General features: G+C 44.2%; 1 protein-coding gene across 1 annotated transcript; it reads left to right on the forward strand.

The window, feature by feature from the left end:
* Positions 1 to 25,925: 25,925 nt before the first annotated feature.
* On the forward strand, positions 25,926 to 26,867 carry LOC143794880 (olfactory receptor 5V1-like). The gene has a single exon (XM_077280981.1). It carries the CDS (start codon positions 25,926 to 25,928, stop codon positions 26,865 to 26,867), a length of 942 nt encoding a protein of 313 aa, XP_077137096.1.
* The last annotated feature ends 45,222 nt before the right edge of the window (positions 26,868 to 72,089 follow it).

The following is a 72,089-nucleotide window of genomic DNA, read 5'->3' on the forward strand; positions in this document are numbered from 1 at the left end:
TGGCAGATATGGCACTAACAGGAGTGACGCAGATAAAAACACTGGCAATACAAATGTCCTTCTTTATGTGTGGGAGAATGCAGGAAAAAATCAGGCCCACTGTATTACACAATACACAGTTTGATTAGCAGAAAGAGGCTGGCAGATATGGCACTAGCCGGACTGACGCAGATGCACACACTGGCAATAGAAATGTCCCTCTTTTTTTTATATGGGAGACAAGGGATTGAATCAGGCCCACTATATCACGGTATAGTTCCTGTGGCACAAAATGACTGACAGATACCACAGACAGCACTCGCACACATGTACAGGTTTGGCAAGATTATTCTCCCTTTATTTTAATTTTTTGGGGGGATATGTGAGACAAGTAATTTAATCTGGCCCACTGTTACACAGTAGGTTTTCTGTGGCAGAAAAACAAAATAAATGCCACACACAGGACTGGCACTAATGCAGATTTGCCAATCTTAATCTCCCACTTTTATTTTTTTTTCTGGGAGAATTGTGAAGAAATCAGGCACACTGTTATACAGTAGGTTTTCTGTGGCAGAAAAAAAAAGACAGATGCCACACACAGGACTGGCACTAATGCAGATTTGCCAGTCTTAATCTCCCACTTTTTTTTTGTTTTATGGGAGAATTAGGAAGAAATAAGGCACACTGTTATACAGTAGGTTTTCTGTGGCAGAAAAAAAAGACAGATGCCACACACAGGACTGGCACTACTGCAGATTTGCCAGTCTTAATCTCCCACTTTTTTTTTGTTTTATGGGAGAATTAGGAAGAAATCAGGCACACTGTTATACAGTAGGTTTTCTGTGGCAGAAAAAAAAAAGACAAAAGCCACACACAGGACTCGCACTAATGCAGATTTGCCAGTCTTAATCTCCCACTTTTTTTTTGTTTTATGGGAGAATTAGGAAGAAATAAGGCACACTGTTATACAGTAGGTTTTCTGTGGCAGAAAAAAAAGACAGATGCCACACACAGGACTGGCACTACTGCAGATTTGCCAGTCTTAATCTCCCACTTTTTTTTTGTTTTATGGGAGAATTAGGAAGAAATCAGGCACACTGTTATACAGTAGGTTTTCTGTGGCAGAAAAAAAAAAGACAAAAGCCACACACAGGACTCGCACTAATGCAGATTTGCCAGTCTTAATCTCCCACTTTTTTTTTTGTTTTATGGGAGAATTAGGAAGAAATCAGGCACACTGTTATACAGTAGGTTTTCTGTGGCAGAAAAAAAAAGACAGATGCCACACACAGTACTGGCACTAATGCAGATTTGCCAGTCTTAATCTCCCACTTTTTTTTTGTTTTATGGGAGAATTAGGAAGAAATCAGGCACACTGTTATACAGTAGGTTTTCTGTGGCAGGAAAAAAAGACAGAAGCCACACACAGGACTCGCACTAATGCAGATTTGCCAGTCTTAATCTCCCACTTTTTTTTTTGTTTTATGGGAGAATTAGGAAGAAATCAGGCACACTGTTATACAGTAGGTTTTCTGTGGCAGAAAAAAAAAGACAGATGCCACACACAGGACTGGCACTACTGCAGATTTGCCAGTCTTAATCTCCTACTTTTTTTTTTGTTTTATGGGAGAATTAGGAAGAAATCAGGCACACTGTTATACAGTAGGTTTTCTGTGGCAGAAAAAAAAAGACAGAAGCCACACACAGGACTGGCACTAATGCAGATTTGCCAGTCTTAATCTCCCACTTTTTTTTTTTTTTTAATGGGAGAATTAGGAAGAAATCAGGCACACTGTTATACAGTAGGTTTTCTGTGGCAGAAAGTGGCTTGAAGAGATATAACAAAAAAAAAAAGTACTACAATTACTATGTCCCTACAGTAATCTCAGAAAAGTGTGGCAGGCAGCAATAAAAAGGAGTGCTGCACACAAAAGTCAAAAGTGTGGACAAACAAACAAGATAGCTGTGCAGAAAGGAAGGAGCAACAGGATTTGTGCTTTGAAAAAAGCAGTTGCTTTGAAAAAAGCAGTTGCTTTGCACAGCGGCGTACACACAGCAACGCAGCTATCAGGGAGCCTTATAACCTACAGAGCTGATGAAGAGAAATCTAGCCTCCACTGTCTCTGCAAAGAAAAGGTGGTATTGGACAGTGGAAATCACTACAGCACAAGCGGTTTTGGGGTCAATTTACCCTGCCTAACGCTATCCCTGCTTCTGACGAAGCGACAGCATCCTCTCCCTATGCTCAGATCAGCAGCAGTAAGATGGCGGTCGGCGGGAACGCCCCTTTATAGCCCCTGTGACGCCGCAGAAAGCAAGCCAATCACTGCCATGCCCTTCTCTAAGATGGTGGGGACCAGGACCTATGTCATCACGCTGCCCACACTCTGCGTGCACCTTCATTGGCTGAAAAATGGCGCTTTAAGCGTCATATGAAACGCGACTTTGGCGCGAAGATCGTGTACCGCATGGCCGATCCCACGCTGGGATCGGGTCGGGTTTCATGAAACCCGACTTTGCCAAAAGTCAGCGACTTATGAAAATGACCGATCCGTTTCGCTCAACCCTACTCGCCAATACAAGTCTATGAGTGCAAGAAAAACTCGCATACCACATGGACCATCAGTGTGACCTGCGAGAAATATGCACCGGTGTCCTTTGAAAAGCCGGCGATTCAGGTGCGGTGTACAGTAAAATCACACTGACAGTGGTAGGGCTGGCGGTACGCACTGAATAAATATAAAGATAGTAAAAGTGTTTTCACAGCCCGAGGTCAACCTTGCAGAGATGGAACCAGCTGCTAGGTAATGGCGGCATTATATGGCGGTGCTATGCCAGAATAAACACGGGTTCCGTCACCCGGTATGAAATGATGCGAACTCTGTTGCTTCACAGAGTCGCAGGGAAACAGAGGAAATGCTGTGCCCTGTTAGCAGTCACAGGGTGCAGCAGATGGACGCTAGTGGGATCCCTGAAACTCACCCCCACTATGTTGGTGATTGATCTCGCTCTGACCCTTGTTGGTTTATGAGCTCGCGCCTGAGGGAGCCATGATTCAGATGCTGAGATCAAGCAGGAGTTCCCACCCTACACTGACCGGTTGTCAGGACTGATTAACGATTACCGCACAGAGTGTGTACAGCGCTGCACTGGCGGCGCTGCTGATTTGATGCAGTGGGATCATGCTCTTTTGTCTAGGATAGCACTGTCAGGCGCTAGGTAGCTCCAACATTCACGAGCATTCAGCAACACTAGGAATGGGAATGATTAAGGACTTGGAGTAATCACCAGAACAGGCATACATCCACATACACGATAGCAGGTTTATACAAGCGCATGGCCATGCGGCCATGTGAACTTTTTATAGCGGAAGCTCTACGGGACCTTCCTAGTGGTCCAATAGGATCTGCTACAGGACCTGAGCATGTGACCCCCAACCTCCAATGGGAGGTCATCCCTTGGGCATGCTCAGAAGAAGAAAAGCAGAACTTAGTCCCAGGAGCACCCGCTCACTGCTGATCAGTACTGGTTATGATGACTGAGCCTGGAAGGACAGCAGCAACCAGCCACACAGTATCAGCTTAAGCCAGATGCTGGAACTGACATCTCAGCTGAACAGGCTCCACTGCGGCTGGAGGAGAATGGCAGACTGCAGCGAAGATGGTTTGAGATTCCCCCTGTGCAGCAGCGGGAACTCGACACCTAACAGACAGCTTACAGTACAATACTGTAGATAGAATAGAAATATACACATACTGTAGTATAGGTATACATATATATATATATATATATATATATATATATGTCAGTGACACACATATTTATATATCTTTATATTTAATGGATAGATAAATAGCAGAATACCCGATAATTCATTTGTCGGCTTCTGTACAATCATTGCAGAAGCCGACAGGATAGGAGACATGGTTTACATACAGTAAACCATTGCAGAACAGTTAGATTTAAATATGTCAGTGTTTAATACTGAGAGTAGTATGTGTGTGTAAAATTTCGAACCTGTATGTATTTGATAAAAGAAAGTTTTCACTGAAAAAACTGGCATGGTCTCCCGTGCAATTTCCTGTGCTAGAGAGAGAAAGCCAGTGACTTAGGACAGATATTAATAGCCTATAAAGGGACCATGGTTATTGCCCCTCCAGCTAAAAACACCTGCCCCAGCCACACCAGAAAAGGCACATCTGTAAGATGCGCCAATTCTGGCACGTAGCCTCTCTCTTCCCATTGCCCTGTAGCAGTGGCATATGGGTTAATAAGGGGTTAATATCACATTTGTATTGTAAGGTGACATTAAGCCGGCTTAGTAATGGAGAAGTGTCAATAAGACACCTCTCCATTACTAATCCTAAAGTTTGTAAAGGGTTAAATAAACACTCACACATGCCACATGCAGAATAAAATGTTTTCATGAAATCAAAGAACACACAATTTTTCTATCTTTATTCTTTTGCCAATCCAAATGATGCCCTCAATCTCCTGTAAAAAAATGAAAACTAAAAAACCAACAGTATACCCATACCTGTCTGGCGTTCAGTCCCACAGTATAATCCATATCTGCGGGATATATAGTTTACAACTGGGAGCAGTGCTAATGCGACAGTCTCCGGCTGTTAACTGCTGGGGAATGAATTAAATGCTGGGAACGGAGCTTCAGTGACTAGCGGTGACGTCACTGAAGCTGCGCTCCCTGACAGCCTGAACTCAGATGAACTCTTGAGCGTGGGAAAATCAGCTGGCAGATCATTTGCCGACTTTTAATCTATCTATCTATATCTATCTATCTATATATGTTTTGAAGATTATTTGGTATTAAAACGATGGTTACAGTTGTGTTTTACAATGCGATTTTAACATGAGCTTTTACATAGAGAGAACTGCTTTATGTAAAAGCTCATGCTAAAATCTCATTGCATAGGGATGCCATACAGATGTCACACTGTTACTAGATGCGAGGAAATCATATCCTCTCATTGCAAACAGATTACATACAGATCACTGTTCAGGAATATTTGTGCGATTCTCAGCCATCAAAATTGGACCGATTTTTTATACGGTAAGTGTGACTCCAGCCTAAGAATAAGTCCTGTAATATCAGTATGTGTTATTGTAGTGATTAGTCACTAGATGGCTCTACTATAGTAAAGTTCTAAGTGCAGGGGCTTAAGACAAGAAAAGTTAAATGAAATATATAGATCCCAAGATTTCAATGAAGCAAGGAAAGCTTCTCTGTGAAAGGCTACAAATAACTGGACATTATAGTATCAATGTTTAAATGATTATGTATCTACTAGCCTATTCACGGTGTGATTAATATTGGCAAAGAACATCAAAAGATGGAGGAGTATAGGATACAGCTGCTGTATGAGAAGGTATTTGAAAATCTTGGGATTTGTTTTTCCATGTATTACATTTGACTTTTTTTGTCCTAAGCACATGCACGTTAGAACTTTTCTATGGTAGAGCCATCTAGTGGCTAACCACTACTACAACACATACTGACATTACAGGACTAAGGCAGGGGTCACACTTGCGAGTGCAAGGCGAGAAACTTGCACGAGTCTCTCGCATCAATACCTGACACTGCCACCGCACTCGGGACTGGAGTGTGCGGCTGCATGTATTTCTATGCAGCTGAACGCTCCAGTCCCGAGTGCCGGTGGCAGTGCCAGGGATTGATGCGCGAGTTTCTCACATTGCATACGCAAGTGTGACCCCCGGCCTTACTCTTATAGAAATACAGGGAATCCTCTGATATAAATTCAAAAGAATTTAAGCTTTCTTTTGACATCGTTTTTGAATACATTAGCACTTTATTACCTTTTTTTGAAAATTATTTGATCATGTGTTTGAAACAGTAGCGTAGCTACTGGGGGGGCAGAGGGGGCCATCGCCCCAGGCCCGATGCTCTGAGGGTGCCCACCTGGAGCTACGCTACTGTAACTGCATCGGCACGGTCAGGGTCTGCCTATGGGGGTACTGTCTTATACTACAGGGTCTGCCTATGGGGGAACTGTCTTATACTACAGGGTCTGCCTATGGGGGTGCTACTTTATACTACAGGGTATGCCTATGGGGATGCTGTCTTATACTACAGGGTCTGCCTATGGGGTGCTGCCTTATACTACAGGGTCTGCCTATGGGGTGCTGCTTTATACTTCAGGGTCTGTCTATGGGGGTACTGTCTTATAATTCAGGGTCTGCCTATAGGGGTACTGTCTAATACTACAGGGTCTGCCTATAAGGGTACTGTCTTGTACTATAGTGTCTGCCAATGGGATGCTGCCTTATACTACAGGGTCTTCCTATAGGGGTACTGTCTAATACTACAGCATCTGAATGCTCTGAGGGTGCCCACCTGGAGCTACGCTACTGTAACTGCATCGGCACGGTCAGGGTCTGCCTATGGGGGTACTGTCTTGTACTACAGGGTCTGCCAATGGGGTGCTGCCTTATACAACAGGGTCTGCCTATAGGGGTGCTGTCTTGTACTACAGGGTCTGCCAATGGGGTGCTGCCTTATACAACAGTATCTGTCTATAGGGGTGCTGCCTTATACTACAGGGTCTGCCTATAGGGGTGCTGCCTTATACTACAGGGTCTGCCTATGAGGGTGCTGCCGTGTGCTGTATTGAGGACTATCTGGCACATTATACTATATGGAGGTTATCTATGGGGCCATCATACAGTCTGGGGATTACAGTGAAGGGGCCATCATACAGTGTTGGAGCCATCAAACAGTTTGGAGGCTACTAAGGGGTCAGTATACTGTGTGGGTGGTACTATACAGTTAGGGGCAGTATACTGTGTATAGGGGAGCTATACAGGGGGAGACTCAGGACATTATTAAATATAAAGTGGGCACTTATTGTTATAGGGGAACTCAGGTTACTGTGACTATCAAAGGGGCACATGGAGGGCATCATTACTATCTAAGGGGCAAAATGTGGGCACTGTTTTCTAGGGCACTTGCACCTGGTATTACTATATTATAGAGGTGTGATTTAAAATTTAGAAGGCACATAGTATCACACAGCAGGTGCAGTAATAGGGACATATATGGCAGCAGTGGCTCAGTATTGGGGTATCAGCAGGATGAGGAGTTTCTGCAGGTTAGGAACAGATGGTGATGGGGCTGGAATGTGATAAGTGAAATGTGTCTTTGTTGTATTCTCTGCAGACGAGTCCTGGCTGGAAGAAGTTGTCGTGACGGTCTGGGCCAGATGGAAAATGGGTATTAGACCTACCGGTAATTCGGTTTCCAGGAGTCCATCCTCACAGCACCCTGGAGGACGTCCTCCTCCTCCTTGCAGGGACAGGAAAATCATGAGAGGTTAAAACATCCCACTCCGCCCCCTTTCCTTCAGTGTTTTGACAAGTACCACACCAAGGATAGATGCAATCTGAATTCTTTTAATTAACCAAATCATATTACAGCATATGAAAATAGTATACATGGGGGGGGAGTAACGGTGCTATCAGGATAGACTCCTGGAAACCGAATTACCGGTAGGTCTGATACCCATTTACCAGGATATCCCCCTGACAGCACCCTGGAGAATACCAAAGAAAACTCCTTTAGGGTGGGACTACTGCTTGGAGAACTTTTCTCCCAAATGACGTTTGCTGGGCTGCTAACACGTCAAGTTTATAATGTTTACAGAATGTATTCACCCTGGCCCAGGTTGCGGCCTTACATATTTGTTCTAAGGACGCCCCCGATCGTTCAGCCCATGATGCTGAAATAGCCCTAGTAGAATGAGCTTTTATTCCCACTGGGCAGTCTACCCCTTCTGATGAATAGGATTTAGCAATTACAGTTGTGATCCATCTAGCTATAGAAGTTTTGGAAGCTTTTTATCCCTATTTTTCCCCTAAACAGGATAAATAGGTTAGGGTCCCTTCTCCCGGTACTAGTGGCCTCTAGATAGTCTAACACTGCTTGTCTTACGTCCAGGGAGTGTAAAGATTGATCTTTTGCATTAGAGGCGTTTTCGCAAAAGGAGGGTAAAATTATCTCTTGGTTCCGGTTTTGTACTGATGCAATTTTTGGGATAAACGATGGGTCTAATTTTAAGATTATGTGATCATCGCGAATCTGAAGATACGGATCCCTAATAGATAAAGCCTAAATCTCTCCCACTCTTTTAGTTGTCGTAATTGCTACTAGAAAGGCTGTTTTCTATGTATGAACTGAGATAGGCATGTTTTCACCTAGGGCATAAGGTTCGTTACATAAAGCCCTGAGGACCAAGTTTAAGTCCCAAGAGGGTGTTAACTGCCTAAAGGTGGGATGCAATCTCTGGATGGCTTTAACAAACCTAATTATCCATGGGTGGGAGTCCAAAGGATAATCTAAGAAAGTGCTGAGAGCCGAAATCTGTACCTTAAGGGTACTAGGCCTAAGACCCATGTTGAACCCAGACTGATGAAAATCCAGAACTCTGGGGACATCCGGGGTCTCTGGCAACATGGCTGACCTGCCACCCTCCTTACAGAATTTCTTCCAGATCTTGTAGTAGATCGCCGAAGTTACTGGTTTTCTGCTAGCTTGAATGGTTGAAATGACTTCATCTTATAAACCCCAAGCTTTCAAGACATCCCTTTCAGGATCCATGCTGACAGGTGTAACCTTCCCGGGTTTTGGTGCAAGACAGGACCCTGAGAGATTATGTCCTTCCATAGAGGAAGTTTGATTGGGTTCTCTGTAGTCATGGACCCCAGCAACGGGAACTAGCTTCTCTTTGGCCAGAATGGCACAATCAACAGAACTGTTGCCTGGTCTTCCTGGATTTTTCTGAATACCACTGGAATGAGTGCCAACGGGGAAAACGCTTAGGAGAGTGGTTCGTCCCATGTCTGGCTTAAGGCGTCGACTGCTTCTGGCATGTCTGAAGGATTGAGAGAATAGAATCTGGGCACCTTCAAATTTTTTCTTGTGGCAAACAAATCTATTCTGGGAGTTCCCGAACGGTGGCATAATAGTTGGAAAACTTCTTGGTTTAGTTCCCACTCTGTTGGACAGACCTTCCTCCTGCTTAGGTAGTCGGCCAGGATATTTTACGACCCTTCTAATTGCACTGCTGTAATTGAAAAAACTGTGTTCTCTGCCCAGACAAATATCTTTTGCGCTAGATCTTGTAGTGCTTTGTGCTTGGGACCTCCCTGGTGTCTCAAGAATGACACTGCTGTCATGCTGTCCGTTAAAATCTTCACGCTTGTTCTTTAACTGAGAACGGTTTCTTCTTAGGGTCTCCCAAACTGCATAAAGTTCCCTGAAGTTTGATGACTTGTGGCTGATGTCTTTGAACCACCTGCCCTGAAAAAAAAACTTCCTTCTAGGTGTGCTCCTCATCCCCACGGACTGGTGTCCGTGGTGATTACTACACAAGGGGTCGGAATCCATGAGACACCTGTCCTTAGGTTGCCAGGTTGTGTCCACCATCGTAAGGATCTTCTCACTGCTGTTGATAGATGTTTTGGTCTGTCCAGAGACATCTGGCAATGATCCCATACTGAGAGAACCTGTCTCTTTAATAGTCTTGAGTGGGCTTGGGCCCATCTGACACAGGTGATGCAGGCTTTCATTATTCCTAAGATCTTCATGGCTGATCTTATGGTAACCCGATGTCTCAGGAATTCTATGATCATTTTCCTTATTGACTCCTGCTTTTCTCTTGGTAGAAAGGATTGTCTGCAGGTAGAATCCAGAAGCACACCAAGGAATACTTTCTGAGATTCGGTCTTCAGGTGTGACTTTTTTCGATTTACGACCTAGCCAAGGTGTTCTAACACCGCAATGGTTCGATCTCTGTGTAGGAGTAAAGTCCTTTCTGATCGGGCTACCAGGAGAAAATTGTCCAAATAAGGAATTATTCTAATTCCTTGGTTAATTAGGTATGCAACTACCTCTGCGATCAGCTTCGTAAATATTCTTGGAGCTGAGGCCAAGCCGAACGGGAGGCATTGAAACTGGAGGTGGCAGATTTGGTCTGGCAGACCTACCGAGAACCTCAGAAGTTCCTGAGAGGTTGGATGGATTGGAACCTGATAATATGCACTCTTCAGGTCGAGAGTTCACATTACTGAATTTTTGTCTATGAGGTGGATGGTTGACCTTATAGATTCCATCCTGAACCTTTTGAATTTGACCCATACGTTTAACGGTTTTAGGTTTATGATTATGCGTATTTCCCCTGATGGTTTCAGGATTGAGAACAGGGAAGAGTAGTGACCTCTGCCTATTTCTGATGAGGGGACCCGAACTATGACCTTGGAGCTGAAAAGTTCCTGAAGGTCTGAGAACATTGTAGAATCGGCTGCCACGGTTGTCGGTGAGATACACCTTTGGGGCGGGGTAGATATAAGCTCTATTTTGTAGCCCTCTGATATTATATTTAGGACATATTTATTTTTGTTATCTGAATCCAGTTGTTTAGAAAAAGACTGAGCCTGCCCCCTTTACCTATGGCGTCATTGTCTTCTACTGTAGATCTAGAGCTTGATCTGAGAAGGGATTTTTTTCCCCTTCTGTTCTGAGCATAGGAACCTTTATAGGTCCCTCTGTTGGATCTCCACTGCTCTCTATGGTCAGGTTCTTTGCGAGGTGGTGGCCTTTTCTTAAAGGGCTGAAATTTCTTGGGTTTATCATCAGGAAACCCTTTTTTACTATCAGACGCAAACTCTAAGATGTCATCTAACGCCTGTCCAAACACCCTAGATCCTGCGAAGGGAATGGCACATAATTTATTTTTAGAGGCATTATCTCCCGACCAGGATTTAAGCTGTATAGCTCTACGGGTTGCATTAGACAAGGAACTATTTCTAGCCGCAAATCTCACTGATTCGGCTGAAGTATCAGTCATGAAGGCCGTGGCGGATTTTATTATGGGAAAGGAAGAAATTATTTCAGCCCGTGGGGTTTTATTAACTAAATGTTCTTCTAATTGCCCCATCCATAAGAACATGGAACTGGCCACCGAAATAGCCGCTATATTAGTCTGTTTCAGGGCTGCTGATGTTTCCCAAGCTCGACGTAGGAGAATATCTGCCTTGCGGTCCATGGCATCTCTGAGGCTTGAAGAGTCCTCAAAAGGAATGGATGTCTTTTTTGTAACTTTGGCCACAGGTACGTCGACTTTAGGGATTCCTTCCCATGTCTTGATATCATCTGGGTCAAATGGTAGACGGCCCTTAAATTCCCGGGACATCACTAGTCTACGCTCTGCTTCCTTCCATTCTTGCAATATCATCAGCCGGATATGTTTGCTCAGGGCCGCCATCAGGGCATGACAGCCATGACTGGCGTATGGGGCCCGGTGAGCAGAGGGGGCCCGCATCGGGCCCCATCTAATCTGCTCACCGGGCCCCCCCCTGCCGGCGCTGCGGGCCCCCCCCTTCCGGCGCTGCGGGTCCCCCACCTGCTGGCGCTGCGGGCCCCCCCCTGCCGGCGCTGCGGGCCTGCGGGACACTATTGACGTGCGGGCCCGCCCGTGCCCGCACGTCAATAGTTAACAGCCGCCAGCCAGTCGGAGGCTGGCAGCTGACTTGAGCGGCCGCAGTGCGCAGTTGCACTTCGCCGGCGTCTGACGTCATTGTCAGCCGCCGGCGAGTGCGTCCTTCACCTGCATGGAGGAAGTGAGGTTCCCCGCCACAGGAGCGCACGGCCAGGTAAGAACTCGTTTTTGTTTTTTTTTGAGAGCGGCGATCCCAGGGGGGTGGGGCCCGGGGCAGAACGCTGGACACACTGGGGCCCGGGGCAGAACGCTGGACACGCTGGGGCAGAAAGATGGACACGGGCAGTATGCTGGACACAGGGGCAGAGATACTGGACACAGGGGGCAGAGATGCTGGACACAGGGGGCAGAATGCTGGACACGGGGCAGAGATGCTGGACACAGGGGGCAGAGATGCTGGACACAGGAGGGGGCAGATATGCTGGACACAGGGGGCAGAGATGCTGGACACAGGAGGGGGCAGAGATGCTGGACACAGGGGGCAGAGATGCTGGACACAGGGGGCAGAATGCTGGACACAGGGGGCAGAGATGCTGGACACAGGGGGCAGAGATGCTGGACACAGTGGGCAGAGATGCTGGACACAGGGGGCAGAGATGCTGGACACAGGGGGCAGAGATACTGGACACGGGGCAGAGATGCTGGACACAGGGGGCAGAATGCTGGACACAGGGGGCAGAGATGCTGGACACAGGGGGCAGAGATGCTGGACACAGGGGGCAGAGATGCTGGACACAGGGGCAGAGATGCTGGACACGGGGCAGAATGCTGGACACGGGGCAGAATGCTGGACACAGGGGACAGAGATGCTGGACACAGGGGCAGAGATGCTGGACACAGGGGGCAGAATGCTGGACACAGGGGGCAGAATGCTGGACACAGGGGGCAGTATGCTGGACAAAGGGGCAGAGATGCTGGACACAGGGGCAGAGATGCTGGACACAGGGGCAGAGATGCTGGACACAGGGGCAGAGATGCTGGACACAGGGGCAGAATGGAGATATGGGGTATGATGAAAGACATGGGGGCATGACTGGAGACAGATGGGGAAGGATTGGAGACACAGGAGGCATGATTGGAGACAGATGGGGAAGGATTGGAGACACAGGAGGCATGATTGGAGACACTGGGGGCAGAATTGGAGACAGATTGTGCAGGATCATGGGGCAGGATGGATACGATGGAGACAGATGGGGAAGGATGGGGAGATCATATGGGGCAGGATGGATACTCATGAGGGCAGGATGGGAGAACATATGGCTGACGCCAGGAATGAGACACACGGGGGCCAGGATGGGGAATATTATTACCATAGGGACCAATTAAGGGATATTAAGGACACTGTTTTAAATGAGGGGGCGGTCCTGTTACTGTGTAGAGTGACACTATGTCGCCTCTTTTTCTTTATGCGGTGTAATGTAGAAGTTGGGAAAAATTAAGTAATGTGTTCTACAAGCGGAGCTCGAGATAACTGTGTTATTTCCTGCAGAAACGAGTCCTGGCTGGAAGACATGATGGCGGTCTGTGCTGGATGAAAGATGAAGGACTTCACCTAGAGACGTCACTTGTAAGTCAGTGTTACCTATACACTGACACTATACACTGTATACAGAGCTCCTGTGTATAATTTCACTAGTGATCACTGTATTATCTGTACACAGACATTGCATACTAAGTACAGATCTCCTGTGTATAATGGCACTTATGGTGATAGTGTGGTGCTTTTTTTATTATTACTGATCAGAATTGTAGTATTCAGTAACTATGTGGTGGTAATATGTGGTCTGGACATGGTATTGCGGTATTTGTTCCTTGTATGTGATATTATTCGATCATTGTGGTGGTAATATGCGGTCTGGTCATGGTGTAGCGGTAGTTGTCCCTTGTATGTGATATTATTCGATCACTGTGGTGGTAATATGTCATCTGGTCATGGTGTAGCGGTATTTGTTCTTTTTATGTGATATTATTGGTCATTTTAAAAATTGAAAAATAAATAAAAATATACCTAAATTGTATTGCATATTTTAACAAATATTTAATAGGTTACAGCAGAGTAGGGCCTCACCAAAAGAGTCTACCGTGTTATGGTGGCGGCTTACAAAATCTTTTGGCCAAAACAAAAGCTGCCGGCTATATGTGTGACCTGGTGATGGGAACTGTTAGGGTATGTGTCCACGTTAAGTAAACGCTGCGTGTTTGATGCTGCGTGGGGCCACAGCGTCAAACACGCAGCATCCAGATGTTCCAGCATAGTGAAGGGGATTTTATGAAATCCCGTCTCCACTATGCGTGGTAACACGCACCCGGCAGCCCTGCGACTCCGGACATGCGGCGCTTCTTTTAAGATCGCAGCATGTCCGTGTTCCTTGCGGCAGCTGCGCCGCCGCAAGCTATAACACAGGGCCCTATGTGTGGGGTGCGATGATCCCGGATGTGTGCAATGAACACATCCGGCATCGTCGCGTCACAGTAGGGGGTGGGGCTTAGCGCCGAGCGGGTTTGCTGCTCCGACGCAACCGCCGGCCATCCTGAAGGTGGACACGTACCCTCAATGTGTGATTGGTGAGAAGTGGAGTTTTTCCAAGAGAGAGCGGTGGGACTGTGGACAGTTTGAGGGGTGGAGCATGGAGGCGGGGCTGGGGTGGAGCCTGGGCGGAGTCTCAAGGGGGCCCCGAAAATTTTGCCAGTATGGGGCCCCGAAATTTCTAGTGGCAGCCCTGTGTTTGCTTACAGGGAACACCGTCTGTCTCTGAGATGTAAGACCTCCAAACATTAGATCCTGTGTGGTCTTTGTACGCAGCTCCTCCTTCATCTGCATAGTATTTCTCACCGCCTGTACTAGATCTTCCGTATCTTCCACTGGGAAGAGATATTTTCTTTCTTGATCCTGCTCTTCTATTGGAAGCTCCCCTTCTTCCTGGTCTGAGCTCTTAATGTCTGATTCTTTATTTGAAAATATATCAAGATCTCTCTGTTCTGGGTCCCATCTGGGTCTCTTACAGCTCGGACCTGGAGTGAAATGGTGCTGTTGTGATATGGTAGCCAAGGAGGCTTGCACTTCCTCCTGGATTAAACTCCTCATCTCAGACAAGAGTGTTGGTTGCTCTTCCCTTACAACTTTGGAAATACGTGAGCTGTAGAGTGATTTTTTGTATGCACCTGGAAGCTTTAAATGGCATATGAAGCAACGGTTACAACTTTGCCGAGGCCTTGCCTGGCTTTTTAGCCGTTGGGAGGGGTGTCTGTGGGACATCCTTATCCTAAATAATACAAGAATAGGGATAATAGGGCTGAACTTAGTGTCTACATGCGTGTTCAGGTGTATCTGCACTATGCCCACTTACCCTGGCATCCTCACTCCTGAATTCCATATCATCTTTCGTTTCAGGCATTTAGACACTGGTTCCAAGACACATACCCTGTGCCAAACCAGCGATGCTGAATGTTTGACTGCGAGTCCTGTTCACATGCAGACCCTCGGAAGCCTGAGCGCAAACTTAATCAAATTTGCCACCCGCTTTTTCCCCTAACTACATCCGCATTCCACGCTGTGAAATGCCAGACGGGATACGCCGCTGACATCACTGGAAGTGACGCTCGGTTATTTTTGTACCTACTTCCGCATTGCACAATGTGGAATGCAAGCTGGGTCCCCGCTAAAGTCATCGGAAGTGACGCTCGGTTCCGGGAGTGGCTTCCTGCTGACCACTGACTCCTCCGTGATCCTATATGGAACACATGGTTCCGGGCGCCTCTTCTCCTGCCGCATGGAGCCAGAGCCGAGAGCCCCCCCACCGGGAGGAAGCGACTCTACCCAGGAGCTCGTCCGCTCGACTGGTCTCTGGGCAGAGGGACTCCCCACCAGGAAGTTTCTGCCCTGGGCCACTTGACAGGGGGAAGGATATTTTACTAGCCGCACGATCCCCCTGAGCCCTCCGGCCTCCAGTAAGCCTTCGCACGCTGTGCAGATCTCTCGTGTGTCCCTCCATGCAGGGACAGGAAAAACACTGAAGGAAAGGGGGCGGAGTGAGACCTTTTAACCTCTCATGTGGTTTTCCTGTCCCTGCAAGGAGGAGAAGGACGTCCTCCAGGGTGCTGTCAGGGGGACGTCCTGAAAAGTGAACGATTCCATCAGAAAGATCGTCAGCAGTGAGTCATTATCTGTAACTGTGCTGTGATCTCTTATACTGTATGTTCTGTACGGCTGGTATCTACCAATGACCATATGGTGGTAATATCCATGTTGGTCTTTATATAGAGGTTATCTTCAGTAAAAGCGAGGTCATCTGCTGAGGTTCTCCTCCACTATTAGGCCATGTGCACACGTTCAGTATTTTTCGCGTTTTTTCAAAATAAAAATGTGATAAAAACGCGAAAAAAAACGCTTACATATGCCTCCTATTATTTACAGTGTATTCCGCATTTCTTGTGCAAATGTTGCATTTTTTTCCACGAAAAAATCGCATCGCGGAAATAAAGGCAACATGTTCATTAAATTTGCGGAATTGCGGGGATTCCGCACACCTAGGAAAGCATTGATTTGCTTACTTTCCTCATGTGGCTGTGCCCACCATGCGGGAAGTAAGCAGATCATGTGCGGTTGGTACCCAGGGTGGAGGAGAGGAGACTCTCCTCCATGGACTGGGCACCATATAATTGGTAAAAAAAAAAGAATTAAAATAAAAATAGTGATATACTCACCCTCTGAAGGCCCCCGGAGTCTTCCCGCCTCTGTGGTGCATGCTGCCGCTTCTGTTCCTATAGATGGTGTGTGTGAAGGACCTGCGATGACGTCGCGGTCTTGTGATTGGTCGCGTGACCGCTCATGTGACCGCTCACGTGACCGCGAAGTCATCGAAGGTCCTGCACACACACACCATCTATAGGAACGGACGCCGCTGAGGAGATCGGCTGTCTGCAGGTGAGTATAACTATTTTTTTAATTTTTTTATTATTTTTAAACATTCTATCTTTTACTATTGATGCTGCATAGGCAGCATCTATAGTAAAAAGTTGGTCATACTTGTCAAACACTATGTTTGACAAGTGTGACCAACCTGTCAGTCAGTTTTCCAAGCAATGCTACAGATCGCTTGGAAAACTTTAGCATTCTGCAAGCTAATTTCGCTTGCAAAATGCTAAAAAAAACGGGAAAAAAACAGGAAAAAAACGCAAAAAAAAAATGCAGATTTCTTGCAGAAAATTTCCGGTTTTATTCAGGAAATTTCTGCAAGAAATCCTGATGTGTGCACCAGGGCCGGCGTTAAGCACAGGCAGACCAGGCAGCTGCCTGGGGCCCCCGCTCCTCCAAGGGCCCCCTGCTGGTTCCATGACCACAATGGAGCTTGCTTACAATTAAAATAGCACAAGGCAGTGCTTTGCTTTGCAGAAGAGGCAGACATAAGTGCATCTGTCTCTTATCTGTTCTGCAATTGTGAGTGTTTCCTGTCGGGGGCGGCGGCGCTGCACTGCCTTGTCTGTGTTATCTATGTCTGCTCAGAGGCTGCAATCCCTGAGGCAGAAGCAGTCAGGCGTGTTATACTGACCTGACCTGCGCTCTGCAGGTTCTCCTGTTCTTCCGCTGTGGCCGTCCATCCTCACTGTGCAGCAGGCTTCAGGTTATAATGTATACTGTGTCCTGGGCTGGCAGCTGCTGTTCAGCGGCAGGACCTTCCTATGTGACACGGTCACCTGACCACTGACATTGTCCTGACGCTGCACAGCAGTCAGCAGCCCCTGTCAGGGACACAAAAATGCAGGAGCTGTGCTGCCACCCAGAAGACAAGTGTTCCCATATCATATAGAAGACACTTCACTGCTTACTGGTGAGTTTTTTTCAACTGTCTGCACTACCACACCAGTCACACACTGCAGTCTGCGCAGTCAGCAACGCAACCAAAACTACAATGGAATTAACGTAAAAAAGTAATGAAAAAAAAAATTATATAAAAAAATTTATGATACCTACTGTCACTTGTCAGCATCCTGCACAGGCCGCTCTGCAGTGTGCGCTGGCACCAGGAGTGATGATGTCACTGATCGCTAGCCACGGGACCACTTTGTTCTGTGAGGCTATATGTGCACACTTTGCGGATTCCATTGCGGATTTTTCCGCGTGGATTCTAAAGAATCAGCAGGTAAAACCCCTGCGTTTTATCTGCAGATTCACCGCGGATTATCTGCGGATTTTATGCAGATTTTGTTCGGATTCCACCTGCGTTTTTACACCTTTGTATTTCTATTATGGAATACGTGTAAAACGCTGCAGAATCCGCACAAAGAATTGACATGCTGCGGAAAATAAACCGCAGCGTTTCCGTGTGGAATTTTCCACAGCATGGGCACAGCGGATTTGGTTTTCCATAGGTTTACATAGTACTGTACACCACATGGAAAACTGCTGCGAATCCGCAGGGCCAAGTCCGCTGCAGATCCGCAGCCAAATCCACAACGTGTGCATATATCCTTATAGGGGTCGCTCACACTAGTGTATATTCTCTCATCCAAGATAATTGCGATGATTATCCTAATGACACCACAATGGGCCCCATCTCTTCTGCTCCCAGCCCCAGTGCCTGTGCAGTAACTGAACCCGCCTCTGAGACGCAGGTTCAGTTACTCTATCGCTGTGCGGGCCCGCACCATGTTTTACTCCTTGGACAGAAATTTTGTCTTTGTTATTTAGTGGCTTCTTGGGGGTTAAAGATGTTGCTACTAGTTAAAAACTCACTTCAATGCACTGAATTGACTGTAGTGTGGTTGTTAGTGCAATGTTTCAGAATTTGGGGCCCCACTTTGAATTTTGCCTAGGGCCCCACTTTGTCTAAAACCGGCCCTGGTGTGCACATACCCTTAGGGCGTGTCACGAAGTTGTAATCAAGGTTACCTGGTTAGGGGCCCACTCAGAAGCTTTGCCCCCCCCTGAACCTAGCTACGCCTCTGGTTTGAAATACATAAACATGTGTAAGGAAAACTATTATGGGATACCACGCTGCTTAGTATAATTGATGTTCTTGTCTTCTTATTCCATTATCCATTCCTGAATTCTTAAAAAATGTTTTTATTAATAATTAAATAAAGATTGTGTTTTAATTGACTCTGCATGAGGAATACACAAGGAAAAGACGCTGCTCCAAAGGATGCACACCACAGAAAATAAAACAAAGATATATATATGTATAATATAAACAAGGGATTTTTATTGACACACAGCAACTTCAATACATATAAAACATAATTAAAAACAATGCAAAGTACAATTGGCACATAGATAGATAACGTGTGCAAAATACAGAGTGCAAGTCTGCAAAAACCAGCATGTAAATAGCAGGAGTAACCCTCTGGCTCATGGAGCTGATAATGAATGACCAGACAAGTGCACCACCTTTATGAACAGCCAAAAGAAACTATCCTCCAACCTGGGAAAACTGCTGAAGTGTGGACGCCCAACGTGCGGGGCAAGACCACCCAAATTCAGTGATACCTATGATAACTTATGCAGTCCCAGTAAATCCCATATCTCTAATAAGATGGGTGGGCTGAACATACCCAAGGTGGAGAAGGCAGGCACGCCAGCTCCAGACGCAGACGAAGTATGTGCCAAAACGAGAGACCGCCCAACGCGTGTCGCCCTTCTCAAGAGGGCTTCGTCAGGGGAAGGTGCCGTGTGTCAAAGGACCCCCGTATAAATAGTATGTATATGGCTTACCTAATGAGGCGCAGGTGGATAGAGACGCCAGTCCTACCGGAAGTATGGAACTTAAAAAAGAGGCATGCGTCGCCCAGCAGTGAGGAGTAGACACACCCCCCCTTTTTTTTCCCCCAGGTCAAGGAAAAGATGCACGTGCACAATCATGCCAGCAGAGCCTGACAATCTCCAGCCACCAGAAAAGGGGCCGGTCTGTGTGTAACATGTGCGTGAAGAAAGATAAACAACTGGGAGGAGGGCACTCCTCTTGTAGCCGGAGAGGTGATCGTCCAAAGGAAAAGAAGGGCAGATAGGAGGGGGGGGAGGGGGGGAGCCGATTTAGAGGGAAAAAGAGGTACAGAGCAAAACAGAACACACAAACAGGGCGGGAGACAGCCCAAAATAGAAAAATAAGAGTGCTGCATCAGAGGGCCATCTACTAAGTATATAGCAAGATATCTATGCCAGAATATGGCAAGATATCTATGCAATCCCTAGAGTCATGTGTAGATCTTGCAACCCAATAGAAGCAGATCTACATCGGAATATACGCTGCAAGATTAAAGTAATCTACCGCCAAACACATATAAGGGGCCATATAATGATAGCCAAGCTTAGGGCCGACATATGTGGTCCTAAATAGGACCCTATATAGCAGAACCCTGTACTCATATGTAACCATACATGCAAAGTATGCGCACCTCAATGACCACACAACCCCCGGGGGCACACCAACACACATGTCATTCAACCTCACTGCAACCTAAAAGGGAAGAGGTATTAGTATAAAAAATATATATATAGAAATAGTCTTTATTAAATATTACAATAACATGTGAAAAAACACAGCTTTTATACACTCCCCAAATAGCAGCGAACCCCCAGATGTGGCATCCTCATGAGGCAGAGGTCGGGTAGCCCCACCTCCTAGGATAAAAGTTCATATAAAACATGAGTCCAGTGGCAATTAGATAGACGAACCCTAAATGGTATTCTGTAAACCAATCATGAGAGTATACACAGAGCAATGGAGACCCAAATCCCTATAACGCTCCATGAGCCATTGGAGGGTAAACAAAAATAAATTTAATAAGACAAACCCCTGCGAGAAAACAGTCATAATATGAGAAAAAAGATAACACCAAGTATCAAAAAATAGGAAGAAAGCAGCAACTCCACAGAATGTCAAATCAATAAAGACGTCAGAACGGATATATTTGACCCAGTAAGAGTTGTCAACAGGACCAATCATTATTCACAACATGAGTCCAGGATTTGCAGATAGAAGATAGGGTCCTTCAAGATGATATATAGACTCAAAGGTTATTCCATCCAGAATCCAAGGCCTTTATTCCATAGGCATATGAGCTGCGAACTCGAAAGAATCCACAACCATGATCTAGAGCACACCCAAAGATAAAACATAAATATAAAAAGTCAAAAAGGACAAAACAGAAAAAAAGAAGATAAATGAATTAATTAACCCAAAAAACGGTAAATAATAACTCCTCATTAAGCCCCCCCGGAGTCACTGATCCCAAATGGAAAATCCATCGAGCCTCAGCCCTGAGGAGCTGGGGTACAATGGGGCCCCCTCTATTTGTCTGAAGAATTCTTTCCAACCCAACTACCTGCGTATTGGTGGTGCGTCCCTCATGATGGGACAGAAAATGAGAGGCAACTGGGGTAAGCATTTTGACTGGACTCATGTTTTATATGAACTTTTATCCTAGGAGGTGGGGCTACCCGACCTCTGCCTCATGAGGATGCCACATCTGGGGGTTCGCTGCTATTTGGGGAGTGTATAAAAGCTGTGTTTTTTCACATGTTATTGTAATATTTAATAAAGACTATTTCTATATATATATTTTTTATACTAATACCTCTTCCTTTTTAGGTTGCAGTGAGGTTGAATGACATGTGTGTTGGTGTGCCCCCGGGGGTTGTGTGGTCATTGAGGTGCGCATACTTTGCATGTATGGTTACATATGAGTACAGGGTTCTGCTATATAGGGTCCTATTTAGGACCACATATGTCGGCCCTAAGCTTGGCTATCATTATATGGCCCCTTATATGTGTTTGGCGGTAGATTACTTTAATCTTGCAGCGTATATTCCAATGTAGATCTGCTTCTATTGGGTTGCAAGATCTACACATGACTCTAGGGATTGCATAGATATCTTGCCATATTCTGGCATAGATATCTTGCTATATACTTAGTAGATGGCCCTCTGATGCAGCACTCTTATTTTTCTATTTTGGGCTGTCTCCCGCCCTGTTTGTGTGTTCTGTTTTGCTCTGTACCTCTTTTTCCCTCTAAATCGGCTCCCCCCCTCCCCCCCCCTCCTATCTGCCCTTCTTTTCCTTTGGACGATCACCTCTCCGGCTACAAGAGGAGTGCCCTCCTCCCAGTTGTTTATCTTTCTTCACGCACATGTTACACACAGACCGGCCCCTTTTCTGGTGGCTGGAGATTGTCAGGCTCTGCTGGCATGATTGTGCACGTGCATCTTTTCCTTGACCTGGGGGAAAAAAAAGGGGGGGTGTGTCTACTCCTCACTGCTGGGCGACGCATGCCTCTTTTTTAAGTTCCATACTTCCGGTAGGACTGGCGTCTCTATCCACCTGCGCCTCATTAGGTAAGCCATATACATACTATTTATACGGGGGTCCTTTGACACACGGCACCTTCCCCTGACGAAGCCCTCTTGAGAAGGGCGACACGCGTTGGGCGGTCTCTCGTTTTGGCACATACTTCGTCTGCGTCTGGAGCTGGCGTGCCTGCCTTCTCCACCTTGGGTATGCTCAGCCCACCCATCTTATTAGAGATATGGGATTTACTGGGACTGCATAAGTTATCATAGGTATCACTGAATTTGGGTGGTCTTGCCCCGCACGTTGGGCGTCCACACTTCAGCAGTTTTCCCAGGTTGGAGGATAGTTTCTTTTGGCTGTTCATAAAGGTGGTGCACTTGTCTGGTCATTCATTATCAGCTCCATGAGCCAGAGGGTTACTCCTGCTATTTACATGCTGGTTTTTGCAGACTTGCACTCTGTATTTTGCACACGTTATCTATCTATGTGCCAATTGTACTTTGCATTGTTTTTAATTATGTTTTATATGTATTGAAGTTGCTGTGTGTCAATAAAAATCCCTTGTTTATATTATACATATATATATCTTTGTTTTATTTTCTGTGGTGTGCATCCTTTGGAGCAGCGTCTTTTCCTTGTGTATTCCTCATGCTTGGCTGCTTGGTTGCACCCCGGTGGGATATTTTATTATAACCTGTATTGGTAGTGCGCTCTATTGCTTTGGTTTTAATTGACTCTGCAATCGCTTCTGTTTTCGTCTTTTAACCATTAATCTTTTACATCATTAATCCTGTTTTCCAATTATTTTTAAGAAGTATTGAGTTGGTTTTCTGCTACATGAAGAAATACCATGTTTGCATGAAAAAAGTGTTGGCATGAAGTAAACAGGAACAAGAATGGAGCAACGCAGAGAGCACTGACTCAGTGGTACACTAAAACAAGCTACTTATTAACTGAAGACAAGTTTATCAAGGCAATCAATAAGATTTCAATTCGTAAACTAATGACAATTAGAAATAATGTTACACAGTTCTTGCTGCTCTCTTGACCTCATGGCTCCCATCTGTCCCTAACTCTGGCCCTGTAACCCTAACCACTGCCCTATAAAATAATAATCCTGGAGCTACCGCACTAAGAAGTGCGACACCGATAGGAATATCTAGTTTATGACTAGCCTAACTTTCCACTAACACAGATAACAACTGTCTGTCAGAATTCTCAAATGGCACATAGAGCGTAAACCAATTTCTGAACTTTAGTATTAATATACACCAAACAAAAATATCAAGAATGCACTGGTCTGCCAAACATCAGAGTCCAAGCTGATTCCATACAGGCCTTCTCCTGGCTGCTGTAGCTTCTGATGGCGGTTACTGCTCCATGCCCTAACAGGAGCCAAACTACGTACTCTTACTAGATCGCAAGTCCCATCTATAGACTATTTGTTATGGAATAATTTAATGTGCATAAATGATATCCCCATATGATTGTACATTAAATCCCACACGACTTCAGGAATGCACGTTAATCTAGCATATAAAGGCCAGCATACTAACGAATTCCCGGTACTTATTCAGAAACAGTCTTAGCTGCTAGAAAAATTATCATTTGCGTAATGTGAAAACATAAAACCATCTGGGATTTTTAAGAAAGAAACTTCTAACAATTTTATTTTTTGGATTGTGGACTGTTTCATCAGATAAGCCTTTATGATTCACTTGTTCTTCAGGAAATACTGAAATGTCATGTTGATTATGTAACTGCTGAACATATATTATTTTTAGTGCTTCAGAAATTGGATAGGGATGATTTTTCAACGTGTCCATCTTGGTAATAGAGGAATCCTATTACTTAAAGGATTAAAATGCATAGGAAAGAATGTAAGTTCATTGCAAAGTGAATATAGCACATGATTTATTTTCATGGCAGATTAGGCCAAAATCTGCTCTCTTCCCCCCATACAGAATGTAATTCTGCTGTGGATTATTCACCAATAATTTATTACATGCAGAGAAAGAACTCACAGTAGTTCATTTTCTTATTTGATTCATTGGTTTCTACTTAAGAATGGAACCCCTTCTGCATCCCCCAAAACTTCTGTAGAATCATGACCCCTTGCACATATAAGTAGTCAGGATTAGTGTCATGTTAATACTGAAAAAGAGATCTCTTACAAATTTATGGAACCATACAAGACAACCACCTCCATGTCTAGATCCCTTAGAAATTTATAGTATCCATACGAGATTGTATAGCTCCATGTGATTTGAATTTTACACAATGTGGTAAAATCCGAAACATAACATAAAACATACTGACATAAAGTGTGAGTATTGTATGTGTTTAATTTAGCTCTGTCCAATCATGCAATGCTTGCTGTGCTTTTTTTAATTCATCTTCTGAACTTGTCTGCAGTAATGAGATGCTTAGTGCAGTCCACAGTGTCATTGACAATGCCCAAATGATACAGTAGCACTTAGTGAGCTTAGGCCAAAGTCTAACTATTGCTTAACACACACATGCACCTGCACTCCACTTTGTACCCATTTTTGCCCTTTTTGCATGCACACTGGAAAAATTTACAACTCTAAATATGAACATAGAGTGCAATAGACAGACAGATGCCCAAAAGTCCCCTTTTAGCTTACATGTTACTGGTATTTATAAGTATCCCAGAAAAATAGGACGGCGTACTAAACAATGCTATTGTAATGTGAACATGACCAAATGAGAAGAATCTATTTGTCTATTATTTAAACATGATTTAAATTATATGAGCAATACTCAGACTACCATGAAATGTGCTATATACATCCTACATGTAAAAAGTATGTAAAAGAGCCAACATACAGAAATGCAGGTAATAAGTGGAATATTCACTTATTACTCAGTGTCAAGGTACATTGTGATACACAGTCTGTGATGGCCTGCTATGATTTACACGTAGGACTTATATTTACATCTGTCTGAGATGGTTTAGCGAATCCTGCATTGAGCAGGAGGGTTGGACACGATGACCCTTGAGGTCCCTTCCAACTCTAATATTCAATGACTCTATGATTCTATATGGTCCCTTAATGTGCTCTAGTGCTTTTATGTCCCATATTTATGGATTTGATGCCACTAGATCCCTGACAGGCAATCTTTCAAGGGATAGTTCCATCTCCTACAGTTATGGCTTATCAATGAGATATGCTATGAATGTATAGTAAATGTGGGTCCCAAGAATGGAACAATCATATACATTAAGAACTGATCCCTGATAGTATAGAAAGAGTTGGAATTACCATTCAATTTTTTGGGGATTCTGACCACTTCTCCTGTGAGAGCAGCATACAATAGGGCCTTGTTTTCGAGAAAGTTGTGGGTCACATTGATGAGACCTGCTTATAATTTAAATTTATAGTATATGAATGTTATTTATGTATGAGAAGGGAATACCACTTTGTTTGAATTTAAAGAAAACCTGTCACCTGAGTAATGAAACCCAAACCGCAGGCACCGTGAGTCAGAGTCAGGTGAGTTTTTCTCTAAAATGCATGAGCAAATTTACTATAAAAGTCCCAATCTGCTGCAGTTGATTTACCGGTCTCTTGGTATGAGAAGCGCTGGGAAGTGCCAGCTCTTTAAAATATATTTTCTCTGAAACGCTCCAATAAATACACCAGGCCGCCAATGTGCTGGCAGGTCTGAGTCATACTACATTTTATTATATTGCTGCTGAAAATATATTACTTTTAGGTCATTGAAACACGGCAGTATTTGGTCAGTATTTTACCTCAATATGTGTAAGCCAAAACCAGGAGAGGAAAAGTCAGAGGAAAAGTATAATAGAAACATATCACCACTTCTGAATTTATCACCCACTGCTGGGTTTGGCTTACAAATACTGATGGAAAATACTGACCAAAATATTGCCATGTGAACATGGCCTTAGCGTTTCAGTATTTGGATGTGGATTATTTTTCAGCTTGTCTAACTTGGTAATAGAAGATACCTATTTGTCAAGCATAAATCAGGTGACAGCTCCCTTTAAAACACCACTCCAGCATTTTAGTGTACCTTTTTATATAAATCTTTTGACTATTTAAATGAAACTTGCTTTTTAGATCAACTGATCAGTTCTATAATGACCTTAAATGCCTCCATCTTCACGGACTTCCTTATTTTAGGCTTATCTGACGTTCCAAATCTCAAAGCGTTCCTATTTTGCACTCTCCTCCTTATTTATGTACTGACTTTAATAGGAAATGTGGCTATCATTCTTGTGTCACAACTAGATAAACGCCTACATAAACCAATGTATTTCTTTTTGAGTAATTTATCCTTCCTTGACATCTGTTATACGTCAACAACTATGCCCAAAATGTTACAAGTCCTTTTGGTGAAGAGAAAATCTATCTCATTTGTGGGTTGCATAATTCAACTTTACTTCTTTTTGGCCTTTGTGGGCACTGAATGTGTTCTTCTCCTGGTAATGTCTTATGATAGATTTTTAGCCATATGCCATCCTCTCCGATATTCAGCTATTATGAACTTTAAGGCATGTGTCATCCAGGCCTCTATAGCCTGGTTAGGTGGTTTAGTGAACTCTGTAGTCCATACAGTCTTTACTTTCCGCCTGGACTTTTGTGGTATTAGGAAGATTAATTACTTTTTTTGTGATATTCCTCCATTATTATCTCTGTCATGTGAAGATACATCAGTGAATGAAGTTTTACTGCTTTCTATAGGAGTTTTCATTGGGTGGACTCCATTTTTAGGCATTATTGTCTCATACATTTATATTATTACCACTGTATTGAAGATCAAATCTAATAAAGGAAGGCAAAAAACATTTTCTACTTGTGCATCACATCTTACGGTAGTGTTACTATATTACGGAAGTGCTATTTCCAACTATGTCAGACCAATTTCATCTTATTCCTTGGGTAAAGACCGATTGATTTCTGTTCTATACAGTGTAGTTACTCCAATGATGAATCCAATTATATATACCTTAAAAAATCAGGAGGTGAAAAATGCCGTATGTCGACAATTAAATCGTAAAAGAAGATTGCAGATTCGCTGAGCCACATCAAATCCATATGTTACAGACAACGTGTGAAATGAAGTTATTGCATAGAATACCCAGATAATCTATAGGATTTCTGGCATTACAGTATATGACAACGTTTGAAATAAGGATATTTCATTCTGACCTTATATGCTTCACTTAGGGATTTTAAAGAATGGTGAGTTATTTTATGGGATGTCTCACACTTCAGAAAAAAGTATAAAATAAAAAGGTTACAGTGTTAGCCCTAAACATAATAGGATTGGAGTTAGATTTAGCCTCTTAGCCCTAATAATAATGAGGGTTAGATTTAGGGTTAATCCTAATAATAGGTTAAGAGTTATCTTTAAACCCAATACATGTTTTTTTTTTTTTTTTTTTAAAGAGGTTGTCTGTACAATACATGAGTCTGGCACAATGTCAACTGCTGCAGTTTGGTGATCTCATACTTTATCTAAAACTCAATAATCTAGAGAATATACTGGAAATGTGTAAAGATGAATTTATTTATATTTTCCTATTGTCCGAGTTAGGCCACAGTCACACGTTCAGTATTTGGTCAGTATTTTACCTCAGTATGTGTGAGCTAAAATCAGGAGTAGAACAATCAAAGGAAAAGTGTAATAGAAACATGTCACTACTTCCGTATTTATCACCCACTCCTGGTTTTGGCTTACACATACTGAGGTAAAATACTGACCAAATACTGAATGTGTGACCATGGTTTTATTGTAAGAAATGCCTATGCACTGTATGCAATATTTTCATTACACATTTAACTGCATGTATTGAATATATTAAAAATAAAAATTGCAACCAGCTCACCTCCTCCATGCATTAGCAATAACTCTTGGTGCACGGACTGCTTTTCGACAAATCATCAAACAGGGAAATTTTAACCCCTTAACGACCAGAGGTATTTCAGTTTTTGCACTTTTTCTCCCCTTCTTCCCAGAGCCATAACTTTTTTTTTTTTCATCAATATGGCCATGTGAGGGTTTGTTTTTTGCGGAACAAGTTGTACTTCTAAGTGACATAATTGGTTTTCACATATCACGTACTGTAAAACGGTAAAAAAAATCAATTCCACAGTTGTTTATTTTTTTCATTTTTACCATGTTCACTAAATGCTAAAACTGACCTTCCATTTTGATTCTCCAGGTCATTACAAGTTCAGGCCGGCATCACACTAGCGAGTTTTACGGACCTATGAGAGGTGCAGAAAATACGGATTGCATACGGTACAATGATTCTCTATGGCCCAGCTCCTATCTGCCGTATTTTACTGATCCGTATTATACGGTCTTGTACGGCCGTAGAAAATCGCAGCATGCTGCGTTTGTCACCGTATTGCGCAAAAAAATCGCCAATGAAAGTCTATGGGGGCGAGAAAAATACGGATTACACACGGACCATGCGTGTGACTTGCGAGAAATACGCACCGGTGTTCTCTAGAAAAGCCGGCAATTCAGTGCGGTGTACAGTAAAATCACACTGACAGAATATAATAGAATAGGTAGAATAAATGTCTACACATAGAATAGGTATATATACAGTGCCTACAAGTAGTATTCAACCCCCTGCAGATTTAGCAGGTTTACACATTTGGAATTAACTTGGCATTGTGACATTTGGACTGTAGATCAGCCTGGAAGTGTGAAATGCACTGCAGCAAAAAAGAATGTTATTTCTTTGTTTTTTTGTTTTTTTTAAATTGTGAAAAGTTTTTTCAGAGGGTCATTTATTATTCAACCCCTCAACCCAACAGAATTCTGTTTGGTTCCCCTAAAGTATTAAGAAGTAGTTCAGGCACAAAGAACAATGAGCTTCACATGTTTGGATTAATTATCTCTTTTTCCAGCCTTTTCTGACTATTTAAGACCCTCCCCAAACTTGTGAACAGCACTCATACATGGTCAACATGGGAAAGACAAAGGAGCATTCCAAGGCCATCAGAGACAAGATCGTGGAGGGTCACAAGGCTGGCAAGGGGTACAAAACCCTTTCCAAGGAGTTGGGCAGCCTTTGAAAGTTTCCTCCCGTGCCGAGGCCAGGCTTGTCCGAAGAGTCAAGGCTAACCCAAGGACAACAAGGATGGAGCTCCGGGAAGATCTCATGGCAGTGGGGACATTGGTTTCAGTCAATACCATAAGTAACATACTCCACCGTAATGGTCTCCATTCCAGACGAGCCCGTAAGGTACCTTTACTTTCAAAGCGTCATGTCAAGGCTCGTCTACAGTTTGCTCATGATCACTTGGAGGACTCTGAGACTGACTGGTTCAAGGTTCTCTGGTCTGATGAGACCAAGATCGAGATCCTTGGTGCCAACCACACACGTGACGTTTGGAGACTGGATGGCACTGCATACGACCCCAAGAATACCATCCCTACAGTCAAGCATGGTGGTGGCAGCATCATGCTGTGGGGCTGTTTCTCAGCCAAGGGGCCTGGCTATCTGGTCTGCATCCATGGGAAGATGGATAGCACGACCTACCTGGAGATTTTGGCCAAGAACCTCCGCTCCTCCGTCAAGGATCTTAAGATGGGTCGTCATTTCATCTTCCAACAAGACAACGACCCAAAGCACACAGCCAAGAAAACCAAGGCCTGGTTCAAGAGGCAAAAAATCAAGGTGTTCCAGTGGCCTAGTCAGTCTCCTGACCTTAACCCAATTGAAAACCTGTGGAAGGAACTCAAGATTAAAGTCCACCCAAAGACACCCAAAGAACCTAGATAACTTGGAGAAGATCTGCATGGAGGAGTGGGCCAAGATAACTCCAGAGACCTGTGCCGGCCTGATCAGGTCTTATAAAAGACGATTATTAGCTGTAATTGCAAACAAAGGTTATTCCACAAAATATTAAACCTAGGGGTTGAATAATAATTGACCCACACTTTTATGTTTAAAATTTATAAAAATTTAACTGAGCAACAAAACTTTTTTGGTTTGTAAGATTTATGCATCTGTTAATAAATCCTGCTCATGTTTGAAGTTTGAAGGCTCTAACTTATTTGCATCTTATTAAACCTGCTAAATCTGCAAGGGGGTCGAATACTACTTGTAGGCACTGTATATATATATATATATATATATATATATATATATATATATGTCAGTGAGACAGATATATATATATATATATATTTATATTTCATACAGCGCTAGATATCATAAAAGCCGGTAATTCAATTGCCGGCTTTTGCTATCTCCTTCCCAAACCCGACATGATATGAGACATGGTTTACATACAGTAAACCATCTCATATCCCTTTTTTTTTGCATATTCCACACTAATAATGTTAGTAGTGTGTATGTGCAAAGTTTGGGCGCTGTAGCTATTACATTAAAGAGTTAAATCGCGGAAAAAATTGGCGTGGGCTCCTGTGCAATTTTCTCCACCAGAGTGGTAAAGCCAGTGACTGAGGGCAGATATTAATAGCCTAGAGAGGGTCCATGGTTATTGGCCCCCCCTGGATAAAAACATCTGCCCCCAGCCACCCCAGAAAAGGCACATCTGTAAGATGCGCCTATTCTGGCACTTGGCCACTCTCTTCCCACTCCCGTGTAGCAGTTGGATATGGGGTAATGAAGGGTTAATGTCACCTTGCTATTGTAAGGTGACATTAAGCCAGATTAATAATGGAGAGGCATCAATTATGACACATATCCATTATTAATCCAATAGTACGAAATGGTTAATAAAACACACACACATTATTACAAAGTACTTTAATGAAATAAAGACACAGAGTGTTGTAATATTTTATTCTCTTAATCCACCTGAAGACCCTTGTTCTGTAAAAAAGGAAAAATAAAAAGTCAACAATATCCCATACCTTCCGGCGTTCAGGTCACGTCCCACGATGTAAATCCATCTGAAGGGGTTAAATCATTTTACACTCAGGAGCTCTGCTAATGCAGTGCTCGTGGATGTTAAACCCCGGGGAATGAATGGAATGCAGGGGAATGTCCTGTAGTTACCCTGAGTCGCGGTGATGCACCCTCTGCTGGATGTCCTCATATGAACTCGAGCGTGGGAAAAATTCCCAGGCTCGAGATCATATGAGGACATCCAGCAGAGGGCGCATCACCGCGACTCAAGGTAACTACAGGACATTCCCCTGCACTCTATTCATTCCCCGGGGTTTTACATCCATGAGCACTGCATTAGCAGAGCTCCTGTGTGTAAAATGATTTAACCCTTTCAGACGGATTTACATCGTGGGACGTGACCAGAACAACGGTAGGTATGGGATATTGTTTTTTTTTATTTTTCCTTTTTTACAGAACGAGGGTCTTCAGGTGGATTAAGAGTCTAATAAAATATTAAAACACCCTGTGTCTTTATTTCATTAAAGTACTTTGTAATAATGTGTGTGTGTTTTATTAACCATTTCGTACTAATGGATTAATAATGGATAGGTGTCATAATTGACGCCTCTCCATTATTAATCTGGCTTAATGTCACCTTACAATAGCAAGGTGACATTAACCCTTCATTACCCCATATCCCACCGCTACACGGGAGTGGGAAGAGAGTGGCCAAGTGCCAGAATAGGCGCATCTTACAGATGTGCCTTTTCTGGGGTGGCTGGGGGCAGATGTTTTTAGCCGGGGGGGCCAATAACCATGGACCCTCTCTAGGCTATTAATATCAGCCCTCAGTTACTGGCTTTACCACTCTGGCGGAGAAAATTGCGCGGGAGCCCACGCCAATTTTTTCCACGATTTAACTCTTTAATTTAATAGCTACAGCGCCCAAATTTTGCACATACACACTACTAACATTAGTAGTGTGGAATATGCAAAAAAAAATTGATATGAGATGGTTTACTGTATGTAAACCATGTCTCATATCATGCCGGGTTTTGGAAGGAAATATCAAAAGCCGGCAATTGAATTACCGGCTTTTATGATATCTAGCGCTGAATTAAATATAAATATATATGTCTCAATGACATATATATATATATGTGTATATATATATATATATATATATATATATATATATACTGTATATATGTTTTAACGAACATTTGAGCACATAAATCCATTAGATGTCGGTTTTGCAAGCCTGCGAGACAATATCGCAGTACGGATGCCATACGGATTACATACGGAGGATGCCATGCGCAAAATATGCTGCCACACCCTGCCTACGGATGACATTCGGATCACTATTTTGGGAACATTTCTGCGTATTACGGCCGTAAAAAATGGACCATATTTTCATACGCTGAGTGTGACGCCGGCCTCATAGACACCAAACATGTCTAAGTTCTTTTTTAGTGGTCAAAAAAAAGGTTTCGTGAACTGGGGCTAGGTAAAAGCCTTATTTTTTGCTTGCTGAGCTGACGCTTTTATTGATATCATTTTGGTGTAGATACAATCTTTTATTGCAATGTTGCGGCGACTAAACAAATATATTGCTGATGTTGTGAATTTTATTCTCATTGTGCCGTTTAGCAATTGGGTAACTTTTTTTTATATTGATAGATCGGGTGATTCTTAAAGCGGCGATACCAAATATGTGTATGTCTGATTTTTTTTTAATAATTTTATCTTGAATGAGGCAAAAGGAGGGTGATTTGAACTTTTATATTGTTTTTATTTTTTTAAATGTTTTTAAAAACATTTTTTACTTTTTGCATGGTTCAATAGTCTCGATGGGAGACTAGAAGCTGCAGTACTTCGATTGCCTCTGCTACACAGAGGCGATGATCAGATCCCCTGTGTGTAGCAGAAAAGCTCACTTACTATGAGCGCTGACCACGGGGCGGCGTTCTTAGCAATCTGGCAATGACAACCATAGCGGTCTGCTTCCGACCTCTGGTTGTTATGCCGACCCATCAGTGATGCATGATCTTGTGACGGGGTTACAAAAGGGTGGGAATAGCAATGCGCTTTTGGTAAGCTTGAGTTAAATGCCGCTGGCAGAAATTGACAGCGGCATTTAACTAAATAACAGCCGAGGGTGGATCACAATTCCACCCGTGGCTGTTGCGGGCACTAATCAGCTGTATAGATCAGCTGTCATGTGGCCGGAAAGGTGCAAAACGTAGCGTCGGAACCAGCACGACACGGGGAGTCCGACATCGGCATACTATCACACCCAATGTCGGAAAGGGGTTAATCCATAAAAATTGTTCCAGCCCAACAGGGTTAAAATAATGTTCTTTACTGATAAAATTAAAACTTCATAATCCAAATGTAAAATAAAATTGAGAAAAAAAACTAGTTTTGGATGCAAGCAAGCAACCTTAATGATGGCATAAAAGTGAGCAAAATCAGAGTGAGTTATATATGGGTTAACATTTATGAGGATAAAAAACTGGAGTGAACTTAACCTTATCAATACACTGATTGAAGATATTTAAAAACTAAAATTATTTTTATTTATCAGAAACAAAGAAACTGCATTATTCTTAGTGAAACAACATGAAATAACAGTGATACTTAGTAATGAAATATCATTTCCCTTTGTAAATTCCCACTTTTTGAATAAGTTGTATCCAATGCGTACATGCGGAACTCCTCTCTATCCAAAGGGGGTCTTTTTTTATTCCCTCCTCTAGGTGGATTAGTCATTTCCTCAATACCAAATAATGTTCATGTGGATGTATTCCTGTTTTGTATTGAAATAAAATGATCTGCTGCTGTCAAAATGTGTCTGTTTGAATTTATATTATCTATGTCATTTAAATGTTCTCTTATGCATAATTTTAATTTTCTGCCTGTGCAAAACAGAATAATGTTTATGACAGTGTGCATGTGATTATATACTGCCTTCTACATCCTCACTATTGCTGTTAATGTTAATGTTACTGTTTAATGGAATATGTATTGGACCTATGTATAAGACCCAGATGAGATCAAAAAGGTTTTGCAAGGGACCGCATAGGAGCTTGTTTTGCATTTATAAAAAACATTGTTTTTTAATTAATTTGTGTTATGTCTTTTGGGTTTTTAACAAAAAAGAGTGAGGGAGGGCATGTTTCCTAAGGGTGACGCTTTTTGAAGCAAACAAGCTGATACCTCTCAATAATAATTTATCCAGTATCTCTCCGTCAAACAAAATGGGTAAATATTTTTGAACAACCGTCCTAATATCTTGGATTTGATTATTATATTGTAAAGTTAAAGTAAGTATAGTGTCATTCTGATTTTAGTTTTGCCACAGAAAAGTGCTTATTAATTAATGGATGTCTGTCACAAGATTACAGACAGCTTTGTAGGTCAGTGTTAGTAGCTTGAAGTGGATACTTTCTGGAATTGGGCGACAATGAAAGGATTTGCAGAAGGGTGAAGTGGATGAGATGTGAGTACAGAAGTGGATTAGTAGGGCAGCAGAGTTAGGGTACCGTCACACATTGAAATTTCCATCGCTACGACGTTACGATTCGTGACGTTTTAGCGATATCGTTACGATATCGCTGTGTCTGACACGCTACTGCGATCAGACACCCTGCTGAGAATCGTACGTCGTAGCAGATCGTTTGGAACTTTCTTTCGTCGCTTGATCACCCGCTGACATCGCTGGATCGTTGTGTGTGACAGCGATCCAGCGATGTGTTCGCTTGTAACCAGGGTAAACATCGGGTAACTAAGCGCAGGGCCGCGCTTAGTAACCCGATGTTTACCCTGGTTACAAGCGTAAACGTAAAAAAACAAACCGTACATACTCACCCGTCGGTGTCCTTCAGGTCCCTTGCCGTCTGCTTCCTGCTCTGAGTGCCGGCCGGAAAGTGAGAGCAGATCACAGCGGTGCTGCGCTCTGCGCCTCTCACTGTACGGCTGCACTCAGAGCAGGAAGCAGACGGCAAGGGACCTGAAGGACACCGACGGGTGAGTATGTACTGTTTGTTTTTTTACGTTTACGCTGGTAACCAGGGTAAACATCGGGTTACTAAGCGCGGCCCTGCGCTTAGTTTACCCGATGTTTACCCTGGTTACCCGGGGACTTCGGCATCGCTCCAGCGCCGTGATTGCAACGTGTGACCGCAGTCTACGACGCTGGAGCGATGATTATACGACGCTGCGACGTCACGAATCGTGCCGTCGCAGCGATGAAAATTTCAATGTGTGACGGTACCCTTAAGGACTGACTGGAGAGGTGCGATGATGTGATGAGGGATGATGAGATCCTATACCCCACATGGAGTCAAATACATCCGAATGACGTGGGCAGTTTGGAGGAAGAGGAGGTGGTCACCCTGCAGCAGCTGCACAGCAAAAGAGAATGCACCACGGGTGACCCCTAGCCAGTACATTGGTTGCTGTGGACCACCACGCCAATGAAATGAGCACACCAAAGCCAGCTCAATGGAGCTCCCTGACAAGACACGAGTGTGCCTTCAGAGACTGAAGTGAGACATAAATGCTCTTAACCTGAAAACTACGTGCATGACCAGGCTCTGAATGCAAAGAACAAACTGCAGTGGAGTACACGCCTGAAAAACCAGGAAAGATCTGAGCTTTCTGCTGCTTCCTCTTCTGCTGCAGTCTGGGCCTCTTTCTACCCCTTTAGAGCAACAGGGCTACCTGGCTCCCCACAAAGAGAGGATGTGACAGCACCACCACCAGCAATGTCACTGAATATCTCCACACCATCTCATTGAAGGATTCAGTTATATATCCCCCAAACACTGGCTTCTATATTCTACAATAGGAATCACAATTAATTTATAAAGGGCTAACGATACATTGGGATAACAGGAATCACAGTATGTGATTCCCAGCCGCTACATCTTTTCCAGCAGGCCATCCCTGTCCCACGCAAACATGTTGCGTACAAAATCAAGGGTGCAAAGCCATCAGTGTGAAGGTCCACATAACCACAGATACATGGAGCAATGAGCATGGGCAGGGACATTATATCTCTAACTGCCCACTGGGTAAATGTCATGGCTGCTGGGCATGAGGCAGAAAGTGTTTTGGTGCATGTCCTGCCACCACAGAGGATTGCTGGATGTTTTTGGGATGTTTCTCTGTCCATGCTGCCACCTCCTACTTTGCATCCTCCAATGCCTCCTAATCAGGTCAGTGTAACACATGCACCACCAACTTCAGTCACTGGAAACTACAGCAGGCTGTTCTGAAGCTCATCTGCTTGTGGGAAAAATCCCACACTGCGCAGTAGCCATGAATGAGGATCAAAGAACAGACAGATGTGTGGTTGGTGCCACTAAACCTAAGAAGAAAGACAAGGAGGTTATGCTGTGGCTTCCCACACAGACACGAAGTCAAGCAACCATGACAAGCACTGCATCCTCAGCCCTAACTCTGGCTGCGGCCAGCACTGGCAGTGAGTGTGCGGTTCGCAGGGGCGGCAAGGGTTGCCCAAACAAGGCCTTTTTTGAGACGGCAAAAGATGACTCAACTCACGTTATTTGCCAAATTTTGAAAAAAAAAATGAGTAAAGGCAAAATTGCAGTAATTTGATAACTACAAGCATGAACCGGCACATGCGCAGTCAACATGCCTTAGTGTTGGAATCTCACTGTGCTAAAATGCCGACTAGTGCGCTTTGCCAAAACTACCGCCTGTGCCATCAACCACATCTGCTGCTTCTTATTCCTTTGTCACCATGCCAAGCCTTCTCACACAGGTCTCCAACTGCAGAAGCTCACTTGCTTACCCCCTACAGTTGGAGTGAGTGAGTGCCCATCAGCTGTTGTGGAAGTGAACATGACTGCTGTTTTTGTGTCACCTAGAACAACATATATTTTTCAATCCACCATAACATCTCCACCTACACCTCACTCACAGTCCAGCATTTGTCCTGTTCTCCGTACTTCACCCTCTCTCAGCACAGCAGCTAGAACTCAGTCCTGCAGTTGTGGTCACATAAAAGACGGTTTTAGAAATTTGATGGCCATCACAGTTCTTCAGTACTAGTTGTCCAGTTGCCATTACTTCTTTAAGAAAGTTGCACGTATGCTATGCCAGCATGTCATAGACAACATCACCCGTTCCATGAAAAAATCTGTATCTGCCAGGGTGCATTTCATCACTGACACCTAGATGTGCAAACATGGGCAGGGTCATTACATCTCACTGACTGAGCACTGGGTGACTCCGGTGGCTGTGGGTGCAGCCAGTCAAGGGGCTGCTCCACAAGTCTTTGAATCTCCAAGGCTTGCGGGACAAACCTCTATCTAACAGTTCCTCCACTGCTTCTGGCTCTTCCACTTCCTTTAGGGCCTCCACCTGTGCCCTCAACCTCTTTTTTAATCAGACACATGTTCCAACAGTGCAGATAGAATCTCCCCTACCTCTGTACTACGCAGCCAAAGCTCACCACAATCAGGCAGTGTTCAAATTAAAATGCCATGGAGATCGCTGTCATACAGCTCGAGTTGTGGACAGCCATCCAGGCCGAGTTAGAGCAATGGCTGTCTCCACTGAACCTGGAGCCAGAGAAGGCCGTGTGCGATAATGGTGCAAACCTGGTGGCGGCTCTATTCCAGGGTACTATCACACATGTGATGCATGACTCACATCCACAACCTGGCGGTACAGCAATTTCTCCTCCACTGTCCTGGACTGGCTGTGCTGCTCCAGAATGCACAGCGCTCACTTTCAACAAATGCATCGATGAGCCCTGGTGCAGTATGTCCTTTTGCATAGCCTGGGCCAACATAGTATGGACATGGTGCTAATCACGGTTGTGGAGTGGGCACAAATGAAGGACCTCTTCACCCTTCTGCACAGTTTTAAGATAGCTAAAAAGATGGTTAGTGCTGACGATGCCGTCATTAGTTTCACTATTCCAGGCATCTACAGGTGCATCTCACAAAATTAGAATAACATTGAAAAGTTAATTTATTTCAGTTCTTCAATACAAAAAGTGAAACTCACATATTATATAGAGTCATTGCAAACAGAGTGATCTATTTCAAGTGTTTATTTATGTTTATGTTTATGTCTTACAGCCAAAGTTAACCCAAAAGTCATCATCTCAGTAAATTAGAATAATTATCAAAAAACACCTGAAAAGGCTTCCTAAGCATTTGAAAAGGTCCCTCAGTCTGTTTCATTAGACTCCACAATAATGGGGCAGATGTCAGAAGGCAGTAATTGACACACTCCATAAGGAGGGTAAGCCACAAAATGTAATTGCTAAAGAATCAGGCTGTTCAGAGTGCTGTATCCAAGTACATTAATGAAAAGTTGAGTGAGAGGAAAAAGTGTGGTAGAAAAAAGTGCACAAGCAACAGGGATAACCGCAGCCTTGAAAGGATTGTTAAGAAAAGGCCATTCAAAAATTTGTGGGAGATTCACAAGGAGTGGACTGCTGCTGGAGTCATTACTTCAAGAGCTACCACATACAGATGTATCCAGGACAAGGGCTACAAGTTTCGCATTCCTTGTGTCAAGCAGCTCATGACCACTAGACAACACCAAAAGTGTCTTACCTGGGAAAAGGAGAAAAATAACTGGTCCAAGTAGGCCAAAGTGTTGTTTTCAGATGAAAGCAAATTTAGCATTTCATTTGGAAATCGAGCTCCAAGAGTCTAGAGGAAGAGTGTAGAAGCAGACAATCCAAGCTGCTTGAGGTCTAGTATGAAGATTCCACAATCAGTGATGGTTTGGGGAGCCATGTCATCTTCTGGTGTAGGTCCACTGTGTTTTATCAAGACCAAAGTCAGTGCAGCAGTCTACCAGGAATGTTTAGAGCACTTCATGCTTCCCTCTGCCTACAAGCTTTTTGGAGATGGAAATTTCATTCTCCAGCAGGACTTGGCACCTGTCCACACTGCGAAAAGTACCAATACCTAGTTTGAGACATTGATTTATGTTATATACAAGGGTCTTTATGTGTCCCACAGGAGGTTCAAAAGAAGCATTTGGAGGTCGAGGGTGTGCATTGCAGTCACAGGCATAGCTGTGATTACAAGGCAGAATAGAAGTAAGTGTCAGTCTTGGGCCAGCTATTTGTCCAAAGGCAGATTTAAGAAAACCCGCCACAGGCTTTTATTTTTTAAATGGATTACAAGATGGTAGTGGGGTGGTCCATTTCCCTCTCCGGCCCCTGGTTTTCCATGTGGCCTATGGCCACAGGTTTGTTTGTAAAAACCTCTGCAGCAGATGGTTGGGTGTGTCAGTTTTGGTCTTGCAAGAAGGCAGAGCAGAAGGCTTTGCAGAGCTCAACCTTTGTGAGGCAACACAGGGCCAGGAGGAGCAAAAAGGTCTGGCACCCTCAGCGTACACGGCAGTGCAATCGCCCATGGCAACCGGTCATGGACTGTTTGTATTTTTCCCCAGCTGCGATCCGGAGGATACAATTTACTTTTCCTATTTTGTGAGTACGCTGTTTATTAAAAGAGAATTTACTTTGAACTTTTCCTGGGTCACTGCCTCATCACTATACAGTGTGAATACCACTGCACCACATATGGTTTGAGAATTCGGGTAGTTGTTCCTCACTCAGCAGCGGCAACATGAGCAGCACCAGCAGCAGTTGCAGTGTCAGTGGCAGCAGCAAGAGCAGCGGCAAAGGCAGTTGGAGCAGCAGCAAAGGCAGCAGGAAATATTTAATCAGCAACAGCAGCAGACAAATAACCTGTTGATGCAGCAGATCGTGGCTATGCGAGAGCTGGCCCCACCAGCAACCTCAATCAGTTCTGAGGCTCGGTATAAAGTTCGGTCAGCCTTAAGGAAGATGAGTCCGGAGGACGATATGGAAGCCTTTCTCACCGTGTTTGAAGGCACAGCAGAGCGGGAGATCTTGCTGATGACCCAGTGGGCTGAAGTGGTGGCCCCCTTCCTGACATGAGATGCACAGAAGGCCCACTTGGTCCTCAGTCGGGACAAAGCCCTTGACTCTAGTAAGCTGAAAGTTAATACATATGTGTGGGCTCAATGGGTATTCCAGTGTTTTTTATTGGAGTTACATTTCTCCAGATCTCAGGCATATGACTTGCTGCAGCTGGTTAAAAAAGGCTCCAGCCTGAGACATTAAATCCTTTCCAGATGGTAGAGAGAGTGGTGGTCGACCGGCTGGTGAGGGCTCTGCCAGCAGCCACACAGCGCTGGGTCGGACAAGGGGTCCCAGGCACTCTGGACCAGATGATAGGATTGATTGAGTTGTGAACAGCCACTCAGGACTTTATATGGGACACTGTTCGACTTCAGCTGTCACATGAGGCCCCACCAGCTCAGGAGCCTGGGAAAAGTCCACTACCCTCCACTGGTGCCAATCTGGACCATGCCCATACTGAGGGGGTGTCCCAAAAGGACAGTGACAACAGACCCGTGTCCCATAAATTGGCACCAATGTTCATGGGAACATAAGCCAACTCCACATCAGAGCGTAATCAAGCACGTGGCTAGCATGGAGGACCAGATTGCGGCAGTTTGGCCCATAGTAAAAGAGTATCTAATGGATGCCCAGCCCGCTCAGAGCAGCACACACAATTAGAGAGCCATGGTTTGGACCTTTAAAGAAGGGGACCGGGTGTTGGTACTAGTGCCCACTCCAGAGAGTAAGCTCATGGCCAAGTGGCAAGGGCCATATGAGATATGGGAGAAGGTAGGAGAGGTGAATTATAGAGTTTACCAACCCGGAAAAAGGAAACCTGAGCAACTATGCCATGTGAACCTGCTAAAAGGCTGGAAAGACCAGGAATGTTTGGTCACAGAGGCAACTTCGGTCATGCTAACGGGGATCTCTCTGGCACCGGCCAAAGACCCAGCAAGGGGTCAGGTTAAAATAAATTATGTCCTCACCAAACAGCAGTGGCAAGAGACTCGGACTCTGGTGCAGCAGAATACGGACATATTCTCAGAACTGCCAGGGTGGACCTCTGTGGTACAACATGACATCGTCACCGAGCCCCGGTAAGGGTACAGATGAAACCATACTGAGTGCCAGAAGCCCATCATAGGCCATCGCGGCCGAAGTGAATTAAATGCTTCAGTTGGGGGTCAGTGAGGAGTCCCAGAGTGAGTGGGCTAGCCCCATTGTGCTGACTCCAAAGCCAGATGGGTCATTACGTTTTTAGAATGACTTCAGGAAATTAAATAAGGTATCTAACGTTTGACCTCTATCCAATGCCCCGGGTGGACGAGCTCATTGAGAGATTGGGAGAAGCCCAGTACTTCACCGTGCTTGATCTCACCAAAGGTTACTGGCAGGTCCTGTTAATGGCATCAGCAAAAGAAAAGACCACTTTTATCACACCAGAGGGTCTCTACCAGTATGTTGTCTTGCCTTTTGGGTTAGATGGGGCTCCGGCCACATTCCAGAGGCTGATGGATATTGTGTTAGAGCCTCACCGGCATTACGTGCTGGTCTATTTGGAAGACATAGCCATCTTTAGTACCGACTGGGATACCCACCTGTCCCAGGTACAAGCAGTGCTGAAGTCTCTCAGAATCACGGGGTTAACAGCAAACCCAAAGAAATGCACAATAGGACTCACCGAGGCCCAGTTCTTAGGTTTTGTGATCGGCTGCGGGGTTATCAAGCCCCAGTAAGCAAGATTGAGGCCATTCAAAACTGACCCAAGCCCTTAAGTATCAAACAGGTGAGGGCTTTCCTTGGCATCATTGGGTACTACCACTGGTTTATACCCAATTTTGCTGGGAAATCAGCACCCCTAATGGACCCGTTAAATGGTAAGAAGACGGTGATGGTCCAGTGGAATCCTCAAGCGTAGGAAGCATTCTAATCCCTAACATCAGCATTGTGAGAACAGGCGATCCTCATCAGCCCTGACTTCAAGAAAATCTTTATCATGCACACTGATGCCTCAGAGGTAGGCCTAGGAGTGGTGCTGTCACAAGAGGTAAACGGGGATGAGCATTCAGTCACCTACTTGAGAAGGAAACTGACCCCGACAGAGAAAAATTATAGCGTAGTGGAGAAGGAATGCTTGGCGATTAAGTGGACCTTGGAGTCCCTGCCCTACTCTTTGCTAAGGCATCAGTTTCATTTAGTAACGGGCCATTCACCCCTCGTCTGGATGAGAAACAAAAAAGAGGCATGCCTGAGTCACCAGATGGTTCCTGTCCCTATTTCTCAGTGGAAAATCAGGCGGGGAAATCACAGAGAAAAGCGGATGCCCTTTCATGGGCCCCCTGTATGGTGACAAATGTTCAACCTCACAAGTTTGAACATGGGGGGGTATGTGAGACAGTGACCAGTGTTATATACGTGGGTCGCTATGTGTCCCCCAGGAAGTGCAAAGAAGGATAGAAGAGAAGTTAGTGTCAATCTTGGGCCAGCTATTTGTCCAAGGCAGATTCAAGAAAACCAGCCTTTGGCTTTTGTTTTTGAAATGGACTAAAGGATGGTAGTGGGACTGTCCATTACCTTCCCCAGCCCCAGGTTTTCTATGTGGCCTACGGCCACAGGTTTGTTTATAAAGGCCCCTGCAGCAGAAGGTTGAGTGTGTTAGTTTTGGTCTTGCAAGCAGACAGAGCAGAAGGCTTTGCAGAGCTCAACCTTGTGTGAGGCAACACAGGGCCAAGCAGAGCCAAAAGGTCTGGCATCCTCAGCGTACACGGCAGTGCAGTCGCCAGCGGCAATCGGTCACATACTGTCTATGTTTTTCCCCACCTGCAATCAGGAGTATCCGATTTACTTTTCTTGTTCTGTGAGTAAGCTGTTTATTAAAAGAGACATTACTTTGAACTTTTCCTGGGTCTCTGTCCCATCACTGCACAGCGTGGATACCGTTGAACCACACTAGTTTAAAAACAACCAACAGTGTCACTGTGCTTGATTGGCCAGCAAACTCGCCTTTCCTTAACCTCATAGAGAATCTATGGGGTATTGTCAAGAGGAAAATAAGAGACACCAGACACAACAATGCAGATGGGCTAAAGGCTGCTAACAAAGCAACCTGGGCTTCTATAACACCTCAGCAGTACCAAAGGCTGATCGCCTCCATGCCACACAGCATTGATGCAGTAATTGATGCAAAAGGAGCCCCGACCAAGTATTGAGTGCATAAACTGAACATACATTTCAGTAGGCCAACATGTTGGATTTTAAAATAATTTTTCAAGCTGGTGTAATAAAGTATTCTAATTTACCGAGAAAATGACTTTTGGGTTCTCATTGGTTGTAAGCCATAATCATCAACATTAACAGAACTAAACACTTGAAATAGATCGCTCTGTTTGTAATGACTCTATATAACATATGAGTTTCACTTTTTGTGTTGAAGAACTGAAATAAATTAACTTTTTGATGATATTCTAATTTTGTGAGACGCACCTGTAGATGTCCGGAATAGTGATTCTGATGACAGCATCATGAGCACTAACCATCCTTTTAGCCATCTTAAAACTGAGCAGAAGGATGCAGATGTCCTTCATTTGTGCCCACTCCGCAAGCGTGATTAGCACCCACGTCCGTACTGTGTTGGCCCAGGCTATGCAAAAGGACATACTGCACCAGGGCTTGTCGAAGGAATCGGTGAAAGTGAGCACTGTGCTTTCTGGAGCAGCACAGCCAGTCCAGGATAGTGGAGAAGAAATTACTGTACCACCAGGTTGCAGATGTGTCATGCAAGGCACGTGTGTGAGAGTACTCCGGCATAGAGCCGCCACTGGGTTAGCACCATTATCGCACACGGTCTTCTCTGGCTCTAGGTTCAGTGGAGACAGCCATTGCTAATTGTGTGAGAAGCATCTGTACATGCAAGAGCACCCTTTGAATTGTCTGTGTAAATAGGTAGTGGTCCCAGAGAATGAGGTGGGGTGGAAGCAGAGGAGGATGCGAAAGGGATAACAATATCTCAAATTTCCAGACTTCATTGCACAGTAGGGTGCCACAGTAGAGTGGCTTACAGCAATCGAGGTGAACTTATGGCACCAGACAAACCATTAGTGAAGATGCAGGAGGCAAAGAACAAATGGAGGAGGGTGAGGTGATGGACTTGCAACAGTAAGGAAATAAAGAGGATAATGATCCTCCGTGATTGGAGGGAGGTGACGGAGGAAGCAACATTGAGTGTTACCCCGCCACCGACACACCATAGACTTAGACATCATGGAAGCGCCCAGCACATGAGTGCCTTCTTGCTTCACTATCTTCTATATGATGAATGTATTCTTAGGGTTAGAAATAGTGCTTACTACTGGGTTGCCACTCTGATAGAGCCACGGTACAAAAGTAAATTTAGCCAGAATCTCTCCACCCCTAGAAAGGAACGCGCACATGCTGGAGTATCGAAACACGCTTGTAGCTAATCTTAAGAATGGTTTTCCCCAAGACAACAGCGAAGCACACAGTGTGCATTCCAGTTCTAGACGTCCAACCCCGAGAGCATCAAGGTGTCATTTCAAAAACATTAGCACCAGTAGTGTCAGTGGCATAAGCAATTTATGTGAGTCATTTCACACAATTTGTAGGCCAGTGCATGCACCAGCAGAACGAAGTACTGACACATTGTGAGCAACTCGAGAGGATTGTGCAGGAGTATTTGTAGATTAATATCAATGCCAACGGGGTGGTTTGGACCCTTTTGCATTTTAGTCTTCAAAAATAGAAGACTGGCCTGAGCTCGCCTGTCAAGCCTTGGAGGTTTTGTCATCACCGGCATCCAGCATTCTCTAAGGAATGTATCTTTAGTGCTTCTGGTGGTGATCTGACGGATAAGCCCATCCAGTTGTCCCCTGAAAGTTTAGGCCACCTAACTTTCATCAAAATGAACAAGTTATGGATCTCCAAGACTGGGCAGACTAGGTGATGGTGTTGTTTTTTGTGTCATGCATTGATCTTGCATTAAAGCAGTCTGTGACACCTTTGTCATGGCTTCTGTGCCTGCCACTCGCTACTGCTGCTGATGTTATAAAAAATTGTTTTAAAAGTGGAGACTTGAAGTTGAGTCTCCATCTGGTGGGTTGCCTGCAGTGAGAGGTGTGTCGGAAGTCTATTATACTGTTTCTACTCTGTGGAAATTGATGTCACTTTAGTGATGAGTGAAAATTATTATTTTTAATGTGGATACTCAAAGTTGGGTCTCCTTTATGTGTGCTGCCTGTAGAATTAGGGCTCCCAGACAGGCAGGCATGCGCTTACTTTCACTCAACTACCTGTGTTATTCTCCTTACATTTTTCTACCAATAGTATTGTATGAAACTGATGCTTGTGCCACATGAGTGTGACTGGAAAAAAAATCAGAGCTGTTGCATGAAGTATCAGGGCTCCAAGCAAAGACAGCTTACAAAGCTCTCTAAACCACCAGGACCTCATTGAAACTTCATTTCAAAGCTGTATTTGCTAGCCCAGACCCTGATACCTCATGCATAGCAAATGGTTTACTGCTTCTGTGCCACTGTGGGTCAATTGATCAGTCAACTACCTGTGTTACTCTCCTTACATTTTTTTCAACCAATAGTACTGAATGAAACTGATGTTTGTGCCATCTGAGTGTGGCTGGAAAAAAGATTTTAAAAAAATGGTGGTGTTAGACGAGGTATCACCACACTCTTAACAACCAGGCCTTAATTAAAACTTCAACTCAAAGCTCTAAATGTTGGTCCAGACCCTGATACCTTATGCATGGTCCATGGCTGACTTCTGCTGTGCCATTTTCAAATTTCTACTGTGGGTGTTACAAACATTGTGAGAAGACTAAGTGCAACATGAGGGGAAGAGGGGAAGGAAGCCCAAACGCTAGAGAAAGGGGGAGTGGAGACCCCATAGGCAGATCTAATAGCATCCTGCCTCCCCTACCGTCCCTATATTGGTTCCACACCAATTGCCGAGCAGGAACCTAAGCCCTGTATATCTCTAGAGCTAGGCCCTGAATTGGGAATGGTTGGTTACGAGCACTGGTCAGTCCCCACTGTACACTAAAGAGAAGAAGGGAGACAAACAAGAGGGAAGCAATTTAGTTTGAGCAGACTCAGAGAGGTAAAACCTAACGTCATCCAACAGCACCATAGAAGGAGTAAGTTGACTGCTATAGCTCCAAGTCTTCACAAGGGAAAATGAGAATATCACCAGTGACTCCCTGAAGCAGACAGAGTCTGTAAACAAATGCTATTAAATAGATGTGGACATGAAAATGTACACATCGGTACTTGCGCTGGTATAGCTGCCTGTCGGTACTACTTCCCCACAGAATGTAAAACAAAGGAAAAAGGGAATGATATAAGCCCAAGGCTGAATTAATAAACTTAAAATCAATGAACCAGCATGCACGCCTGGTTAAAAAGAATGATCGATTCTTACCCTTAATGTGAAGCCATAAGGGAAGTAAAAGTCATCCTGAATGAAAGTCTGCTGTTGAGGAAAGTTCTCCAGATTCCGCTTGATTGCTCGGGCCGGTAACAATTCGTGCAACCCCCGTATGCAGCACGCAATCTCGTGGAGACAACTCGAATCCCCCTCCGGTGCGAGCAGTGTAAACGGCGCCTGCGCAGGACCTGTGAGCCGTGGTGACGTAACCGCGCACGTGACGAGGGGTGCGAGTACGGATGGCGATATGGACCAAAAGAACAGAACAACGCGTTTCGGAGACGTCTGTCTCCTTCCTCAGGTATGGTCCATACCTCCCCATAATGGTCCTTATATAGACGCCAGCCGTACTAAAAGTTATTGAAACCCAAAAAGTTCAATCCCACTGTTCAAACCCTTGGGGATAATAGTGTCCAAAGTAAAAATCCATTTGGTTTCGGATCTAGACATGGATTTAATGAAACTCCCTCCTCTCCAATGTGGATCCAAAAGTCAATATATGCGATTAAATAGGAATTGCTCCAAGCCACAGGATTTTGAGGATGAAGCGGAAGCTCTAACTACTAAATTCTTGGAAAAGGGGTATAATTTGGATATGCTGAAGGAATCTAGGGATGCAGCACTTTTGAAACCACGTCAGGATCTGATAAATCCCATTACTAAATTAAAAAATGACAATCTGGATTGTATTCCAATAATTACCCAGTACAATCCAAATTCAAATATCCTACGAGGTATAGTGAGAAAACACTGGCATTTATTGAAAAAAGATAAGATACTGGGGGACAATATCACAGAAGTACCTCGTTTTATTTATAGGAAAAGCCGTAGTTTAGGTACTTATATTGCTCCGACAGTGCAAAAGAAACCAGCATCTATTCAAACTACTCTCTCACGGAATGTTTTAAAAGGTTTTTTCCCCTGTAAAAAGTGCAACATGTGTAATAACACTCAAACACAGAAACAACAGAAGATTGGGAATACCGAATTGAGGATCGAAGAATTTATAACTTGTTCTTCTACAGGGGTCATTTATACCATCGCATGCCCCTGCAATAAAATATACGTTGGACGTACTAAAAGATCCTTGCGGGTTCGAATTAACGAACATATCCGGAACATTAATAATAAATTTCTGGGACATCCACTCTCGAAGCATTTTATTGAGTACCATGCGGGAAAAGTACAAAGCATGAAGATTACGGGAATTGAAAGAATACATCCACATTGGAGAGGAGGGAGTTTCATTAAATCCATGTCTAGATCCGAAACCAAATGGATTTTTACTTTGGACACTATTATCCCCAAGGGTTTGAACAGTGGGATTTAACTTTTTGGGTTTCAATAACTTTTAGTACGGCTGGCGTCTATATAAGGACCATTATGGGGAGGTATGGACCATACCTGAGGAAGGAGACAGACGTCTCCGAAACGCGTTGTTCTGTTCTTTTGGTCCATATCGCCATCCGTACTCGCACCCCTCGTCACGTGCGCGGTTACGTCACCACGGCTCACAGGTCCTGCGCAGGCGCCGTTTACACTGCTCGCACCGGAGGGGGATTCGAGTTGTCTCCACGAGATTGCGTGCTGCATACGGGGGTTGCACGAATTGTTACCGGCCCGAGCAATCAAGCGGAATCTGGAGAACTTTCCTCAACAGCAGACTTTCATTCAGGATGACTTTTACTTCCCTTATGGCTTCACATTAAGGGTAAGAATCGATCATTCTTTTTAACCAGGCGTGCATGCTGGTTCATTGATTTTAAGTTTATTAATTCAGCCTTGGGCTTATATCATTCCCTTTTTCCTTTGTTTTACATTCTGTGGGGAAGTAGTACCGACAGGCAGCTATACCAGCGCAAGTACCGATGTGTACATTTTCATGTCCACATCTATTTAATAGCATTTGTATTATTTACAATCCTCTGTGGTGATTGTTGTACTCGCTGCAGGCAAACTGCCTTGTGACTCATAGCGCCACTCATAACCTTCTTTTTGAGAGTCTGTAAACACCCAGGTCTAGGTGTGTCAATAAGAGCTGGAAGGAGGTTGCCACTGGGTCCAAAAGTCAGAAGGATTAAAAAGGCTTCTGTAATGCTAAACACAGAAACCTTCTGCAGCCAGATGCAGAGCATCTGAAACACCCATGACAGTTGGTCAATTGATGCCACTTTTCGTGGTGTCTGCCCCTAACTAGCTGTTTGGGAAGCTTTTTGTCACCCCATTAAGGTGTTGTATATACATTTGGTTTGACCTCTCATTGAATTTAATAGAGTTTAGTTAAAATTCATCGAACTGCTCAGCTAACATGCTCAGCGATCATCTAAACGTTCATCGAATTGAACCGAACAAAACCTTAAATGTTCAATCATCTCTAGTCACTGCAATGTACTGAGCACTGCAAAGTACTAGGCTCTTCAACGTATTGGTCTCTACAATAGCAGTTTGCGATTTTCACTCAACGACATCCAATGCTGCTTGTTTCTGAAAAACACCCATGGAGTCAAAATCATCACTACACCTGTAGATAAATTCTGAAAATGTGGTCACTGCTCTTCTAGCAATTAGTGGTTCTGTAAATGGAGTCTGCAAACTAGTCAAGGAAAATCTGCGCTCCAGGAGGCAAATAGTGCTCCGTTCCTCCCGAGTCTCGACGTATGGCTGAGAAGTACTATACAGCCACATATAGGGTATTTCTACATTGAGCAGAAATTGTGGGACATATTTTGTGACATTTTTGCCATTTCCCAGGGTGAAAATATAAAATCTTGGGCTAAGACAGAATTTGAGTTGGAAAAATGTAATTATTTTTTTCTTCACTGCCCAGTGGTATAAAATTCTGTGACCCACCTTTGAGGTCGGTATGATCACTGCACCCTTAAATGAATTCATTGAGAGATGTATTTTATAAAATGGCATATCTTATGGGGGGTTCTGCAGTTCTGGCACCATAGGGTTTCTGCCAATGTGACATGGTACCCTTAAACCAGTTCAGAAAAATCAAAACTCCAATATGGCGCTTTTTCCCTTCAGAGCTTTGTACTATACTTCAAAAGTAGCTTTCAACCACATATGGGATATCAGCGCACTCAGGAGAAATTCCACAACAAATTTTGGACTCTATTTGGTCCTCTTAACGTTGTGAAAATAAAAAAAAATGTAAAATTACATTTTAGTGGGAAAAATGTGATTCTGTTTATTTTCATGGCTCAATGTATCTAGATACATTCTGTCAAGATTTCCGCTCTGTTTCTGTCTCTTTGTTACTTTGTGTTGGTGCTGTCAGTCTGTGCTGGGTCTGTGCTACAATCACCTGTGTTCATTTTCCTTAATCAGGCTTCTACTTAAGCTTGCTAGTTCCTCCCCCCAGTGTCAATTGTAACTTGCTGTTACCTGTGGAACATTGATCCCTCTGTGCTCTGTGCCTGACCCAGCTTGACTTTATTCTCTTACTGGACTCAGACCCTTTGCTTGTGCCCTGACTTTGCTTTTGCCTGCTCCCTATAAACTGTTTTGTCTCTCTAGCTTTCCTGACCTCGGCTAGTGTATTGGACATCATCTTTGACTTCCCTTTGTCGTACTGCAGCATTTCCTGGACCTGACCTCAGATTGCTTTACCTCCCTTTACTTACAGTAACTAGTGTACATATTTACAGTCGTGACTCGCGTCACACATTCCTTGAGGGGTCTATATTCCAAAATAGGGTCACTTGGGGGGGGTTTCCACTGTTTAGGCTAATCACAGGCTCTCCAAATGCGACGTGATACCCGCAGACCTTTCCATCAAAGTCTGCATTCCAAAGCATAACTCCTTCCTTTTTAAGCCCTGACGTGTGCCCAAAGAGTATATTTTCCCCACATATTCTCTGCGTACTCAGGAGAAATTGCACAACATATTTTGGGGTCCATTTTCTCATGTAATCTTGTGAAAATAAAAACATTTGGGACTAACAGAACATTTTTGGTGGGAAAAATTAGATTTTTTATTTTCATGTTATAAACTCTATGAAGCACCTGGGAGTTCAAGATGCTCAGCACACATCTTGATAAGTTACTGGAGGGTTTTTTTTTTAACTGTCACTTGTGGGGAGGTTTCTACTGTTTAGGTACATCAGGTGATCTCCAAACGCAACATGGTGTCCGCTAATTATTCCAGCAAATTTTTATTTCAAAAACTGAAATGGTCCTCCTTCCATTCCAAGCTCTGCTTTGCACCCAAACAGTAGTTTTGTCCAACATATTGGGTATTGGCATACTCAAGAGAAATTGCTCCAAAAATTGCATAGTGCAATTTCTCCTGTTTCCCTTGTCAAAATGCAAAATTTGGGGCTAAAAGAACATTTCTTTGCGAAAAATTAGATTTTCTTTATTTTCACTGCTCAACGTTTTAAACATCTGTGAAGGACAAGGTGGTTCATGGTGCTCACAAAACATCTAGATAAGTTTCCTGAAGGGTCTAGTTTCCAATGTGGTATCACTTGTGGGCAGTTTTCACTGTTTAGGCACATCAGGGGCTCTCCAAACACGACATGGGGGTCTGCTAATTATTACAGCAAATTATAAATTCAAAAAGTCAAATGGTGCTCCTTCCACTCTGAGCCCTGCCATACGCCAAAATAATGGTTGTCCCCACATATGGGATATAGGCATGCTCAGGAGAAATTGCACAACAAATTTTCCGGTCCAGTTTTTCATGTTACCCTTGTGAAAAAAGTTAAATATTTATTTTTTCCTTCCACATTCCACTAATTCTGTCAAGCACCTGAATGGTAATAAACTTCTTAAATGTAGTTTGAGCACCTTGAGGATGCAGTTTTTAGTATTATGTCACTTTTGGGCATTTTTTGTCATGTAGACCACTCAAAGTCACTTTAAATGTAATGTGGTCCCTAAAAAATGGTTTGGTGCCTTTTGTTGAAAAAATGAGAAATCACTTATAGCTTCCTAACAAAAACATTATGCTTCAAAAATTGAATAGATGAAAAGTAGACCTGTGGGAAATGTTATTTAATAACTATTTGTTGTGACATAACCAGCTGATTTAAGGGCATAAAAATTTAAATTTAAAAAATTGCAAAAAGTCAGATCGAAGAACTTTTGCCACTGTCATGAAATACAATATGTCACGAAAAAAACAATTTCAGAATCAGTGGTATATATTAAAATGTTCCAGAGTTATTACCTCAGACATTGACCCTGATCAGAATTGTAAAATTTGGCCTGGTCATGAAGGTGAAAATAGGCTTGGGTAGTAAAGGGGGTTAATCCATTTGTATTCCATGTGAACCTTAACAATGGGGCACAGGATTTACACAAATCAAATTCCTAAAAATTTCGATTTTCTAGAATATACAAACTTTGGAACATTTTAAACAAGTTTTATTTGTTTAGAGTATTAAATATATATGCTTATCCTTTAGTAGTAATTAGTGTTGAGCGATACCTTCCGATATTTGAAAGTATCGGTATCGGATTGTATTGGCCGATATCCGAAAAATATTGGATATCGCCGATACCGATACCCAATACCAATACAAGTCAATGGGACACAAATATCGGAAGTGATCCTGGATGATTCCCAGGGTCTGAAGGAGAGGAAACTCTCCTTCAGGCCCTGGGATCCATATTCATGTGTAAAATAAAGAATAAAAATAAAAAATAGGGATATACTCACCCTCTGACGCGCCCTGGTTGTAACCGCTGCAACCGGCAGCCTCCGTTCCTAAGAATGAGCGAGTGAAGGACCTTCGATGACGTGGTGGCTTGTGATTGGTCGCGTGAGCGCTCATGTGACCGCTCACGCGACCAATCACAAGACCGCGACGTCATCGCAGGTCCTTCACTCGCTCATTCTTAGGAACGGAGGCTGCCGGTTGCAGCGGTTACAACCAGGGCGCGTCAGAGGGTGAGTATATCCCTATTTTTTATTTTTATTCTTTATTTTACACATGAATATGCATCCCGATCCCGATTCCCGATATCGCAAAAATATCGTAACTCGGTATCGGAATTCCGATACCGCAAATATTGGCCGATACCCGATACTTGCGGTATCGGAATGCTCAACACTAGTAGTAATGTCTTTAGTGAAAAGTCCCCAGGAATCAAGTCAAATCCTCTAAGGAATTGCCTGTATTATTATGGTTGTTTTTTTATTCACAGTGAGATTAATTAGGAAAACAATATTATTAATACAATATTTTGTGAAAAATATTATTTATTTGATTTTCTTAAACAGAGTGACAAAGATAATTCCCATGAGCAATACAACACTTCTGAAGCAAATATAATCCAAGGTAAAGGCTTTATATAAAGAGCGTTGTTTAATCAATTTCAAGAGTTTGCTGGCTGGATAACAAATGATTCTATCAGTTTTACATTAATTTGCAATGTTTGGAATCTAGCAGCCTCTATTATGAAAAAGAAAAGCACATGTATAATTTTAGTTGGGAACACTCTGCAGGGTAATTTTACCATTTTAGCTGTTAAAATGGTTAGACCTCATCGTATAGATGAAAATGTACTGGACTAGTTTTGGTGAATGAGTCTTCGGCATTGTGCTAAATTGCTCATAAAATGTCACAAATTTCCAACATAATTTTGCTTTTACATTCTAGAGTGATTTTCATTAATTATTAAACATTTCTACAAGATAACTATTACTAACAGAATATGGAGCGAATTGAAGTAAACAACTGTAGTACAACAAAGTATTTTATTATAAGTGGTTTTCCGGATATTCCAGAGACATACTTTTTCAGTTTTATACTTTTCTTATTAGTATACCTTTTAACAGTATTCTCAAATATTGCAATTATCATATTGGTGAAGACAGACTCTCACCTGCATTCTCCAATGTACTTTTTTATTTGCAATTTGTCATTTCTAGAAATTGGATATATCTCCTCTACGTTGCCAAATATAATGGTTGGTATTGTGTCGGGGAATAAGTCAATTTCTTTTATTGCTTGTATTGTTCAGCTTTATTGTTTCAGTTGTTTAGGAGCTACTGAAAATGTTCTCCTGGCTCTTATGGCTTACGACCGCTATTTAGCCATTTGTAACCCTCTGAAATATACCCTAATGATGTCTCCTCAAATGTGTATGGAGCTGGCATGTTTATCCTGGTCAATGGGATTTATTATAGCCATAGCTGCTATTCTTTTAGTTGTTCTATCTTGTTTTTGTGGTCCAAATAAGGTAGAACACTTCCTATGTGAATCAACACCACTTTTGCAACTTTCTTGCACAGATGTCTCAATGGCTAAACTTGTACTTTCCATATCTACTTCTACATTAACACTAAGTTCGGTTTTATTCACCATGATATCTTACTGTGTTATTATACATACTGTTTTGAAAATACCTTCTGCAAATGGTAAAAAGAAGGCCTTCTCTACTTGTGTTTCTCATTTTACTGTAGTACTCTTTTTCTATACTTCAGTATGTGTTATGTATGTTCGCCCATCTGGTTCAAACTCAAGCCGAAATAAGTTAGCATCTGTGATCTACGGAATCATAACTCCAATGCTAAACCCTTTTGTCTACAGCCTTAGGAATAAAGACATGAAACGTGCTTTTATTACAGCACTTAGGAAATGTTATACAACATTTTAGTTTGTGAATGAGAAACAAATTGAACAATTTTACAGATTACCATCTATGACTTACCCTCAATGTGTTGTAGAATAGCGATACAATGCAACAAAGTAAAAGAGCATACAGAACGATAACCACACCTGTGTATAAAAATATAAATTTTATTGAGATCAAAAAATGTGCAGTGATTTAAAAGCAATTAAAAATAGAATGCCCCTAAGAGAGACTGATATACTCAATATATACTGCTAACAATATGACACCCACCATGATACACAGAGGCATAAAATACTGTATAAATATAAAGACTTAAATAATATAAGAGTGTATATATGGATATATAACACGTGGAATAAGCACTCAAACTGTAAGCAGTGATATATCAATAAATCAATCACTAATAAAATAGCCAAAGGAGCAGTTGCAAAGTCTGTGGCATATAAATATATATACTGTATGTCTCACTAATAATAATATAATCAGTGAGCCCTAGTAGACAGATGTGTAGTATAGTACAAATAATAATCATATAGTCCTAAGTACCATAGTTTAACAAATAGATTTCCATAAATAGCTCGCTCATATACCATCGGGAAGCAATCAGGTCCACAATAAAAAATAAAAAAGCATTCTGGCCAACCCAGTGCGTATCGCTGCTGTGAAGCAGCTTCATCAGGGGAAGTACCCTTGAAATAAAGGTACGGACACAAGTATCCACTGATTAAGATTTTGATTTCTGCATGGATTTCCTTAATGACAAGACTTATTTGGGACTTTTCTCTTCTATTCTTATTGATATCTATTGTGTGTTATGTCTGTTTGGGATAAGTATCCCTCTGTTTTAAATAATTAATAAATATATATAATTTTAGAGGTTGGCATATGTTAATCATTCCTATTGTCGTATTTTTTAGAAGGATAGGTTCATCATATAAGGTAAGACTAGTTATTCAGCTTTATTCAAATTGTTGTGTAATCATTTATATGACTGTTCCTTTGTATGTCTTTGTGTCTTGAGGTTTCAGCCTGAGTGGTTTTTACCTTTATTTTATAATAAAAGTTATATTTTAATTAACATATTGTACCTTGCTGACCTACCACTACATCACATTTTAAGTGACTTTGGGGGCCTATATGACAGAAAACACCCAAAAGTGAGACCTTTCTAAAAGCTTTACCCCACAAAGTCCTCAAAATCAGATTTAAGAAGTTTATTAACTCTTCACGCGCTCCTCAAGAGCTAAAGAATTGTGGAAGGAAAAAAGGAACATCTTACTTTTTTTCACAAAAATTTTACTTTAGCCCCAAATTTCTGATTTTCTCATTTGTAACAGGAAAAAATGGACACCAATTTGTTGTGCAATTTCGTCTGAGTATGCCGATACTCCACATGTGGAGGAACACTAATGTTTCTGTGTTTCTGTGCACGACGGGGCTCGGAGGGAAGGTACACATTTTGAGTTTTTGAAAGCAAAATTGACTGGAATTGAGAGCGGACACCATGTTGCATTTGGAGAGCTCCTGATGTTCCTTAACAGTGGAAACCCCCCATAAGTGACCTTGTTTTAGAAACTAGACTCATCAAGGGATGTATCTCGGTGCATAGTGAGCACCTTAACCCCTTCATGACCTTGGGATTTTCCGTTTTTCCGTGTTTGTTTTTCACTCCCCTCCTTCCCAGAGCCATAACTTTTTTATTTTTCAGTCAATTTGGCCATGAGAGGGCTTATTTTTTGCAGGATGAGTTGTACTTTTGAACGACATCATTGGTTTAAGCATGTCGTGTACTAGAAAACGGGAAAAAAATTCCAAGTGCAGTGAAATTGAAAAAAAGTGCAGTCCCACACTTGTTTTTTGTTTGGCTTTTTTGCTAGGTTCACTAAATGCTAAAACTAACCTGCCATTATGATTCTCCAGGTCAGCACGAGTTCATAGACACCTAACATGACTAGGTTATTTTTAATCTAAGTGGTGAAAAAAAATCCAAACTTTGCTAAAAAAAAAAAAATTGCGCCATTTTCAGATACCCGTAGCGTCTCCATTTTTCATGATCTGGGGTCAGGTGAGGGCTTATTTTTTGCATGCTGAGCTGGCGTTTTTAATGATTCCATTTCGGTGCCGATACATTCTTTTGATCGCCCGTTATTGCATTTTAATGCAATGTCGCGGCGACCAAAAAAACGTAATTCTGGCGTTTCGAATTTTTTTCTCGCTACGCCATTTAGCGATCAGGTTAATCCTTTTTTTTATTGATAGATCGGGCGATTCTGAATGCGGCGATACCAAATATGTGTAGGTTTTATTTTTTTTTTATTGATTTGTTTTGATTGGGGCGAAAAGGGGGTGATTTAAACTTTTATATATTCTTTATTTTTTTCACATTTTTTTTTACTTTTTTTTTTTACTTTTGCCATGCTTCAATAGCCTCCATGGGAGGCTAGAAGCAGGCACAGCACGATCGGCTCTGCTACATAGCAGCGATCTGCTGTTCACTGCTATGTAGCGGAAAATCAGGTGTGCTGTGAGCGCCGACCACAGGGTGGCGCTCACAGCTGCCGGGGATCAGTAACTATAGAGGTCTCAAGGACCTCTATGGTTACTTTTCTGAAGCATCGCCGACCTCCGATCATGTGACGAGGGTCGGCGATGCGATCATTTCCGTCCGCCCGGCCGTAAGCAGTAGTTAAATGCCGCTGTCTGCGTTTGACAGCGGCATTTAACTAGTTAATAGGCGTGGGCAGATCGCGATTCTGCCCGCGCCTATTATGGGCACATGTCAGCTGTTCAAAACAGCTGACATGTCCCAGATTTGATGCGGGCTCACCGCCGAAGCCCGCATCAAAGAGGGGCTTCTGACCTCGGACGTAATATCCCGTCCGAGGTCAGAAAGGGGTTAACACCCCAGGTGCTTCACCGTTTAGAACATAGAGCAGTGAAAATAAAAAAAAACACATTTTTACTGCAAAAATGTTCTTTGAGCCTCAAATTTTTTATTTTCACAATGGTAACAGGGGAAAAAGGACCCGAAAATTTGTTGTACATTTCCCCTGAGTACGCTGATGCTCCATATATGGGGGAAAACTAATGCTTGGGCGCAGGAAGTTGTGATATTGTGGAATGCGGACTTTGATGGAATGGTTTGCAGGCATCATGTCCTATTTGGAGAGCCCGTGATGTGCCTAAACAGTGAAACAGTGAAACCCCCACAAGTTACCCCATTTTGGAAACTACCCCCCCTCATGGATTTTTTCCAGGGGTATACTGATCATTTTGAACCCATGAATATTACATAGAACTTGATAATATTAGGTCATCATATTGAACATTTTAATTTTTTCCACAAAAATGTTGTTTTAGACCTACATTTGTAATTTTCACAATGGATAATAAGAGAAAATTTATGGGCACTAGAATGTACTGAGCAAAACAATGTACATGCAGTACTATAGCAGATTTGCAATTTTCAATCAGCAACATTTACTGCTGCTTGTTTCTGGAAAACACTATGGTGTCAAATCATCACTACACCTGTAAACAAAATTGACAAAGGGGTGTCATTTACAAAGTGGGGTCACTTGTGGGGGGTATTCTGCTATTCTAGCACTTTGGGGGTCTGTATATGGTACATTGTCTGTTCCAGGAAAATCTTTGCTATAAGAGCCAAATAGTGCTCCATCCTTCCCGGGTTTGCCATGCAGATCTGCAGTACTGTACAGCCACAGATGGGATATTTCTACATTCAGTAGAAATTGTGGGACACATTTTAGTGCCATCTGCACCCATTTCCCTGAGTGAACATGTAAAATCTGGGGCTAAAATAACATTTTTGTGGTAAAAATGTAATTATTTTTTTCTTCACTTTCCAATGGCATAAAATTCTGTGGCACACCTGTGGTGTCGAAATCATCACTTCAAACCTAGATAAATTCATTGAGAAGTGTAGTTTATAAAATGGGGTCACTCATGGGCAGTTCTACTATTTTGGCACCTCAGGGGCTCTTCCACTGAGTTATGGCACCCGCAAACCATAACAGTAAAATCTGCACTATAATATGACACTCCCTCCCTTCTGAGCTTTGCATTGTGCCTAATAAAAATTATAAACTTGGGGCTAAAACATTTTAGTGGTAAAAATTTTATTATTCTTTCTTCACCATCAAATAGTGCATATAAAATTCTGTGAGGCACATGTGCTGTCAATATGCTCACTGGATGTTAGGGGTCGAGTTCCCGCCTCTGCACAGGGGGAATCTCAGGCCATTTCCACTGCGGTCTCCCATTCTTCTCCTGCCACAGTGAAGTCTGCTCAGCAGAGACATTGGTCCCAGCGTCTCGCTCAGTCTGACTCTGAGCAAAGGGTTACTGCTGACTTTCCTGCTTCTGCCATTGTAGCCAGTACTGGGCAGCGGCGAGCAGACGTTTTTGGGACTAAGTCCTGCTTTTCTCCTTCAGAGCATGCCCAGGGTAAGATCTCTTGTTGGAGATCAAGGGTCACATGCTTAGATACTGCAGCTAATCCCATTGGTCCCCTAGGAAGGTCCTGAAGGTGCTCAACTTCTGTGGCAGCCTCCCATTGGTTTTTCTTCGAAGGTCCTGTACTTGCTGCAGCTATAAAAGGTACGCATGACTGCACGGCCATGCGCTAGTATCAATCCAAGTTTTGTGCTTTGCGCCAGTGTGGTTATGTGTGATTGTTTTCAGGGGCCCGGCTGAAATAAGCCCCTAGAATACCGGCACCTACGGTGAGGAGATTGTGTGCTTGCATGACCACTGACTGCTATCAGTTTGGCAGTTAGCTTGTGCTCCTGTGAGTCTAGCAGAGCACATTGCTTTCCTTTCACAGCTACTCTGTGAAGTAACAAAGCTAGTCTATACTGCCAAATAGTGCCACCAATCACTAGCAGCAGGTTCCTCCTGCACGGTGGACCCCTGGCTGCGAAAGCACCAATATTAATAAACATCCATATTTACTCGGTGCGTTCCGCTAGCCCTAACAGAATAATAGCGCCAGGGTCTGGCTAGTAAATGGCAGACGATCAGCATCTACAGTGGTACATCCAGCAGCTGGAGGGTTGGTTGGCGGCTCTAGAACGCACAACCTCAGCTCTGGATGTTACCTCAGTGGCTGTTCAGGCTACGAGTGTAGCTGCAGCCAGTTTGTCCTCTGCCACCCCTGCTCCGACTTTATCCCGTCTCCCACTTCCAGACAAGTTTGCTGGTGACAGTAAGCTATTTGTGAGTCAGTGCTCCATACATCTAGAGCTCCTATCTGCACGTTTTCCTATGGAACGGGCGAAAGTGGGATTTATTTTATCCCTTTTGTCGGGCAGGGCACTGTAGTGGGCAACACCGCTGTGGGAGCATGATGATTGGGTGGTGCAGAGTGCTCCTCTCTTCCTGGACACTCTGAAACAGGTCTTTTTAGGACCTCATGTGGAGCGCCCCCACCGTCGCAGGGCTGTGGGGTACCCGGTACCGGGCCTCTCTGTCTCGGTTCCGGGATTGTCACGGTGGCTAGACCCGGTCCGTGACCCTGCTAAGGGGCGTCCAGTAAAAGTTGAGAGTGATGATGTGTGGTGCAGGGTGCGATGAATAACGAGGACACAGGGTTGCAGTCTCTTTACCTCTTTACTGAAGGCTTCAGGATCCTCAATCCAGAGTACGGTTTACAGGGCTGTCTGAGACCGGCCGGTCCGATGGCACCTCCAGAGCTCCCTTTGCAGGTGGAAATCTGTGCCTTCCTTCTAGCGCTTGTGTGTTGTAGTCCTTCCCTGCTGAGCACCATGGGATAGTCCTTACAACTGTTGTGTCTGTTTCTGATGTTCCCTCACAACTGATTCTGATGTTCTTCTCCGTCCGACAGATGATATGGCTAGGACGCACCCGTATGACGGGTAGGCCTGGAGTTCTTCCGGGACCCTAGAGTCGCCCCTCTCCCACTGTTGCCCCCTATGTCTGCTTAGGTGATTTAGGTGAGACAGCCCACCTATAACTGACTGTCCTGCCGTTGGTTTGAAGTAAGGCTTGGAGCCAGTACTTCCCCTGCATTTCCGGCCACCGGCTACACGCCTCAGTTAGGATGTTGCCTCGATCTTACAGCACGACTCCTACTGGTGTTTTCTCCTTGTTGCTTTGATCTCATTTCTCACTCTTCACAATAAACCTCGCTTCTTGTCCTTTCTTGGGGTACCGCCGCGATGAAGTGCAGGCGCGGTCCCGTAACGTTCTTTCTGTTCGCTAGGCCTCTGTCAGGATCCCACCCCTGACAGGGACCCCCCTGAATCTTCCCCTGCAACACCCTCTGCCACAGGATATTGCCTGGTTCCAACCCAGTCAGCTTTCTCTCTAACTTTCTATCTAACCCCCAGTTTTACCAGATTGTGAGGGGTGGCCTAATACATAGTGCCCTTTGCTCCCCCTGGAGGCCAGACTATGAAGTGTATTGGTGTCTGTGATTCCTGGTCAGGTGAACTCCTTCAGTGCCATCAGACGTACCATCACTCCCCTTAGCGGCGGAGCGATGTTACTGCAACGACCAGGTCTCTGGGGCGCTGCACTTCCCCCGGTTAAATCCAGTACTCCCGGACCGGGAAGAAAACAACAATACATGTCAGCAAAAAGACATACAATTTTGAAATGCAATAACAAGTAATAAGTAATAAGAACAGTGCTTCCCTTTATGGGAGGTGAGGACTCTTAAACGTTACAAACATGGTTAAATATTTTAAATAACAGACTATAAATAACTTCTATTACCCAGCCGGGTATTCTACTGAGTGCAAATTCTGAACGATAATTTAACATTGCCTTTAAGGACGTATAAGCTGGATCCACTAAAGGCCTAGGATAAAACTTCTAAAATATAAATTAACTTTTCTTCATCTTTCTTTCCTAAATGCAATATTTTCTTGTTACTCTCTGATTGTCTCATGCAGGACCGCCTGTCTATCTGCCAGGCCTACTGCCTCTTTTCCTAGTACAGTATCACTGAGCCATCTCTCTATGGCTCCTAGTAGGACTCACTCACTAACCCCTACAGGTTCACTTTCCTGTCCTCATTCTCTATCACATTATTAAGCATTTCCTATAATCAACTAACTAACTACATATAACTTTTCTATGTAAAACATTATTTCTATTTATTCTCTTGCAAGGCGACATTGTATCTTAAATACAACTAACGAACATTCCCTTTAAGAGGGAGCCAAGTCTCTTTGAGGTAGTGCAGCTACTCATGCTGCCAGTCTGTGTAGACAGAAACTCCAATGCTGTTCCCAGGAACAGTTTCTTCGCAAAGAGTTCTCTTTGTTGTAAAACCAGTAGGGGGCACCTTTAAGAAGGTGCAAACTATTTACAATAAGTTTGTAATCATGCAGTGTTCATGATCCAGCAGTTCTCTGTAACAGTGATAAACAGGAAACAAAACAAAAAAGCAAAAATAGGGATCCCGGGTAAACTAAGGGATCCCTTTAAGAGTTAACCCTAGTCGGGTTATAGCAGCAGAGAAACACAAAAAGACAAACAGTTAACTATATACATTTTCGTGGTTCCGAGGTTTATCCTCATAGAAGGTTACACTGCATCAATTGGTGGCGGACACTCGCCGGCCGGGGAGGTTGTGGTCTTCTGCCCTCGGCGGATGCTGTATCAGTATGATTAGTTGGTCTCCCAGACACGGTCAGATAACCCGGTGTCTGGATTCGAATATCGGCTGTGGTTGCAAGTTCAGTGGCAGCAAAAATAAACACCGTAGCAACGGTAGTGGTGTTGGTCAAATCAGGGTTGGTCGTCAGCGGGACAGCGGATGGTGCTACTACCGGCTCACACCGTTGGACGTCTCGAGCGCACCACCCCTGTGCGCTCCGATGGCGGGTGTAGGTCACCTGGTCCCCTTTACATGGTAGCTGTGTGTCATATCGATTGCGGGATGGAGTTTTCACATTGTAGCTGGTAAAGAAGATGTCAGTCGGTAGTCCCGGTTCCTGTATAGAGCCCCAACCCCGCTTCGGGTGAAAGGCTAGTACAGTCCCCTGCTTGACCGAGTTCCTCCTGTTGTGTTCAGTCTTTGGTCTCTGTATTCTCGGTGGGTCATTTGGTTCTGTCTCCCCTCGGTTTTGCCATTGTCGAATTAAGCATTGTTTATACTGTTCCCAGGTGAGCACAGCAATGCTGAGGCCCTCCTGCCTGGCCCCGTCTAGTGCAATCCACGGGGTGTCCCATTGGAAGGTCACCCCTTCTGAGCTCACATCTAGCGGTTCCCCCATCGTGGTTGGTAGTGGAGGCACCAGCTTCTCCATGGTGCCTGGGGTCAATATCACTAGCTCAGCGGTGAAAACTCGGTTATTGTTGGGCTGGGGAGCGGTCACGGGAGCAGGGTCGGTCAGGAGAGCAGGATCGGTCGGGGGAGCAGGGAAGCTTTCCATACCTGCATCTGATGTGATTCCACCGATGTCGATCTGTTCCGTTGACAAGGACACTGGAATCGGCTGCAGCCCGGACTGCGGTTCCTCCAGGGGGGTCTCCTGATACAGCTCCGACCCCCATTGCTTCGCATCGGCTGGCTCCATGTTCGGGATGGGCTGGCTCGGCTCCACCGCCTGCGGTGCTGAGAGGTCCGGACCCGCCAGATGCAGTGGACTCGGGTCCGTCTCCAGTGGACGAGGACAGGCTGGGATCACTTCGCCATCGCTCGGGCACTCACTGATCATCTTCGTTGTCCCGCATTCGATGGCTGCACATGCACCTGGCTCCGCCATTTCTCCGGGGTGGAGCTCCCTCTTCACTTCATTCCCGCCGTTGCAAATCAGGGGGCGGTTCTCCTCTGCTTCTGGGCAGGTCGTCATCTCGCAGCAGCAGTCGGAGGGGGCGGTCGCCACCTTTGGCGCCGCTTCGGTAGTCCCCTCCCATGGCACGCCCTTCTTCTTCCTCTGCGCTCCCCGTGGCGCTGCAATGGTGGCAGTTTTGGCGGGAACTTCTGGCGGCAAGTGGCAATCCACAGTCTTTGTAATAAGTCACAGTCCAAGCACAATAAATCACAGTTCCAAGGCACACATGACCTGATTCTTCAGGCTTAAGTAGATCCTGTTCGTGACGCCAAGTTGGAGTGCCCCCACCATCGCAGGGCCGTGGGGTACCCGGTACCGGGCCTCTCTGTCTCAGTTCTGGGATTGTCACGGTGGCTAGACCTGGTCCGTGACCCTGCTAAGGGCCGTCCAGTAAAAGTTGAGAGTGATGATGTGTGGTGCAGGGTGCAATGAATAACGAGGACACAGGGTTGCAGTCTCTTTACCTCTTTACTGAAGGCTTCAGGATCCTCAATCCAGAGTATGGTTAACAGGGCTGTCTGAGACCGGCCAGTCCGATGGCACCTCCAGAGCTCCCTTTGCAGGTGGAAATCTGTGCCTTCCTTCTAGCGCTTGTGTGTTGTAGTCCTTCCCTGCTGAGCACCACGGGATAGTCCTCACAACTGTTGTGTCTGTTTCTGATGTTCCCTCAAAACTAATTCTGATGTTCTTCTCCGTCCCCCAGATGATATGGCTAGGACGCACCCGTATGACGGGTAGGCCTGGAGTTCTTCCAGGACCCTAGAGTCACCCCTTTCCCATTGTTGCCTGTTATGATCTGGTGGCCTAAGAGCAGCATGAGACATACTCTGGAGAAGGTGGTACCTGTACTGACCGCAGACCCTGAACTTAACACCGCAACTAGAAGTAGCCGTGGAATGTACCTATCACTCCCTAGACATCTCGACACAGCTGGAGGACTAATTACCCCTAGAGATAGAAAAGGGAAAACTATCTTGCCTCAGAGAAAATTCCCAAAGGATAGCCAGCCCCCCACAAATATTGACTGTGAGAGGAGAGGGAAAAAACATACACAGTCTGAAATCAGAATTTAGCAAAGGAGGCCACTTCTAGCTAAATAGAAAGGATAGGACAGAGTACTATGCGGTCAGTATTAAAACACTAGAAAATATCCACCACAGAAAATACAAACATCTCCACAGCTAACTAAAGATATGGAGGGTATATCTGCATCTCCAGAGATACCAGCTTGGCTAAACAAATCCTTATTCAGACCAAGCTGGACAAGACAAAAACATGGAAAAGAACTGAACAATAAGGCCACAGCATGTGGACAGCAAAAATCAAGGCCAGAACTTATCTTTGTTGAAAGGAACAGCAAAGCAGGAGAGAGCAGGCAAGGATGTGAATCCTCCAGGAACAATGGACAACTGGCACTGACTAAAGGGTCAAGCAAGGCTAAATAGCCCAGTCAGGATTGCAAAAACTTGACACACCTGATGAATGCTGCGATCCAGAGACAGCAGCACTACCACTTATAACCACCGGAGGGAGCCCAAGAGCAGAATTCACAACAGTTGCCCCCTATGTCTGCTTAGGTGATTTAGGTGAGACAGCCAGCCTATAACTGACTGTCCTGCCTTTGGTTTGAAGTAAGGCTTGGAGCCAGTACTTCCTCGGCGTTTCCGGCCACCAGCTATATGCCTCAGTAGGATGTTGCCTCGATCTTACAGCATGACTCCTACTGGTGTTTTCTCCTTGTTGCTTTGATCTCGTTTCTCACTCTTCACAATAAACCTCGCTTCTTGTCCTTTCTTGGGGTACCGCTGCGATGAAGTGCAGGCGGGGTCCCGTAACCTTCCTTCTGCTCGCTAGGCCTCTGTCAGGATCCCACCCCTGACAGGGACCCCCCTGAATCTTCCCCTGCAACACCCTCTGCCACAGGATGTTGCCTGGTTCCAACCCAGTCAGCTTTCTCTCTAACTTTCTATCTAACCCCCAGTTTTACCAGATTGTGAGGGGTGGTGTTGTGAATTCTGTTTTTGGGCTCCCTCTGGTGGTTACTGGTGGTACTGGCTGACTTTTGTCTTGCACCTGTTCCCATCAGGAAACTGGGAGTTTCCTATTTAGTCTGGCTTCTCAGTCATTCTAGTGCCGGCAATCAATGTTACCAGAGCACCTCTGTTGCTTGCTACCTGCTCCAAGTCTGCAATTCAGCTAAGTTGGATCTTTGGCATTTTTTGTGTTTGTTTGTCCAGCATGCATTTATATTTCTCTTGCTGCTGGAAGCTCTAGTGATCTGAAATTACTACTCCGGTGTCATGAGTTGATAACGGAGTTAAAGTAATTTCAGGATGGCTGTTTAGGGTTTTGAGGTGACCGCGAAGTCCTCTTTTGTATTTTCTGCTATCTAGTCAGAGGGCCTCTCTTTGCTGAATCTATATTCATACTGCGTACGTGTTTTCCTCTTACCTAACCGTTATTATATGTGGGGGGCTACTATCACTTTTGGGGTTTCCCTGGAGGCAAGCCAGGTCTGTGTATTCCTCTACTAGGGGGTAACTAGATCTCCGGCTGGTGCGAGGTGTCTAGGGATAATCGTAGGCACACCCCCTGGCTACTATTAGTTGCGTGTTAGGTTCAGCGTCGCGGTCATCTGAGATTCCATCATTCCTAGAGCTAGTCCGTTTTTGCCTGAGTCCCTGCCATTGGGAACCATGACAGTATTGCCAGCCGCAAATGTATTAAAGGTATTGGCTGAAGAAAGAGAGAAAAGAAGAAGTTTCTGACACTTTTTTTTTTTTTTTTTTTTACTCAGAAGTTCTGTCTAGCCATAATTGCAATCTGCTGCTTTTTTCTCTCCTCTTAACCCCTGAATGGCTCAGATCTCAGCTGTTGAGAAATGAATATCCAAGACTATGTTATACATGCTCCTATGTCAGAACCCAAGATTCCTATACCTGAGTTCTTTTCTGCAGATAGATCTCGTTTTTTGAATTTTAAGCACAATTGTAAATTGTATCTTTCTCTGAGATCTCGCTCCGCTGGAGACTCTGCTCAGCAGGTTAAAATTGTGATTTCCTTGTTGCGGGGTGACCCCCAGAATTGGGCATTTGCATTGGCACCAGGGGATCCTGCGCTGCTCAATGTGGATGCGTTTTTTCTGGCACTGGGGTTGCTCTATGAGGAACCTAATTTGGAGATTCAGGCTGAAAAGGCCTTGATAGCCCTCTCTCAAGGGCATGATGAAGCTGAAATATATTGTCAAAAATTTCGAAAATGGTCTGTGCTTACTCAGTGGAATGAGTTCGCCCTGGCGGCGAATTTCAGAGAAGGTCTCTCTGATGCCGTTAAAGATGTCATGGTGGGGTTTCCTACGCCCACAGGTCTGAATGAATCCATGACTATGGCTATTCAGATTGATCGGCGTTTACGGGAGCGCAAACCTGTGCACCATTTGGCGGTGTCTTCTGAGCAGACACCGGAGATTATGCAATGTGATAGAATTCTGTCCAGAAGTGAACGGCAGAATTATAGGCGTAAAAATGGGTTGTGCTTCTACTGTGGTGATTCTGCTCATGTTATATCAGCATGCTCTAAACGCACAAAAAAGGTTGATAAGCCTTTTGCAATTGGCACTTTACAGTCTAAGTTTATTTTGTCTGTAACTTTGATCTGTTCATTATCATCTATTACTGTGGATGCCTATGTGGATTCTGGCGCTTCCTTGAGTCTTATGGATTTGTCAGACGCTGTGGGTTTAGCCTAGAGCCTTTGGAAGTTCCTATCCCTCTGAAGGGTATCGACTCCACACCATTGGCTAGGAATAAACCACAATACTGGACACAAGTGACTATGTGTATGACTCCTGACCATCGGGAGGTGATTTGCTTCCTTGTGTTGCATAACTTGCATGATGTCTTAGTGCTTGGATTGCCATGGTTGCAAACTCATAATCCAGTCCTTGACTGGAAAACAATGTCTGTGTTAAGCTGGGGATGTCAGGGGGCTCATGGGGAAGTACCTTTGGTTTCCATTGCTTCATCTACTCCCTCTGAAATTCCGGCATTTTTGTCTGACTATTGTGATGTTTTTGAGGAGCCCAAACTTAGTTCTCTCCCCCCTCACAGGGATTGTGATTGTGCTATAGACTTGATTCCAGGCAGCAAGTTTCCCAAGGGTCGTTTGTTTAATCTGTCTGTGCCTGAGCATGCTGCTATGCGGGAGTATATTAAGGAGTCCTTGGAAAAGGGACATATCTGTTGTGAAATTGGATTTTGGGCTCCCCCGGTGGCCACTGGTGGAATTGAACTGGTGTGCATCATCCTCTCTGTTCACCTGTTTCCATCAGGATGTGGGAGTCGCTATTTAGCCTTGCTCCTCTGTCACTTCCATGCCGGTCAACATTGTAATCAGAAGCCTTTCTGTGCATGTTCCTGCTGCTAGACAACTCCCAGCTAAGTTGGACTTTTGTCCTTGTTTGTTTTTGCATTTAGTTCCAGTTCACAGCTGTAGTTTCGTTTCTGTGTCTGGAAAGCTCTTGTGATCTGAAATTGCCACTCTGATGTTATGAGTTAATACTAGAGTCTTAAAGTAATTTCAGGATGGTATTTTGATAGGGTTTTCAGCTGACCATGAAAGTGCCCTTTCTGTCTTCCTGCTATCTAGTAAGCGGACCTCAATTTTGCTAAACCTATTTTCATACTACGTTTGTCATTTCATCTAAAATCACCGCCAATATTTGTGGGGGCCTCTGTCTGCCTTTCGGGGAAATTTCTCTAGAGGTGAGCCAGGACTATATTTTCCTCTGCCAGGATTAGTTAGTCCTCCGGCCGGCGCTGGGCGTCTAGGGATAAAACGCAGGCAACGCTACCCGGCTACTGTTAGTTGTGCGACAGGTTTAGTTCATGGTCAGTTTAGTTTCCATCCTTCCAAGAGCTAGTTCTGATGTTTGCTGGGCTATGTTCTCTTGCCATTGAGAACCATAACAGTTTGACCGGCCTCAAAAAGGGTTAAATTAATTGACAGAGAAAGGAGAGAAAAGAGAAGTCTGCTGAAGATTTTTTATTTTTTTTTTTTTTTTTCCTTCAGTTCTGAGTGTGCTTGTAATTGAATCTCTTGCAAGTCTGCCTATATTGCAGCCTTTCTCTCTCTCTCTCCTTCTAATCCTGGAATGGCTCTGTGTTCACCTGTTTAAAATGGATATTCAGAGTTTAGCTGCAGGTTTGAATAATCTCACCACGAAAGTTCAAAATTTACAAGATTTTGTTGTTCATGTTCCTATATCTGAACCTAGAATTCCTTTGCCTGAATTTTTCTCGGGGAATAGATCTTGCTTTCAAAATTTCAAAAATAATTGCAAGTTGTTTTTGTCCCTGAAATCTCGCTCTGCTGGAGATCCTGCTCAGCAGGTCAGGATTGTGATCTCCTTGCTCCGGGGCGACCCTCAGGATTGGGCTTTTGCATTGGCTCCAGGGGATCCTGCGTTGCTCAATGTGGATGCGTTTTTTCTGGCCTTGGGGTTGCTTTATGAGGAACCTCAGTTAGAACTTCAGGTGGAAAAGGCCTTGATGTCCCTATCTCAGGGGCAAGACGAAGCTGAAATATACTGCCAGAAATTCCGTAAATGGGCTGTGCTTACTCAGTGGAATGAGTGCGCCCTGGCGGCGAATTTCAGAGAGGGTCTCTCTGATGCCATTAAGGATGTTATGGTGGGGTTCCCTGTGCCTGCGGGTCTGAATGAGTCCATGACAATGGCTATCCAGATCGATAGGCGTCTGCGGGAGCACAAACCTGTGCACCATTTGGCGGTGTCTACTGAGAAGACGCCAGAGAATATGCAATGTGATAGAATTCTGTCCAGAAGTGAACGGCAGAATTTTAGACGAAAAAATGGGTTGTGCTTCTATTGCGGTGATTCAACTCATGTTATATCAGCATGCTCTAAGCGTACTAAGAAGCTTGATAAGTCTGTTTCAATTGGCACTTTACAGTCTAAGTTTATTCTATCTGTGACCCTGATTTGTTCTTTATCATCTATTACCGTGGATGCCTATGTCGACTCTGGCGCCGCTTTGAGTCTTATGGATTGGTCCTTTGCCAAACGCTGTGGGTATGATTTGGAGCCTCTTGAAACTCCTATACCCCTGAAGGGGATTGACTCCACCCCATTGGCTAGCAATAAACCACAATACTGGACACAAGTAACTATGCGGATTAATCCGGATCACCAGGAGATTATTCGCTTTCTTGTGCTGTATAACCTACATGATGTGTTGGTGCTTGGATTGCCATGGCTGCAATCTCATAACCCAGTCCTTGACTGGAAAGCTATGTCTGTGTTAAGCTGGGGATGTAAGGGGACGCATGGGGACGTACCTGTGGTTTCCATTTCATCATCTATTCCCTCTGAGATTCCTGAATTCTTGACTGAATATCGTGACGTTTTTGAAGAACCTAAGCTTGGTTCATTACCTCCGCACCGGGAGTGCGATTGTGCCATAGATTTGATTCCGGGTAGTAAATACCCTAAGGGTCGTTTATTTAATCTGTCTGTGCCAGAACATGCTGCTATGCGAGAATATATAAAGGAGTCCTTGGAAAAGGGACATATTCGTCCTTCGTCATCTCCCTTAGGAGCCGGTTTTTTCTTTGTGGCTAAGAAAGATGGCTCTTTGAGGCCGTGCATTGATTATCGGCTTTTGAATAAAATCACGGTTAAATATCAATATCCGTTGCCACTGCTGACTGATTTGTTTGCTCGCATAAAGGGGGCCAAGTGGTTCTCTAAGATAGATCTCCGTGGGGCGTATAATTTGGTGCGAATTAAGCAGGGGGATGAGTGGAAAACCGCATTTAATACGCCCGAGGGCCACTTTGAGTATTTGGTGATGCCTTTTGGTCTTTCAAATGCCCCTTCAGTCTTTCAGTCCTTTATGCATGACATTTTCCGTGATTATTTGGATAAATTTATGATTGTGTATCTGGATGATATTTTGATTTTTTCGGATGACTGGGACTCTCATGTCCAGCAGGTCAGGAGGGTTTTTCAGGTTTTGCGGTCTAATTCCTTGTGTGTGAAGGGTTCTAAGTGCGTTTTTGGGGTTCAGAAGATTTCCTTTTTGGGATATATTTTTTCCCCCTCTTCCATCGAGATGGATCCTGTCAAGGTTCAGGCTATTTGTGATTGGACGCAACCCTCTTCTCTTAAGAGTCTTCAGAAATTTTTGGGCTTTGCTAACTTTTATCGTCGATTTATTGCTGGTTTTTCTGATGTTGTTAAACCATTGACTGATTTGACTAAGAGGGGTGCTGATGTTGCTGATTGGTCCCCTGCTGCTGTGGAGGCCTTTCGGGAGCTTAAGCGCCGCTTTTCTTCCGCCCCTGTGTTGCGTCAGCCTGATGTTGCTCTTCCTTTTCAGGTTGAGGTCGACGCTTCTGAAATCGGAGCTGGGGCGGTTTTGTCGCAGAGAAGTTCCGATTGCTCCGTGATGAGACCTTGTGCTTTTTTCTCGCGTAAATTTTCGCCCGCCGAGCGGAATTATGATGTTGGGAATCGGGAGCTTTTGGCCATGAAGTGGGCTTTTGAGGAGTGGCGTCATTGGCTTGAGGGGGCTAGACATCAGGTGGTGGTAATGACTGACCACAAAAATCTAATTTATCTTGAGTCCGCCAGACGCCTGAATCCTAGACAGGCGCGCTGGTCGTTGTTTTTCTCTCGGTTTGATTTTGTGGTGTCCTACCTGCCGGGTTCTAAGAATGTTAAGGCGGATGCCCTTTCTAGGAGTTTTGAGCCTGACTCCCCTGGTAATTCTGAACCTACAGGTATCCTTAAGGATGGAGTGATATTGTCTGCCGTTTCTCCAGACCTGCGGCGGGCCTTGCAGGAGTTTCAGGCGGATAGACCTGATCGTTGCCCACCTGGTAGACTGTTTGTTCCTGATGATTGGACCAGTAAAGTCATTTCTGAGGTTCATTCTTCTGCGTTGGCAGGTCATCCTGGAATCTTTGGTACCAGGGATTTGGTGGCAAGGTCCTTCTGGTGGCCTTCCCTGTCTCGAGATGTGCGAGGCTTTGTGCAGTCTTGTGACGTTTGTGCTCGGGCCAAGCCTTGTTGTTCTCGGGCTAGTGGATTGTTGTTGCCCTTGCCTATCCCGAAGAGGCCCTGGACGCACATCTCGATGGATTTTATTTCGGATCTTCCTGTTTCTCAGAAGATGTCTGTCATCTGGGTGGTGTGTGATCGTTTCTCTAAGATGGTCCATTTGGTTCCCCTGCCTAAGTTGCCTTCTTCTTCCGAGTTGGTTCCTCTGTTTTTTCAAAATGTGGTCCGTTTGCATGGTATTCCGGAGAATATCGTTTCTGACAGAGGTACCCAATTCGTGTCTAGATTTTGGCGAGCATTCAGTGCTAGGATGGGCATAGATTTGTCTTTCTCGTCTGCTTTCCATCCTCAGACTAATGGCCAGACCGAGCGGACGAATCAGACCTTGGAGACATATTTGAGGTGTTTTGTGTCTGCAGATCAGGATGATTGGGTTGCTTTTTTGCCTTTAGCGGAGTTTGCCCTCAATAATCGGGCCAGCTCTGCCACCTTGGTGTCTCCCTTTTTCTGTAATTCGGGGTTTCATCCTCGATTTTCTTCTGGTCAGGTGGAATCTTCGGATTGTCCTGGAGTGGATGCTGTGGTGGAGAGGTTGCATCAGATTTGGGGGCAGGTAGTGGACAATTTGAAGTTGTCCCAGGAGAAGACTCAGTTTTTTGCCAACCGCCGGCGTCGGGTTGGTCCTCGGCTTTGTGTTGGGGACTTGGTGTGGTTGTCTTCTCGTTTTGTCCCTATGAGGGTTTCTTCTCCCAAGTTTAAGCCTCGGTTCATCGGCCCGTACAAGATATTGGAGATTCTTAACCCTGTGTCCTTCCGTTTGGACCTCCCTGCATCTTTTTCTATTCATAATGTTTTTCATCGGTCATTATTGCGCAGGTATGAGGTACCGGTTGTGCCTTCCGTTGAGCCTCCTGCTCCGGTGTTGGTTGAGGGCGAGTTGGAGTACGTTGTGGAAAAAATCTTGGACTCCCGTGTTTCCAGACGGAAACTCCAGTATCTGGTCAAATGGAAGGGATACGGTCAGGAGGATAATTCTTGGGTGACTGCCTCTGATGTTCATGCCTCCGATTTGGTCCGTGCCTTTCATAGGGCTCATCCTGATCGCCCTGGTGGTTCTGGTGAGGGTTCGGTGCCCCCTCCTTGAGGGGGGGGTACTGTTGTGAAATTGGATTTTGGGCTCCCCCGGTGGCCACTGGTGGAATTGAACTGGTGTGCATCATCCTCTCTGTTCACCTGTTTCCATCAGGATGTGGGAGTCGCTATTTAGCCTTGCTCCTCTGTCACTTCCATGCCGGTCAACATTGTAATCAGAAGCCTTTCTGTGCATGTTCCTGCTGCTAGACAACTCCCAGCTAAGTTGGACTTTTGTCCTTGTTTGTTTTTGCATTTAGTTCCAGTTCACAGCTGTAGTTTCGTTTCTGTGTCTGGAAAGCTCTTGTGATCTGAAATTGCCACTCTGATGTTATGAGTTAATACTAGAGTCTTAAAGTAATTTCAGGATGGTATTTTGATAGGGTTTTCAGCTG

Source organism: Ranitomeya variabilis, chromosome 1 (assembly GCF_051348905.1).
Source record: "Ranitomeya variabilis isolate aRanVar5 chromosome 1, aRanVar5.hap1, whole genome shotgun sequence".
NCBI classification, from domain to species: Eukaryota; Metazoa; Chordata; class Amphibia; order Anura; family Dendrobatidae; genus Ranitomeya; species Ranitomeya variabilis.

Bases quoted from the DNA above. Each gene is read 5' to 3' on its own strand.
- LOC143794880 (XM_077280981.1), top strand. From the start codon at position 25,926: ATGACCTTAAATGCCTCCATCTTCACGGACTTCCTTATTTTAGGCTTA.